Source organism: Sesamum indicum, linkage group LG2 (genome assembly GCF_026168435.1).
Source record: "Sesamum indicum cultivar Baizhima isolate 11 linkage group LG2, ASM2616843v1, whole genome shotgun sequence".
Taxonomy (NCBI): Eukaryota; Viridiplantae; Streptophyta; class Magnoliopsida; order Lamiales; family Pedaliaceae; genus Sesamum; species Sesamum indicum.
In genome coordinates this window covers 14,440,114-14,506,711 of record NC_142658.1, presented here as the reverse complement: position 1 = coordinate 14,506,711, position 66,598 = coordinate 14,440,114, and the positions used below count along the sequence as shown (strand labels likewise).

At 31.8% G+C, this 66,598-nt stretch overlaps 5 protein-coding genes across 5 annotated transcripts; 2 read left to right on the top strand and 3 right to left on the bottom strand.

Annotated features, from left to right (window-relative positions):
* Window positions 1-14,977: 14,977 nt before the first annotated feature.
* LOC105155686 (AAA-ATPase At5g57480) lies at window positions 14,978-17,093 on the bottom strand. Its single transcript, XM_011071607.3, has one exon. It carries the CDS (start codon window positions 16,731-16,733, stop codon window positions 15,156-15,158), a length of 1,578 nt encoding a protein of 525 aa, XP_011069909.1. The 5' UTR covers window positions 16,734-17,093; the 3' UTR covers window positions 14,978-15,155.
* A 16,188-nt stretch (window positions 17,094-33,281) lies between these two features.
* On the bottom strand, window positions 33,282-39,477 carry LOC105155685 (protein YIP4b). The gene is made up of 3 exons (XM_011071606.3): window positions 38,725-39,477; window positions 33,981-34,055; window positions 33,282-33,736 (listed from the first exon to the last, which is right to left on the bottom strand). Exons 1-3 carry the CDS (start codon window positions 39,244-39,246, stop codon window positions 33,476-33,478), a joined length of 858 nt encoding a protein of 285 aa, XP_011069908.3. The 5' UTR covers window positions 39,247-39,477; the 3' UTR covers window positions 33,282-33,475.
* A 7,918-nt stretch (window positions 39,478-47,395) lies between these two features.
* Window positions 47,396-48,627, bottom strand: LOC105155684 (Galactosyltransferase family protein). Its single transcript, XM_011071605.3, has one exon. It carries the CDS (start codon window positions 48,517-48,519, stop codon window positions 47,548-47,550), a length of 972 nt encoding a protein of 323 aa, XP_011069907.1. The 5' UTR covers window positions 48,520-48,627; the 3' UTR covers window positions 47,396-47,547.
* Window positions 48,628-57,699: 9,072 nt separating this feature from the next.
* On the top strand, window positions 57,700-58,471 carry LOC148789209 (uncharacterized). Its single transcript, XM_088877918.1, has 2 exons — window positions 57,700-57,914; window positions 58,312-58,471. Exons 1-2 carry the CDS (start codon window positions 57,700-57,702, stop codon window positions 58,469-58,471), a joined length of 375 nt encoding a protein of 124 aa, XP_088734044.1.
* Window positions 58,472-63,370: 4,899 nt separating this feature from the next.
* LOC105155683 (non-specific lipid-transfer protein A) lies at window positions 63,371-64,088 on the top strand. Its single transcript, XM_011071604.3, has 2 exons — window positions 63,371-63,806; window positions 63,934-64,088. Exons 1-2 carry the CDS (start codon window positions 63,466-63,468, stop codon window positions 63,941-63,943), a joined length of 351 nt encoding a protein of 116 aa, XP_011069906.1. The 5' UTR covers window positions 63,371-63,465; the 3' UTR covers window positions 63,944-64,088.
* The last annotated feature ends 2,510 nt before the right edge of the window (window positions 64,089-66,598 follow it).

The window sequence follows — 66,598 nt, the reverse complement described above, 5'->3', positions numbered from 1 at the left end:
CCAGTCATGCAAGATAGGGAGCCTTATTCGCTCTCTCATTTGGTTGGAACCCCAAAAATTGATGGCAATAATCTTGGCACTGTTAAGTAGTCCACTTTATACGTACTCTAGTAATCAAATTGCCTTCAATAGGAAGATTCCAAATGATAGCGGTGTCTTAAAGTGTTACCGTCGCCTCACCAATCGAAAAATAAAGAGTATGGGTTTCAGGTCTCCATCTTTCCACTAAAGTAGTAATAAGATGTTGGTCACTTTCAATATGACCACATTGGATAACCCCTTAAAAATTTATATTCTGCAACACTTGTAGAACACGACTGTGGCATGGAGCAAGTTGAAGAATCCGAAGAAAAGAAATATCACCACGCCGTACATTTAAAATTGTGTTCTGACCTATAGGCACATCTTTAAATCGATGAGTTGACTGCCCATATACTATCGCGCAACCAAAATTACCAAAATTTTACTCTCAATAATAGTTATTTTTCTACTGCTAAATTAGTTGACTTTAAATTTGTCATAGTGCGTGTTGTAATATTTTATCCCAACTCCCACTTCTGTTGTTGCTATATGCTTACTTGTGCAGTTCGAATTAATTATTATTTCTTGTTAATATAATAAAGTGGAACACACTCCAAATAATTATGAAAATGCCAGCTTCTCTTCTTTCGTTTCATCATTGGCGTTAGTGCAGAAAAATACACATTCTTCAAGCTGTATACATACTTCGTTGATGCCCTTTTAGTGATATAAATAAGAAATTAGGTGCTCACCTTTTTTGAATAATTAATTGTTTCGCGTGTAAAAAGAATTAGTTACTCAGATAGAGGAAAAATTATATTTTGTCATTCGAATCATATTTATTTTTATACTCTATCATTATTTTATTTTATTTTATGTCAACTCACCATCTTAACTTTGCGAAATTTGCACTTTGCCATATATGTCCATTTTTTTATTAATTTTTTTGCCAAAAAAATATTACATGTTTTGCATGTATGAAAAATATTACATCACATAACCTTGAAATATCTCATATGTATGCATGTGATGTTTTTTCGAAAAAAAAAAAGTTATAAATGACAAAGTGTAAAATTTTACAAAATTGAGATGATAAGTTGATATAAAAAAATAAATATCAAAATATAAAAATAATTATAATTCAGATGACAAAATATAATTAACTCTTAAATATATCGTTGGTTATTAAAAAAAATCAACCTTTGGGAATCAAACAATGCACCATAGCATCTAACTCATGGGGCCTAGCATATATAAAAGTAATTCAACATGCCACAAATTCAGGTTCAATCAATGATGACCAAACCATATAGTTGATGTTGCATGCCATTATTTTATTAATTTACTAGAATGTATATAATAATGCATACTATGATAAAAAAGAAAAAACATAAAATATTAAAGAATACCAAAATTATCATCATTAAAAGTATGTATTAAGTAACAATATTTAATTATGGTAAATTACATTTTGCAATCGAACTAGGCTTGTTTTTACACTTTATCATCGAACTTTTTTTTTGTGTCAACTTACCATCTCAACTTTGTGAAATTTGCACTTTTTCATATATGGCTGTCCTTTTATTGATTTTTTTGCTAGAAAAATATCACATCACATAATTTTCAAATATCACATGCCCACTATATGTAATGTTTTTTCAACAAAAAACTTGATTGAACAACAATTATAAATGACAAAATTCAAAATTTCGTAAAGTCGAAATGGTAAGTTGACACACAAAAAAAAATTTAGATGCCAAAGTACAAAACAGTCGTAGCTCAGATAACAAAACGTAATTAACCCATTTAATTATGCCACAATACAACTTTTAAAAAATCATAATAAATTCAATCGAATTGAATTGTATAATTAGGCACTAGAAAAAGATTTAGTATTGTCCCATAATATTAACGACTATGTTAAAAATTATGGTAAATAATTATTATTGATTATGGTTAAATAAAATCGATATAAAAAAACTAGTTTTTCCACCATGAAAAAAAAGTATTTGCTACAAATAAGAGTCATGATAAATATTTTAGCCACTCTTACAAAATCCACGGCCAACAAGTGTTATTGGTCCAGGTCAATAATCATTTATTATAATTATTTATTATTGATTATGATAATTAATCAAAATTAAATATTATACTTTTTATAGTGAGGAAAGGTGTCCATACTCGTAATTTAGTAAGAAGAAAATAATATAACACCAACCATCTTTAGTGTCAGTATAGATACATCACTGTTATTATTCTTACATAATTTTTTTCATAATAGTGGAAATTGTTGGGCTTTTGAACTCCATACCATGCTTTGCATCCTTGTCCTTTCCCCACAACATGAAACCTTTCCTCAACATATCATGTTCTTGAATCTGAAAAATTACATGCAGCTGGATGTTAACTGTCAACAATATTCATTAAGTTCAGGGACTAATTTGCAAAGTTGTGAAGCTAAATATGCAAATTTTCCCACCAATAGGGCATAAGAAGCCAAAAGATGTCGAGGGGTGTCTAATATTTATTGTCACTAGATCATCATAATAGATGAGTCACTAATTGTATTCAGTGACAACTTTGAGTACGTTTTTTTATGAGTAATATTTGCTACCGACACTTTTTGAAAAATAATAGTAATTATGAAAATCATGAAATTCATTATTGTGTACCAAAATAAATATTTTTGTCACTAACTGTATATAATTAATGATAATATTAAAATAGCCACCTGATTTTTTTGTCACTAATCTTTTTTTTTTTTTTGAGTGTTATAGGACAAAAAATGAATCTATTTCAGTGTGAAGAGAACCAAATTATTAACAGAAGATTAAATTTGCTTAAAAAGAACCAAATGTGAGATGTTTAAAACTAAATTTGTCAAAAAAAAAATTAAATGTGTAAATAAAGTAAATTACAAGACCAAAAGTGCTAACGACCTATATTTAGAAACCCAAAAATATATTTATCAAAAACTTGATATTTATAATTTTATCAGTAAAATACGAGAATTTGTGGGGAAAAATATATAACTTTTGGTTTAAATAAACTTATTTAATAAATTTAAAAGTTTAAGTTATAATTAAAAATATTATCTTCAGGAAAAAAAATTAAAAAACTTATAAGCTATTGCAAACCGTGCTTAAATAATCAATGGTGTTGGGCTTTGTAAATTAAGAGAGCCCATTCACTCCAAAAAGGGCTTTAAATGGGCCATCCAGCTCCTGTTTCTTGTTTAAATTCAAAATGGGCCCAATTTTTGCTGGACAAGTTTGATGGCCCAACACTCATTGTGGCCAGTGGCCCAAACTTTGAGAGAAAGAAAGTATTCACAAGCATGGATAAACTTTATTTTTGAAACTTATATGATATTAATCTCCTAAAGTCTCATTTTTCTTAATATTAATAAATAAAGCATAATTCAATTAGCGGAGTTAAAGCCCCACGAGAGTTGTCCTATTTTAATAGAGTTATTGCGAACTTTAGCCGTAATTGTTGGTTAGTTGCTGATAGTTGATATTGATTATTGATATGTCTATTGTTACAGTCGTTAATCATTGAGTTTTGTAATATAATAAAGATTAGTTTTATTAAAAATATTTTCTTTAAATACCGTATATTTTGTATGATTATTATACTCCTAAATTTTTTCTATATAATATTTAAAAAAAATCTTATTAGCTCATCCAAACACCGTGTAATTCTAATTCCATTTCAAGAATGGTAAAATTCTAAACGATCTATAAAAATAACCTTGAAAAATGGAATAATTAAAAATTGACGTAATTTTCTTGGCACCGTAGATAACAAGATCGTAAGAATTCAAGAATGTGGAGAAGTTATTCGCTAGCACAATTGTCCAACTGCAGATGCCCATTTCTTTGTCCATCAAAGTACATTTGAAAATCTGTCCAATTTTAGACCAAGTTTTATGTATTATGATCATAAATTATGTCCAAGATTCTCGGATATATATGTAGGATTGGTAATCGACGGCCATAATTCATGGGAAGTGCAATTTTTTGGTCTTAGATCCTATTTCTTTTTGGACAGCGGAAACGTCTAGTTGGTATTGGTTCTCCATCAATTATTAGTCTTTAAGAATAATAATCCTTAGAATATGTAATTTATGGCCCTGCAATTGTACATTAATGGTACAATTCATGCCAAGTGGGCTTCCATCCACCCATCTTTGTTTTGAAATTAAATTTTCCATTCGATAAACTACGACGAGCTCCATTCGAATTTAATATAATTATGAATATTTTTTTTAGTTTGAAAAATTATCAATATCCCCTAATTTTAACGGTTATCCAACAATTAGCCAAATCTGTTAGGTTTTCATCTATTTTTTTGTGGTGAACCGATCAGAATGCCCTTATAGATTAAAAATTATAATTTTTAAAATTTTATGATTGTTTTTATAGACTAAGTGGATATCCAACTTTTTTTTTACAAATTTTTAATTTTTTTTTAAAAATAAAAAAGTACAGTAAGGTCAAAATTGACAATTTCATCCATCCATCTAAAACTTACATAATTTCATCAAAATATCAACGGGTATCTATAATTTCTCAAACAACAATGGGGTATTTGTAATTATGTCAAATTTCAGATAAAATTGTTATACTACAGTAAATTGATTTGACATACCTGAATGATTGAGTCGAGTTGCAACTGTTTATAGTCTGTGGAGGGCAATGGGGCTCACGTCCACCCTTGCAGGCCTCAGAGTATGTTCATAATTTTTTGAGAAATTTTCCTATCTCTTTCGATATTTTTCCTGATATGATTTGCTTTATACCATAAAACTTTTATTTCAGATTTACATGATTCCAAATTTAATTATATGAGAGTTGAAAAATAAAAAAAAAATTAAATAATTTTACAATTATATTGCTCCGAACCAAAAAAAATATAAGTGTTAAAAATGATCGATGGTTTAAAAAAACAACCTCGTATTTTTTGTTTTTAATAAATAACATAACAAAACATCCAGACGTAGTAATGTTAGTAATTTTTTTGATCTCATAATTTTAATAAAAAAAAGAAAAAGAAAATCGGGTTTTACTTTCCTTCAAATACAATAAAATTATTAATTATCGTGTAGAAAATTACTAGCTAAAAATACATAGAAGAAGAAAGCGAACTTGAAATTTTCCTAGCAATTAATTAATTAATTAAAAAAAATCCTTTGAAAAGTTTAATGTAGATGGCGTGTCGGCTTCGACTAAAGACCATATGACGAAATAAGAAAAATTTAAACTTCCAACGTTTGAAAAATAAGAAAAAGAACGAAATAAATTTTTTTAAAAAAAAAACAAAATTACTCTCTAAATCACAAGAGTTAATTGATTAAGAGTTAGATTTTAATTACTAATTAATAAAATTTACGTCATGCAATAACAAATTACAATTGCGCATCAGTCCCTTGAAGTACACCTCAAGAATTTGTGTCTCGACATTTCATTGTGAAAATACCGGGTTCAAAATTCATTAATAACGTGTGTGAGTGGATGCATACGTGAATTCAATGCTAATTGAATTAAAATGTGTCGTACGTGAACACGTTTCTTACTATTGACATTTAATTCTTTGGAAAATATTATAAAACAAAAAGTCAAATTGTAGACAATTGAAAAGTCGCATTAAGATAATTATTAATTCCTTCATATATTAAGAAAAATAACGAATAAAGATGAGAAAGTACTGGCGGTCGAGAAAAGATCATGACGACTTGTTTCCATAAGGTACATAAATTAATTACTATATTAATTAATATGTATAAATGTTGACATTTTTTTTTACCTTATTTATCATATTATTAAATATATTCAAATTCAAAAATTGATTCAATACGTCAAAATGAAACAAAGAGAAATAACAAACTACTGTAAGAGTAGACATATATACACCCACATCCGTGAAGCCTGAACTCATAATATTTTGATTGTGAAATCGCAACACCAATCAAGCAAGACCCTGTTAGTAATATTATAAAATACTTGCGTCATAATTTCATTTATTTTATTAGTAAAATATAATATATTATGTTATTTACGAGATTCAAATATTCATAACTGATCAAACATATTAATAATTCTAAAAAAATATTTTTTAAAAATAAAATAATAATAGTAAACACATGCTTATCATGATTCTTGGTCGTAATGTTCTTCTTTTGAATGCTTTTCAATTGTGTAGCATTTAGTCAAATTAGGAACATTTTCAAACGTTGAAAATTGAAAGTAAAGGTCTTGATCATATTATATACACATGCTACTTTCAAGAATAGGCATATTCATTCATTCATTCATTCACCCTTCTTTTCTCACTATCCTCCAAAACTCATAAATTTTCAGACACCAATATTCAAACATTAATCTCATCAAAGGCAACATCGCCATAATTAGATATCAGATATTATTTGACAATCTTAGGCAAACATTTAAGTTTAATCGAAGGTCGGCGTTTCATTTCTTCATCACATGAAAAAGCAAGGATGTAACTTTATTTTATTTTCCTTCATTTCAATCTATTGTAATTCAGGACGATTGACTAATCAATTACCAGCAAATATTGATTCCAATGGTAAGAACGGGTGTAGATTCTGTCGAAAGGTTGTGCGCTCGATTGTCGAGAATCACTATAATCAACTGATGATATATATATATATATGTATTAATTGACTGAAGCGTTTATCTTCAACATAATGGTTTTTTACAATTTTAATATGGGAATTTTTATTATTTTTTTTAATGGAAAAGGCGTGTATTAATGAGTCTCAAAATCCGAGACTAAGAGATAGGAAAAACCAAAGTGGCTAGAGTGAAGGCACCGAGGATAAACCGAGGTGCTTCATCGATCGTGCTCGAAGCCCATTCTCTCCGGGCAATGAAAATTCAAATTGATGGTATGGATATGTTCCCCTTAAGGAGAGGATTCGAATGGTGTAAGCCACGACTAGAAATTCATTCGAACGACGCTGGAATCTTAGAGAGAAGATTCCAAAGAAATAGTTATATTATGTTATATATAGTGTATATATAAATAAATAATATATTTAAATTATTTAAAATTTGGACAGTTCATTTTATATATTCAAAGATCAATAGTTGTTATAAGAAGGGTATAACGGTCAATTTAGTAAAAATTTAACACCTTTAGGGTTTACCTAATGGAAGGGGAGAGTAAGCAATATTTTTGAAAACCACAAGGGATTTTTTGCCTATTTTTTTAAAATAGGGGATTTTTAGCTAAATTTTAAAAATACAAGGGAGTTTTATGCAATTTACCCTTTAATATTTTAATGTAAAATTCTGCGTATATATAAAGGGAGAGATGTTAACATTATTGCATCTTTTTCCTTATAAGCACAAAATTAGCATTTAAAAATATTAAATGAAAGGTAAACCTAACTAACTTCTGCTTCTGAATTGTTTAAATTAAGTTGAGTTAAGCCAAAAGTTATAAACAATTTTATACCAACTTCTGCAGCCAAATTACAAATGCTTTCCCAAACACTTCAACTTCGACTTCTTTATTTTTTTTATTCACTTTTAATATTTATTTTCAAACACTCTCAACTTTTACTACTTCTTTACTAATAATTTTTTGTACGACTTATTCCGCCACAAACTATTACAACTATCTCTTTACCATACAAGAAAGATTTTATTACTAATATTATAATTATTTTATTACAAAAAGAAAGAAAGAAATCCGACATGCACACGATGAGATTGAAACCAATTGGATGAGAAAGTAAAGTGCAAAAGTTTGTTGGAAAGAGAGTTGTGGTTAAGGTATAGAAAGGGTCCACATCCATCTTTTGTTGACTAAAAACTACAAAGTACAAAAGAGTATAATGTGCATGCCAGCGAAATTGCATGATTTGTTAGAATGGCTGAAGTCTACGTACCTGCTTCTCATTTCTCCCTATATATGGATTTCACTTCAATTATTATTATTATTATCATTACTAGGGGCACACACATTGCCCAATGCCCATGCATCTATGATTTTTGTTTCCTCAAACAAAGAAACATAATATTTTTCTACGCTATCGATATGAGCAAAAGATACTCGTTTTTTGAGGTGTAATTTGAAATATTTGAACTTTGATTTGCATACGTTAGAGCAAGAACTTATAAAAGAACCGTTAGCACTTCAATGTTGAAATCTGTATTTGAATAAAGAAAGTAAAACAGTAAAGCATTAAGAGATAACATCTGGAGTCAGCCTACGTTCCAATTGAGGTGGGCCACGTGGGAATTCCTACTAATGTGGGTAGACGCCTCCTAGGCATCTTATGTGGGCTCGTGAACCTAGGCTTTCCCACATTTAGGCCTCGAGTCCAGACAAGATCTTAGGCCTGCAACTGGCCAAGAGGTCCGCACCTCCTCGACCCTCCACTTATGTCGACTCGGCCTCCATCTAGGCCAATGGCTTTTAGGGGTAACACATATAAACACAGTAACAACTTAAAACTATGGTAGATCAATAATATTTACTACGCTCAAACAACACCAATACGAAAACTTAAATCTTGACCATGATTAATCAACATATCAAAATATTTGTCGCGATTTTTAGTTACGGCTAATATTTTAGCCTCACTTACAGAAACAACGATTAAAGGACATTATTCAACTATGATTAATTTATATTCGTTATGATTTTTTTTATCATACAAAGAGTTATATTTATTTTAGTGCATCGACATATGATTGAATTGGTTCTTAGAATCTGATTAATGTGAATTCGATCCATGTCATCACGTCCCAAACGGAGAAGAAGATCTTTCTCCTCCATAATTTTTGCTTTTAAACATTATTCAAATCCTTCAATTATAGCTCAACTTAAAGCCGCATCAAAATTTATCGAAAGCGTGACCATTTTTACACAAACTCTTGAATTAAAAGTCGCAAAAAGTAGATGTACGATTTATTTCAAGTTTGAAAATAGTTGAAGCAACCCCGGCCTCAAATCAAAAGAGAAGAAGTTAAAAACGTAAAATTGATTGAAAGGGAAAGATGTTGATTGACAAGAACTTTATGTAATCTCCAGTATCCAAGGGGGAGGGGAGGGGTTGGTTTTGAAGGTCTGGCCTGGTCATAGTCCCTCTTTGTCTGGCGTCACATTAATACGAACCAGTAGTTATAACCCAACAACCCACTTCCAAACTAGGCAGAGGAATTACGGATGAGGTCTAGTTCGATTGGCGATATTAAAACTTAATAACTTTAAAGTTATGGATTCGAACCCTACTAATGTTGGGATGTTTTCTATTTTAATAATAGTTGTCGTTCTATTTTAATAGTAATTGTTGATTAAATATATTTATTTGATACTGATAATTAGTATACAATTGTTATAATTGTCAATTGTTGTCTTAATATTAATGATTGTAATTGATTTATTCAAATATAATAACTCATCGCTTTCACCTCAAAGACTAGTCACAAGAATAAAAAGTTGCTCATTCGAGTTCCATGGATATAGATTTATTTAGTTTAATATTATAATATTTTAATTTTTTGTTTTCTTTAAATATATTTGATAATTTGAAAATATTGATATATATATTAAATCAGTTTCTGAGTTTGAATGTATTGATAAGAATGAACTGGATCTCATAAAAAAAAGGTAAAGTTACATTTTTGATCATATAACTTAAATTATTAACACTTTTGGTCCTGTAACTTATTTTATTTGCACATTTAGTTATTTTTTTGATGAATTTAGTCCTAAATATCTCACATTTGGTTCTTATAATTTTGAAAAATTTAGTTTTGTATTGACAATTTTGACCCTAATGATTCATAATTACAAGACAAAAATGAGATGTATTACAGTATAAAGGGACAAAACTATCAATATAGGACTAAATTTGCCAAAAAATGAAGTAAATTACAGGACTAAAAGTGCTAAAAACATAAAGCTATTAGATCAAAAATATAATTTTGCGAAAAAAAAAAAAAAGTGGTCACACGCACCCTAAATGTTGCTTTGATTTTAACCAGAAAATCGTACATAAAATTACTAGTATATAAACAATTAGAACTATATATATATATTTATTAAATTGTCACTATATACATATATTTTAATTATCTATAATGATAACCAAATATATAATTATTATTACTAATAATTATATAATCAAATACTAAAATTATTGTCGATTAATATATATTTTTAATGGAAACCCTTGAATTGTCATCTAATATTTTATCGTTATTAATATTCTTTATTATAATGAAAGGAGATTCTAAATTTTAATTTATTTATAATCATAATTAATAAAATAATGTTTATCTCGTTAGGTTTCAATTGTGGTTATAGTATAAACTTTATAGGCGCAGTTTAACCACACACGATCTGCATAATTGATTATGAGATAATTACTTTTATATAAAAAATATTATAATACTATTTCATAATTAATTATGCAAAATCCAATACTGAAGTATTTTATATTTGTATATGTAGAATCTTAGAAATAATTCAAAGATTGAATGATAATTTTTAATATATAAATATTAGACAGAGTTTTGACATTTTTTTTAATGAATCGATTATAAGTAAATCATAAATTTCAATAGTCAATCGTTGAATAATCTATATATTAATTAGGGTAAAATATATTCTGCATCTTTAAACTATTTTTGACTTAACACTTATCCCTGAACTAACAAATATAACACTTACCCCTAATAATTAATTTTTGGACAATCTTACTCTTGTATTATATGTACAGTTCAAAGAAGTCCTTTTTCTAAAAATTTTGTATTTTAAGTTTAATTGAATTTTCTCAATTGAAAAAAGCATCTTTTAATTATAATGAAGTAATAGAAAATTAGTAAATTAAATAGTTTAAATGTTATTATATTTTATATACTCAAAATTAAGTAATGAATGAGTACAAAAAATATATAAAGCAATTTCATAAAAAAAATTTATTAATTTTGTAATAAAATTAAGGTGTTAACTATTTATTCTTTTAGATAAAAAATGAGTAACTAAATGTTCTTTTGAATATATTTTCTTTAAAAAAATATGATAATATATTTATCCTTTTTTTTCTAAAAATATTTAACTTTTGGTTAACCATATATATTTATCAATTTCTTTTAAAAAGCATATACGAATTATTGGTTATATTATATTTATTGTGTATCTACTATATATATTAATTTATATTTCACTTGTAATTTTTTTATTGAAAAATTAATTAAAAATAATTTGATGATGATTTAATATGTAAAATACTAAAATATATATATTAAAAATAATATAATTATTCAAAGCATAAGGAGTATTTTTATCAAACCAAGGGGATAAGCGTTATATTTGTTAATTTAGGGGAACAAGTGTTATATCAGGATAGTTCAAGGGGACAAAGTGTATTTTACCCTATTAATTATTAAGATCACATATCAACTAATCATTAAATACAATTACAGAAGACGAACAGCTACTATTAAAAGTAAAATCAACACCCACAAATCAGTGAATTCACAGCCACAAAAAAGGAATTACTTCCCACATTATAAATGACAACAAAAAATTATAGTAAATCAATACTATTCACCACAATCAGACAAAATTCTTGCAAACAACTAAGTTTTGACCACGGCTAAATAATTTGTTGTAGTTTTTAGTTTTGGCTTCGCTTTTGCAGAAAACAACAATTAATCTGTCGTTGTGCAATCATAATTAATTAGTATTTTTCTGCTATTCGTTACTTTTAATCATGCACAGTACGAAGTCACTACCAAAAATAATATTTTTTCTTGTGATTCCAATCTATGGCCTCAAACTTTGACGATTGTGAATACCGCGAGTTAAGAGGAGCAATTAAAATTGGGTTTATTATAAATTAATTTAAAATAAATCTAAGAATAATATAAAATAATTCCAAATAAAGCCAAAGACACCCTAACTAATCTTAATAGTGATTTGTGGGAGAACATCTAATCATCTTCACATCATCATAAATAGTGAAGCTTTGGAGGTGAGGGAGTGATTTGTTATGCGGTGATCTGTAGCAGCTTTTATATATTGTAAAATAGGCAGAAGTAGACAAATTAATTGAATTCTTAAATTACAAAAGGGCCCCAAAATTATTATATTATTACAAAATAAATAAAGTAGAGGCAACAAGTTATGATACCCATCCTACTTTAGTGCCACTCAAAAATAAAATTAAGTACTAAAATAATCAATAGTCATTAAAATGTGTGTGTGTGTGAGGGTATAATTGTAACTTCCCATCTCCTTAATTAAGTGGTAAACACTTAAATTAATATCATACTTCAAACTTTTAATCTCTTGTTATTTTGAGGTCATAAGTAGTTATCTAAGTATATAATAAAAAATTTACCAGTCTGAAAAAGGAAATTTTTTGTTAGGATTGTTATCAGTCGGTTAGAATATTCTATTGTAAATTATTTTTTCGTTTCATATGTTGACTTTGATCGTCACTGTGAATCAGAACATGTCCCGAGATCATATTTTGCTTATATGAGTACTTACAAAACTGCTAACTAATGTAGATCCTCAAATTGACAGAGGGAATCGAACTCATAACCATTTGACTGAAAGTGACCCATTTTTACTAACAAAGGGACAAGTATTGACAAAAGACAACAGAATATGATGTGTATGTACAAAGTGTAATTCGAAATATAATACAGTTTGGCACGACAGTTGTGCAATTAATTAATGAAAATTTTGATTATATCGTTTGTTTTCATAATTTCGTAATTGATTATGCAATTCAGCTAAATTTCAAAATTAATGAGTTATTTAATGGGCATACTGAGTGACTAAGTAAAAAATAATCGTGATGCAATTAAAAGCTAAAAATTATATATTTTTTTTTATCTAGACGTTGATTTGATGAAATTTAATTCTAAAAGTGATTATTAAAAAGAGATGATTATATTTACACTCCCGGACCTATTATTTATTTACAAAAATTATTCTCTATTTTTTTTAATAATTACACATACACTCATAAGAAGTGTCGGACACCATTTATACATACTATCCTTATTTTTCAAAACTTCTGCATACACCCTAAAAAACGTCAATACAGAATGCTTAATTTGTAATAGAAGATGAGGATTAATGTGGAGTCGCTGTCTGAATACGTGGGACGTTGATTATATTAGGTTTTCCACATCCATACCAGAATTACAAGGATGTCATCACTACAAAATGCAAGTCTGAAGTGGAAACCTGCACCGAAACAAGTTGTTCAAAAATAGGTAAAAATGGCAAATTATATCAAACCAACTACAACAAAAAAGTATGAATAAAAATTTCACCTGTTGAAGAAAACCCCCCCAACCACACCACTAAACCCAGTGTTGTTTATTAATTAACAAAAGTGTGATGATGATGAATCTATAGTTTGTGAAAGGGGGACCCACCAGATGGAAATCAATGGACAGGATTTTACAACATTGACAAATTAGTTGTTGTTGCTGTTGCTGTCACCACGTAGGATAAGAAGTAATCCACTCTACTCTAGTCTAGGCTAAAATGGAAAAAGGCAAATCTGGCTTTCCAACTCAGTAATAAAATCAAAGGCAAAGGGCACTAAAAAGATGTCAACTTTTCTCATCATAACCGGCCTCAGGAGAAGGGGGGCTCTTTGCTTTTCCTCCTATAAATCTTTCTTTATTCCAACATCAAATCTTCACATTGTTAAAGCTGTTTCCTCTCTCTTTCTTCGACTCCCCATTTTTTATTTTTTTTGAATTTTCTCTCTCTCTCTCTCCATTATCCACTTGAGCTACTCTCATTTTCATTTAAATTTAATTCAAAATTTTATGCTTAATAATAGGTCTGTGATGTTTTTAGATGTTATGGGACGCAAGCATGCTGCGATCGGGTGTTGAACAAGTATGTAACATTGAGATCTTGGTTAATAGACTGGGGTTGTCTTTGAAATTTCATTCTGGTAATGATAGATCTTTGCATTTGTTGGTTTTAGATGAGAAACTACGAGTTGTGTGAACCATGTTCTTATCATTTTTGCACAATGCCCATTGCTCCTATTGACTGAATGGTTCGATAAAGCGTTTAGATTTAGATGTCTAAAAAAAATTATGCCTAAAACAAAAAAGAAAACGATATTTGAACTATCGGATGATTTAATCACATTACACGATCGTTGTGAACCAACCTTTTCACGCGAATATTTCAACCAAAACATGACAGATAAGCGAGTGTCAAGCAGTTTAAGTATTTGTACTCCATTGTTATTGTCTGTCATTGTAACTTTTTCACATAAAGACAGAGGCAACTTTTTCACACAAAAATATAGGCAGATCTTGTAATTAAGCTTGGTGATGCCGATTATGTGAATTTGTACCAATATAAGGAATTAATCGTTAGAGCACACATGATATCATACTCCAAATTTTTACTTGCAATCATGCTTGAGAATCTTTCTTTTTTCAAACTTGATAGAAGTGCATAAATCCAAGAATGGAGTCGAGCTGCATCCACAGTTGTTCCGGGGTGTCGTTTCTTGATAATACTAATACTCGAAGCTCCAAAAGGCCCCCAACCCCTTGAGATAGAACGAGCCCAGAAACGTCAATGTCAGAATAATTGCAGAAATGGTTTGGCAATTTCTGATCTAAACTCCAAACATCTGCATGTGCACTCTTGGTGCAATCACAAGTGATCCAGCTAACAAAGTCATATATTATAAGGAAAACTTCCAAATGTGTTGTGCACAAGGATCTCAAGACACAACACCCAGACCACCATGTGGAAAAGGAAATACTATCATATGAAAGGCCAAGATGAGATGGTTGCCAACCTCGGAAGACAATACTGAACTAAACTAGCACAACAGACCACATGAACATGAACTAACGTTAGGACATGGGCATACAAACATCCATCATTCTTGAATTTGTCTCAAAGGTGGTTGCTAAACCAAATTTCCCATTCATTTCATTAATTATCAAAGCAGCAAAAACAAATGGTGGGGGGGGCAGGCATTGAATTCTCTAACAATCATCTTTTTCTACATTGCCAAATTCCCAATTTCATCCTCCTCTTGAATCTTTCTCACTACCAAGAAATGGTCCATTACAGCAGTAAGATTAATGCATTTTCTCATCATCATCATTTTCAATAGCACGGCCCTCTTTATCATCACATTGATTGCAGTTTTCTTGCAATTGATCAGAGCCCTCTTTCGGGCTGTCCAAGGCCCGCTTCTCCTGCTCCTCATCTTCAACTTCATTGCTTCCGTTCCTGATCACCCTAGGTTTAATTCTGTTCTTCTCAGCCTTAATTTTCAGAGCCTCTAACAATTCATCAACCGCCTTTGATTTATCCCGACGGTTCTTGATTAAGACCTCACTGATATCGGCCGGCGTCATCTCCGCCTCCTCAATTACCCCCTTCAGCTCATCCACAACCTCTTGCTTCAAATCACTTTCCTCATACCCCAAATAGTTCTTCAATAGAATCTTCAATGATGGAAATGTACAATAGCTCATGTGTATGTGCATGTCCATTCTCCCACTCCTCAGCAATGCTGGATCAAGCTTCTCGATATGGTTCGTCGTGAAGACGAAAATCCGCTCGCTCCCGCAACAAGACCACAATCCATCAGTAAAGTTCAACAACCCCGAAAGCGTTATGGTGTTTACGCCGTCCTCACCGCCGTTGGCGCCTGGCGGCGCCGCCACATCGTAGCTATTTTTCCTTGAACCTGAATTACCACTGCTGCCACCGCCGCCGCCGGCGTTCTTATTCCTATTCGTCAAATTAATGGAACAATCAATATCTTCAATGACTATAATGGACTTGGAACTTGTCTTCATCAGCAACTTCCTTAACTCGGAATTAGTATTCACTTCAGTCAACTCAAGATCATAAATATCGTATCCAAGATAATTCGCCATGGCCGCAATCATGCTAGACTTGCCAGTCCCAGGGGGGCCGTACAACAAATACCCTCTTTTCCAAGCCCTCCCAGTTTTCTGATAAAAAGACTCCCCATTTGCAAAATCCAAGAGATCAGCCATAATCTCAGCCTTCTTGGCGGGATCCATGGCCAATGTATCGAAAGTGCTGGGATGCTTAAAGGGCACGGACTCCCAAGGATGACCCCTCGAATCCAGAGACCCTCCCCTCGAATTCGTGTAAAGCAACCGATCCTGATTCTTTCTCCGCAATTCATTGGCCTTCTCCATCACAAAGTCCAGATAAGAATTGAGCACCAGCTGTTTGTTCTTTTTCCTGACCCGCAAAGTGAAGCCTCTCTTCTCCTCCGGCAACGGTCGCCACGAAAATGTTTGTGTTTGCCTTTGAGTGACGACGTGTTCCCACTCCACCGTAACCCCCTTGTAGGAATCCACCAAGCGGTCGTTGTTGGATAGACCGAAGGTGATGGAGGACGAGTTGAGGCCACGGGTGAGACTCAGGCGGCTGCCGGAGATGGAGGCGGAGGAACTGAGATAGAGTTGCACGGCGTTGTAAAGCTCGTTCGTGTTGACACCGTCGATTTCTGTGATGTCGTAGTAGCAGTAGGAGGAGAAGTAGTTGAACAGGCGGTGGAAGAATTTAAGGGAAGCAAAACGGAGCTCTGGGGGGAAAACAGTGTGCAGAAGGCTTTGACAGAAAGCCCAGACTCCCATCATGGACGCCATGGTTGTCCAAATCTCCTTCATTCTTCTCCCTTTCAAGGGCTATCTAATGAATAAGCGATAGAAGAGAAAGGGGTTATGTTCTTGTTTGGTGGAGAAGGCAAGGGAGATGATGAGAACAGGGAAATGAACTCCGCGAGGATTTATAGACAAAAGACTGAGAAGGAATACGATAATCTTGAACTGGGATTATGTAAAAATGTAATCTTGTTAGTAATATCGGAATCTTGGAGAGAGACTAAGAGGGAGAGAAATTCCAGATTAAGGCAACTCTTATTAATGGTCTTACATGACAGAATCAGAGGGGTGGGGGTGGGGGTGTATGGTTAGGGAAAGGTAAAAGATGGTGACACTGAAAGGGTGTTACAAGGAAGGGTGAAGTTGGGTGTTAAGACAGTGAGAGAGATACATGTATGTATATATCTATATATATATATATATATACGCAAAAAATAATTTAAAAAAAAAACAAAAAGGATTTTTTGGGAAGTCTATAATAATTTGAATAGAAGGGGAAGAAGGGTTCAGAAATGGGGCCTGAAGCTGGGTTGTAAGTGTTGGAATTTAGTGCGGTGCAGTATATTTTTCTGGCTGGATTTGTAGTACGGAGCACTTGAGAGGCAAATTTTGAGGGGAGAGAAAGAGAGAGGTAGAGAGAGAGGGTGTTGTATGAAAATCTTGTGAGAAAGGGACTCTTGTTGTAATTCTTGGGCACATTTTACATAAGCCCTCTGCCGACTACTCCGGACATCTTAATTTGCAGTCAATTGAATTCATTTTCAGACCACCTTGCCGAATACAAACAATCATGTATACACCATCAAAACTAGTGGAAAAAGACACTTCATGCAAGAGCATTTAGGTTTATTCATTAACCCTTTCCTTTCAAGTGGTCAAATTTTGTCCAAACTTCACTCTCAACACCCCTTAATTGGACTATACCATTGCACCCTCCTCACTTCATAATCTTTACATTTTTTTGGGTCCGAAAAGGGACAAAGCGACAACGACCAAGAGGGAGGACAAGATGAGCAAAGTTAGGGATAAATGGACACGGAGGCGGTGGAGCGCGAGAGATGGACGAAGAAGAGGACCATCGTCGTGGAGGAGGGAGGGAGATACGGGTCAATTTTGAATTTCACACGCTTAATTTTCATATTATAATACTGAATTTTAAAATCAAAATTTTTTATTTGGTCTGATTATTATTTCATTTCTAGCAATCACTTTATAAATAAGATAATTATTTATAGCATTTCAAGTAGCAAACATTGAGAAGAAGATGACAATAATTACCTTACCACATACGCCATTTCCTATGCCCACATATATATAAATAAAAAATTATAATTCCAAATCAAATAAATTATATATATTTAATTAAAAATTGAGTGTGACAAAGTCAAAATAACTCGAAATCACACGTTTCTCAACGTAGAATAGTTTAAGATTAGTATGCAGGGCAGAGGAGGGGAGGGGGGGGCTCCATTTTCCTGACTTTGCTTTCCCCAACCATTGAAGCAGCAGTAAAAGCAAGCATTTATTGGCCTATATATTAAACAAAAAAAAAAAAAAGGGGTTTGCTTCATGCAGTGGATAAAATATTGGGAACCAGAATAAAAATCTGTGACATATTAAAAAAAAAAAAATCAGACCCAATGAGGGGTTTTTAATGATGGGTTTCTGACCCCAAATCTTTCTTGATATTATTGCCTAATTGATAGGCACTCTAATCAAGTATATTTTTTCGAATAAGGAGTGTGAGAATATGTGTATATAATATAGAGTTATAACTTAATTAGAATTATTAATCTCCATCCTAAAATTAAGGGGATAGTTTTGTTTTATTTTTTTTTTAAATTTTGGAAATGGATATATTTCTTTTGCATATTAATTTTCGTGGGGAGATTGGAATCGGAATGTGTTTCAATTATGTATTGATTGTGATATCCGATCAATATATTTATTTATTTGACATTAATGAATATTGATCGCTGTATTTTTTACTATCTTGAGTCGTAAATAATTTCTTGTTACTGCATATTATTGAAAATTTTTATTAGTTTATTAAGTTAATGAATGAGGTGAAAAGAAGATATATATATATGTATGTATATATGTTTTGAGTTGAAAATATGAGAAATTTTTGTAGGGTAGATTAAAACGGGCTTTTTTGATATTTTTTATAATTATAAATATTCTTTCATTACTTGAAAAATTATAAGTATCTTTAACAAATACACTTTGTGATAGCTTATTATAGGAGGTATTCGTTAGAATATTTGTAATTTAAATGAAGTACTTGTAATTTTTCAAACAACAATGAGGTATTCGTAATTCGTCATTTTTGTATTTTCAAAAAGATAAATTCTCAACTAATATAATGGCTTTTTTCAAGAAATATCCTATAAAAAATAAAACTTTATTTTCAAAATGTCTTAGAAAAACAAGATAGATTTAAAAATAAAATGGGTACTTACTTAATATTGAATTGGGCTTTTATAAAGTGTGAAAAAAAAAATAATTATTTGAAATTGATATAACATGAATACATAATAAGTCCAAAAAGCATGTTGAGACAGGGTGAAGTCTAGATAGCATATATGAGTGTAGGTTTGTTATGATGGGCTTTGTGCTGTCCTCTTTAGTGTTAGGCTCTGTCAGATTCAGACATGGCCCTTTTAATATTTATTTAATTGTAGCCTTGATTTTTGTTAAATTTAAATTAGGTGGATAAGGGAAGGGACAGGGCAGGAACTTATGACGATTATTAATTCAAATTCTTCAACTACTACAGTGCTTATCATCAACACATAACACCTTTTCTCACCTCCAGCTCCCTTGCTTGTGTTTGGATTAAGCACTATTTGGATAGCTTAATTTTTTTTAAAAAAAAAGGTAGATTATATTTGAATTTTTTGAGTTTTGATATAATTATAAATATTTTTTGTTATTCAAGAAATTATTGATATTTTCTAATGTTTGACATAATCGTGGGATTTAATGGAATTTATTTTCTTGTGATATTGCAAATGAACAAGTTCCCTATGAAAAATAATAGCAATTTTTCCCGTATAATTTTTAAAAGGGATAGTTACGCTTCCCTCCTCTGAGGTTTGGTGTAATTACACGTAAACTCCCTGTTGTTTGGGAAATTATATCTGACACTCTTGAGGTTTGCTTTCATCTAACAAATAAGTTCCTCCGATAGTCAAATTTTACTGAATTTGTTAATATTAACAAAAAACACAAATTAGGAAAAAAAAATTATACTAACCCCTAATTGACTTATTACTTATTTATTGCAGGTCAAATAAATCTTTTTATGATCAAATTACCCTCATACGTCTTAATATGTTAATGTATATGAGGAGGTATATTTTCACCATTATAAGGGTAGTTTAGTCCGATTTTTTTTAGCTGCAATATGTCAGTAATCAGTCAATCGAGGGTAAATATCAATTTTTATTTAATATTTTTATTAATATTAGCAAATTCAATAAATTTTGACTAATAGAGGAACTTATTTATTAGACAAAGACAAACCTCAAGGGTGCTACATGTAATTTCTCAAACCACAGTGGACCTACGTTGTAATTATACCAAATTTTAATAGAGGAGAGTGTAATTATTCATTTTTTAAAGCAATTTACCTCCTTGTCTATGCGAGTAAATTACTTCATTTTGAAAAATACAAGGAGATAAATTACTGTATTTTAAAAAATACAGAGAGATAAATTGTTATTTTTTTCATAAAAATAATTTATTCATTTATAATATTACAAGGGGATTATTGCATTTTTTTTTCATAATCATGTAACACATGAACAGTAAGGTAGAAATATTTATTTTTCTTTTAGAAAATATCCCCTCTCTCTCTTTTTTACAATTTTAGATTTATGTGACATTTTGTCACTCAAATTATTTTATACTTTCTCATATATATATATATATATATATATATATATATTGTTGTTCCTAAAAACAATAATGCGTATTTATAGTTTCTAGGTGAATGTATATTGGATTCTACCACTCAATTGTTTGACTGAACTTTCAGGATAAACTGTAATGCCTGCAAAACAAGACAATATTTAATGACAAGCCGAAAGAAGTTCCGGCGAAAACACTCCAATACTCAAATAAGTACTGAATGTATCCCAAAACGTAAGTGCAAGAGATGAAGTGGCAAACATTATACCTAAAATTAGTGTGCTGATATCTATATATGTCAGTCTTAAAGTATCACAAATATCCCTACACCCTATATATATTATTTGTGTATCATATGAACTATGTGAATTTGACAATTTACTATTCATCTCCGTTTTCCGATGAAATTTTATACCAAAAAATGGAGATAAATAGTGAGTTAAAACATTGGTATAATTCATATAGTAAGTTGAAATAAATAAATAAATATATAAATATATATAATAAAGTATGAAATTGAACATGGTGGGAATGGCAAAATGACTTTTACCCTAGAAATTAATGAGACAAGATTAGGGCAATAGGATACTTGACTAGCATACGATGAACATGTTCTGGAAATTTTCACCAGTACTTGTTTTTTATCAATAAACATGCCCTGACATTTCAACATTTATTGTCACATGGAACCAACCAAATAACCAAATTAAGGCTTTTCATTTCACTTGTTAACATATTAGTTATTAAATATTTTTTTTTAGATAAGATAGTCATTTAACATGATATATGAATCGGATACTTTAATATAAAATTAATTTTTTGCTACAATATAAACGACAATGACTTAAAATCGTAACAAATCAATGATAGTAATCATAGTTAAATAAAATCAATTAAAATTTTTTAATACGCTTGATCAATATTTGTCATGTTTTCTATTTATGATCAAAATATTTGTCATGATTTTAGCTATGGCTGACGCTTTGAACTCGCTTGCAGAAACGATGGTTAATGGGTATTGTAGAGCCGTTGTTAATTTATATTCAAAATATTTTTTTTTTATTTTGTTTTACCATAATAATCAATTAACTGTTGCAAAAATTGTATTTCTTTTAGTGGCGAAATAAGAGGTTTGAGAGTTTGAATCTCGTTATCAGTCATCTACAGAAAAAAAAAAAGAAAAAAGATTTCATGTTTTGCACGCAAGGGAATTGTGTTAAAGTATTAAATTTAAATAATTCTTCTCTATAACAATTTAAAATTTTAAATTAGATAGTCGTCTAATATGATCAAAATTTTTTAATTTTAAATTCCATTGCATCTTTTATTTTATTTTATATACACGTATACATAAAAATTACATTATTTCTTATATTTAAGGGAAGACTTTTTATACACGTTTCATGGATATGTTAAATAAATAAATTAAAATTCAATTATTTTGCTTTAAATATGAAAAACTTGACCTGTGTATATCGTATTCGAATGACATAAATTATTCTTATTTTTTTATAAATAAAAACATAGGCTGGTAATTAAAATTTATTTCCATTTTTTCAACTAAATTAAATTTACAATTACGGAACATTACATTTGACAAAGTTGGTTAAAATATTATTCAATTTAGTCACTACAATTTTACCAGCACATTTGAAATTAAGTCTCAGTCCCCTCTAACCCAAGCATTATAAAATGATCACTGCCCGTACGTTAAACTCCACAAATTATTGTTGTTTAGATAAATATCGAGTTAAATTTATTATATATATTTCAAAAAAAATAAATTTAATAATCATAAAAAATAATATATTTGATAACTGCAACCCCACCAATATATTAAAAAAAATAAACTTCAATTCATATTAAATAAATATTACAAGTCGATCATTTGAATTTATGTTATTATAGTGATGTAATGCGACAAGTTCTAGGTTAGTAACAATATCTAGTTCATAACATTAAAATAATAAATTAATAATAGAAATTGGAAAAAATAAATAAATAAGACAAAGGACAAGGTCCGGGTTTTTGTTTGTACTCCACCTGAATATTGAGGGACAAAATGTCAGATAATTAATATGGGGACTTACAGCTTGTGTAGTCACATTTCTAGGCAGCACCAATTAATAATGTAATAATAATAAGGCTAAAATGCATTCATAGTAAGCAGCAAAATTAATTAAAAAAAAAAATCGTATTATCTGCAACAGTTATTCTAAGTCGTTTAAAAAAATTGACATGGCATGACCAAAATGTCCTCAGTTTAATAATATAAAAATGAGTAAAAGTGAAGTGTTTTGTTCTTACACCAATTTGCTGATTGTCTGTAAATAATTAGTCAAATAAATTTAAATTATTATTATTATTATTATGATTTGGCCAAAAGTGTATATATGTATAGTGTTGCAGCTCTGATTCATAAATTAGTGGGAAATGAATATGGGATTTAGGATTCTTTAGTTCCTTTGAGAGCAAATTAGCTTTTACCTTTTGTCAAATCATTTTCAATGATTTTTCTTTTATAAATTTTATAAGAAAAATCACTTTTGTTTTTCTCCGACATAGATTTTCCTGCTCCTCTTGAATATTTTTGTAATTACGCTACAATCTATATCTACTAGTGCCATAAATGCCACGATGACTCATGTTTTTATGTTAATTTGTAATGGACATAAACCTAATTCGTTGCTAAAATTTAACGTCATTAATTTTTTTTTGTAGTTTGATCGTTAATAAGAGTTTTTAGTACATGGTATACTTTAATGGCCACTTTGTGACTTAGGTGATAGTTCAGGTTGGTGAATATATTTAATTCTAATTATGATTAAGGATAAATTATGACGAGTTTTTTTAATATTTGGCATAATAATAAATATCTACTCGTCGTTTGGCAAACTACAAATAACCCCTTGTTTTAACTTACGTCTAACAATAAGTTCATTCCGTTAGGTTCTATTTAATTTTTATAGTTAACTAACCAAAATATCACTTTTGAATTATGAATTCTAATGTTATATATCTTTCAGATATTCTTAAAATATTTTTATGAACTAATATATATGGATGATTTACTTTTTACTCACCCTCAACCCTTTTTATCTATATGTTTAATTTTTTTTAAAAAAGTTCATCAAAGGTAAAATAATAATTTTTATTTCACCGTTTAAGGGCTATATAATTATTTTTCATTTGACGGGGTCTTTATAATTTCTCGAACGATAAAGGAATATTCCTTTCGTTTATTTTCTTTTTGGTACGAGGAAAATGAAAAAACAGGTATGACAAGAAACATACCTGTCGTGGAGGATTGTGTTTGCACCATGTGTGACGGCTAAGGTCTCTATAGTTCGCCCACTGCCATTAAAAACAAAGACCTAACAATGCGGAAATCAGCACACTAATCAGAACGTATGTTTAACCTCATCAAACATCTTGGTAAAGAATTTGAACCCTTAACGTGAGTGTGACAACGTTCGACTTTAACTATTAGGCCACAATAATTAGTGGACCATTTCTAATCATACGATTGTGGGGATCAATCTTTACACTCAATTTGGGAGTTGTTCGATCTGTAAGTAATTCTGTAAGCGATTTATAATTCATTGTTGTAAACAAGAACAAAAAAAAAAAAAAATTAACACCAGAAAATTTGCATGTTATGTCCCTTTTGCATCGTTATTTTATACCCAGAGAGGATCTTTATGGGGGTTAAGTAATTTCCAGATGGCCCTTGAGGCTTTGGCAAGCCGTATACTTTCTTTGTCTGTATTCTTACAAATCTGGATTCTCCTTGTAAGATTTCCCCACCCGAAACCTCGCTTCTGTCTTTATTGTTGTTTGTAATATTGTAGGTGGGGTGAAAATACATTGATGTTCAATATTATGTATATTTTGTAATATTTTTTTTCTACTTTATTTTAGAGTAGGATCAAAATTAATTTTTCAATTCTATCGTGGGATTCGTACTCGTAACTTCTATTTCATAGGCATAAGGCCGCATTATTGGATCACTTGATCGTCCATATATTTGGTAACATTGTTCTGAATATGATTTTACTGGACCAAATTGTCATTTATAATAAAAAACAAAGAATCAATCGTTTTTAAATATTATATTATAATTAAAAATGATAATATATATATATATATATATATATATTGACATGCATAACGCATCATTTGTGTTGAGGTGTTTTTTTGCATCATTTTAAACAAATACAGGAAGCTAATTCGGACCTTTATTTTCAACAAGCAGCTTTATGTAACAATTTGAATATTTATGAAGGATATATATTGAAGTTCACACCCGAATAATTATTGCAATTATACTTTTACGGGTTAAAATACAATTTACTCACCTTGTGAAATTTGAAAAATTAGAAAAAAATCCCTATAAAAACAGAAATTTCAAAATAACCCCCCGTAACATTGAAAAATGAAGCACTCTTTGCGTCATTTTTCAAATGTCAAGGCACTTTTTCGTATTTTCTTTTCTATAAGGCCTTTTTTTTAAAAAAAAAAAGGTCACCAGGAGTACTAAATTGCATTTAACCCTACTTTTTCACACTAAAATAATTATCGTTGCTTTAGATATTTATCGCTATTAAATGACATACAAATGGAATTTATCGGAGTCCTTCGTTTACAAAATTGCTACAAGGGATTAAAATGATTTATATCAATAAAATAAATAGAAGGATAATTAAGTAAAATCATACACTATGTTTGGTTTTATTTTTAACTTGTTTTGATGTATTTTGTAAAGATAGAGAGAGAAAAATAAAGATAAATAAGTATGTGTTAGAGATAGTGTGTATGTTTGGATTTGTTCTTGGAGATAATATAAAATAAGTATGGTATGTTTGATGTTGTTTAGTAGGAGACAAAAACTACTGTTCATTGTCAAATCGTGTCTCTTATATATATATATATATATATTTATATATATGTATGAGTATGTATATAGTTTTTTTAGTTGTAGGGCCTATAATTAGTGTAAACTTATTTTGACAAAAAATAAATGAGACACTATTTCAAAACATCTCAAAACACTATCAAAACTTCCAAAATAAATCAAGGTAAACATTGTCCATATTGTGGCCCATCTCAGAGATGAAGCAAAATTGAAACCAAATATTATGATAGATTTTAATTGATAACTAATATTGGAAATTAGTTGAAACAATTAAATTAAATCTAATATAAAAGATTGAAATAAATGAATATATATATATTTAAATTAAAATAAAATGTTTTCTTGCATAATATGTACGTATTTTCAGGAGCTTCTGTCTGTTTGAGTGTCTGACGTTTCTTAAACTTGTTTCAGTACAATCCGATATAGCTTGTACGCAAAGCTAAAATTTTGTGAGACGCTCTTGTAAGTTGTACCTTTCCTTCCCCATCCCAACCAATTATACACAAATATAAACTAGTTAGAAAATTTTATTTGTTTGGTTTTATTTTTGAGGGATAATTATATTTATACCCTTCACCTTTTGGTATATTTACGCAAGCTATTTTTGTATTTTATATAATTATAGAAAATCACACCACACTATAAAAAATAAAGAATAGTTTGTATAAATAATAGTTTTATGAGGGTGTATTTATAATTTTTTTAAAAATAAGGACAGTTTGTGTAAATAATATAGATATTTCTGATTGATGTATGTATTTATTCAAAAGACAAAGGTAATTTGTATAAATAAATCATATATTAGGGGGTGCAAATGTAATTCTATTTTTCAAAGATCCATTTTCAATTATAAATCATGAGATTATTTTGTGGACTTATGTATAGGTTTTAGAATATTTATTTTATTACTTTTTTTCAAACAAAAAATTGATAAAATATCATTTCTTTTTCTATAAAAAATCATCACAAAATATCATAATTCAAATAAATTTTCATCTATCACATCTTTTCATATAAAAAGAACACTCAATATCTTCAACGTTCGTCTAATAATTACTCTTATTTACTTATTGAGTGACAGACTCATCCCCCTGCTAACATTTTCTTTCAGGATTAAATTTTGAGGTGTCTGACTGTTGAAAAATAGTTCTACGCACTATACTCAGGCAGGTCGGGCCAGTATGCTGTTTTCTCCTCTTTGTCAGTTAGAGTACAAAACACATTTTGTTGAATAGAGAAAACGTAGACGTGGAGATTAACTGTGGTGGATTACTTAGGGTGTTTGATTTGTATATATGATGTTTTGGGTTGATTGTGTCGTTATGACGTTATGATTACGTATACATATGGGTTAAATTATTATGTGCATTTATATTTATAAACACAGAGATTACTATAAGTATGATGTTTAGCGTAGATATAGCCCTTGTAGCGAAGGGGGTGTTACATTATGTCATTTTTATTAAAAGTTTTATCTATTTTTTTATGGTCAACTGATTAAAATGCTCTTGTGGGCTCTAAAATAATTTTTAAAAAACAAAAAAAAAAACGGACAGAGCGGATATTTTCGTACCTCCGTTCAAAATTATATAATTCTATTAAATATAAAAAATATTAATCAATAATAAAAAAGATATTTGTAATTATATATAAACTTAATATTAAAGCTGATTGTTGTTTACCCTATTTATTATGATAGCGTCCGTTTCCGTTAAGAGTATCAGACTCGTGCCTTTTTGCAGCATATTACGTATACTCATCAATTTCAAATTGAGTGTGCGTGCGTGCGTGTGTGCAGGTGCAGCTGCCCCACCCAACTTTCCTTTTCTTTTATTTTTTTAATTTTTTTTAAGTTCTAATTAAATATTTGGGTATTGATTTGAGCTACAAACTGACGCTAGAAAAAAAAAATACTATTATAGTAAATAACTATTAATAATTATGATTGGATGAAATCGATGCAAGATTAATTTTATCATCATGAAGAGGTTATTTATCACAACTAATAGTCATGAAAAATGTTTTAATAACTCGTACAAAAAATAACAACCAACAACCGGTATGTATTTTGTACGATTATTTATTATTGATCATGATAATTAACCATAATTAGATCTTATCTTTCTTATAGTGTGCTAAACTCCGTGCAAGTCGTTAAGATCGCCTGTTATTTTATTTTGTGTATTGTTTCATGTTTTAATTGTTAGTTATTCGATGTTTAAGTCGACAAAAATCAGTTAAAAAATAATGCTCAATACATCAAGTGCAATATGAATAATTTATCTGACAATTGGGGTTGAGGGATATTTCAAAATAGAGTTACTTGGCTCAATCATATCAAAGTAACGAGATCAATTGATAGTCGGCAATGAGATGAAATCGTATTATACGATAATATCACTAGGTCGGATTCGGTCTGACCCAAAACAAAAATCCGCAAATCTTGAAGTCTTTTGTCATTTTTCTCTTTCTTGAACAACCCTTTTGTAATCTCAATAGACAAAGCGTTGGACCTACATCCGGTATAAAACTTAGCACTGTCGAATTTACTTAAAATTTTGATTTAATTGTAATTAGACCCCCTTTTAAAATATAAAATTATAGTTTTTTTGAAAAAATTTTAAAATTACACTTACACACCCTCTGAATATTTTTCGTTTACACCTCACCCCTTTTCGTTAGGGTTTGAATAAAAAATTTTGATATTAGCAAAAATAATTATATATATATTTTTAATTTTGTCCCTCATTTAATATTCTCAAGTGTATTTTTATACTTAGAAAGAGATAAATGTAATATATATATATATATAAAGTGAGATTGACATCATTATTTTTTTCCATCATAAATATAAAATTATTACTGAGAATATTAAATGAGAGATAAAATAAAAAATTATGTAACATTAGTATTTTTTGTCCAAATCCTAATGAAAGATAGTTGGGTGTAAACAATGAATTTTCGAAGTGACTGTAATTAAAACATAATTAGAAAAAAGTATAATTTTATATTTATAGAGGATATCTAAGTGAAATGTAAAATAAAATGGTCCAAATCAAATGGCCTGGGCTCTTGCAATATCACTTGGATGGCTTAATATTTAACTGGGCCCAGTCCTTAAATGGGCCACCTGACCACCCTATTTGGTCCACCAGGTTTGACCCGTCTGTTGGCCTTTTAAATACCTATCTCTACTTTCTCTCTGACCCTTTGGGTTCTTCCCGTTCTTCTCTGGTTTTCCCTCCTGTCGTTTCTTTCTCCGATGTTTATTACCGGCCATTTAATGGCCAGCCTCTTTAAATGGCTGGTGCGGAAATGGTTTAGGGGGATAACAAAAACAGAAAGTAATAATCCTCTTCTCCCTCTATCTACTTCCATAATCTAACTTGTTCTTCATGTTCTATACTTGAAGGCACGATGTTAATCTGATAGCCTTTGTGGCACTGTAATTAAAAGCCTTTGTGGCGTTTCTTGGTGGTTCAGTGGTTTAAAGCCTTAGTGTTTTGCTTTGGTGGCTCTATGAATAAGCAACCGTGATATTCTGGGGTTGTTGGCCTTTGGCCTTAGTGACCTTTGGATCTAGGCTATCTGAGCCTATTTTACGGTTTTATGTTATATGCATTCTTTATCATTAGTTCTGCAGTTCTTAGGTTTAAGTTTGCTATTATTCTTTATATTTGTAAGGTTTGTAATAAATTTATGTAAGGATTTCTTCAACCCATGAAAACTTGTAATCATTTGATTCTTTTTGAAGCTCGGTGACCGATCTATTGTCAGCATGTAAATATCCCTAATTTTTTTGTACACTTCATACTGTTTTTTGCAATAACTGATGGAGACAAAGAGCACAATTATGGGGGCGTGGAGATTGCTTTCCATAAAAGACATTCAGATATCAAGATCGTGAAGTTTTTTTAGTTAACACTAATTATTGTCGAATGCGATTCTCTAGATGAACATATAATTTTTTTTTTTTTTTGCATGAGATGATAAGAAAAAATATGAAAAGAATAAATTATGATTATAAATTATAATAAATATGGAGAAGTAAGATGAGAGAGAAGTGTGGAGTAGTGGATAGTTAAGAGGAAAAAAAGTGAGGTTATTAAAATTGTTGTAATTACTAATGACCAAATCTTTTTTGAGGAATGAAATGAAATAAAGGGTAAATTGAGTATTAAAAAATTAGTACGAGAAAATGTTGTCTTTTATAATAATTTAAATGTAAGTACTAGCTAGATTAGCCCTAATTATGTCCAATTATTGGTGATAAACCATTTTATACCCCCCCCCCCCCACCACACACACCCATTGATTACTTAAAGTTGTATAAATCCCCTTTTGTATCACTGTAAAAGGGGATTTGGGACAAATCAGAGAAAAAAAAATTACAGTTTTGTGACTTTTCACGTGTTCGTAGTGTATTTGGATTTCATACTCCAGATTTATTTCCCCATCAAGAACTCCTTTCTTAAAACTAGTGTTATTAATATGATTCCTAAAACAATTTTTTGTGTTGTAATTATTTTGTAGAAAATGAACTTTTAACTAAGGGAGATTAGATATTACTTTAAAGTCGTGAATTCGAACCCACCACTATAAAAAAGATGCAATATTTAATTATGATTAATTGTCGTGATTAGTAATAAAATAGCCGTAACAAATAGTCATTGACCACGACCATGCAACGGTTGTTGGCCGTGGTATCTGTGAGAGTGACTAAAACATTTGCCATGGCTTAATAACTTTTTCTTGATGGAAAATCAATATTTTTGTATCGATTTTATTTAACCGTGGTCAATAAAAAATATTTATCACGATTTTTTTTTGTTCATAGCTATTAAAATCGTAGCCAATAGTCATTTTTTTTTTCTAGTGCACCAACATGTGGGATTCAACATGCACAGTGTGCTAGACTGGGCTAACCCAACCCAAGATCGGATTGAACCAATAAAAAATTGGGCTGGTTCGGCCTAGGCGCACGTGGGAACGGACGGTCTTGAGCCAATGTTAGGAATCAATACTTGAGACCAACCTAGCCCAGTGGCCTAGGTCCACTTGGTCCTGGATCGGGTTTGAGCCAAGCCTGTTGGGCCTTTTCCTTTTTAAATTCATTATATATTCTTAATTATTATCTCTATATATAAATTTTCATGTGATTTAACTTATTATTTATTCATTTCATAAGGCAATTATAAATTTAAGTAATTATTTATAAGAATACCTTAATATTATAAAAAAAAAAAAAGCAAGCACATCCGGACCTGATCTGAGCTTGGTTTGGGGCTCAATTGAGCCGGTCTATGGACTGGACCTGGGTTTAAAAATTGACCCGATTAGGGTCCACTTAGAGGTTCAGGACCGCTCCAAGACCGGCCATGAACAGTAAAGGGCCGAGCATTTTTGGGCTGATCCATACTGATTCTGGGTCAACACGGTCCATTGTTGATTTGATAGTAAGTGTTGTTATATTTTAATAGTAGTTATTGATTTGATATTGTTATTTGACATTGACAATTAATATATGATTGTTATAGTTATCATTTGTTGTTAGATACAAATAATTGATATTGATTATTGTAATCGATTTATTTGAAAATAATAGTTTATTGCTTTCACTTAAAAAAAGATAAGAGAGATTAGAAGTGTGCGCTCATATTTCTTACTAATTTTTATATTTCTAATGAAGTTTAAATACATAACCATATTATTAACTGTATCCAATCTTTAATATACAAATATTTAGACATGCGAGTAAGTAATTTAATGAAATTAGCAGAATAATAATTTAAAATTACTAGTTGATAAGTTTAATAGCACAAATAATATTATATCCAGATTATGTTACACCATAAAGTTAATATATTATATGACAAATTTAACAATGCTTCTTATCTAATTAATTTAGAGGTATTTGGCTAAACTTATATTTAAATTATCTTATAAGATAAGAATTAAAAACTTATTTTAAAGATAAGCTTTTAAATTGTTTGGACAAAGTAAAATTATAGAACTTATAAAATATTATTACTAATAATAATTTTATAATTAATATAATTAAAATTGAAGAAGTCTATTAAAATTTAAAAAACAAGTTAAAAAGCTCCTTATTTTTTTTCCTAGAGGAACTTGTAGCCTCTCATAATGACTTATTTTTATATCTGAAAAATTTATTTTTAAAAAAAAATTATCCAATAATTTTTTAATATCATATAAATTTTCAAATATTTTATAAAATATTTTTAAAAAATTATATACTGACCCATACACTTACCGAATATCACAAAATTTGATTCACGTAAAAATGTTGCATCCGTACAATTGAAGAATGTCATCCGGCAATGACTTGAGCCCTTATATATATGTTCTTATTGGGGAGAAAAATATTTTCTTTTTACGTTTATTATATGATTGATAATTAATTACTGTTTTAAGTTATATATTTCATGTGATTTGTGAGACTTAATCAGTACCTCATTTCATGAAGTATTGTCCGTTCTAGTTTTGTATGAGCCTCACGAATAGCTTGAGACGGGCATACGACCTCGTTTCCACAGACGAAGCCAAAATGATGTGGCTTACGACTCAATCTCTGCCTCATTGTGCAAGATATTTTCCATTCTAGTTTCTTACGAGTCTCACGATTTTATTCAAAAAAGATCTTATTAGGAAAAAAAGAAATATTAAAATTTATAAATTGTTCAAACTTGTCGTTTACAACTAAAAATAAGAAACTTGCCGACATAAATACTCTTAAAATAACAAGTATACTTTACTTGACACATGCCAACTAAAAAATTTTCTATTCAACATTCTTGATTTGTGTGGATAGATTTATTAGAGTTGGCATTGAAATATAACTAATCTATTTTTATAAATTACTTAAGTTGGTGGGAATCAATAATCATCATAGTACAAATGTTTGATTGGGTGTATGATTTAATTCACTTTTCAGCCTCCAAAGCCAATAATTAGCGGCGTTGGTTTGATTTAGCAAAGTGGTCTGTGAATTGACAATGCGTTAGCATGCCACCATTTCACCCACAATAATACTCACAATAACATGTTCCATATTTTAAGATTAGTTATATTTAGACCCTACTACATGTGAATTTTCAATTTTTATTTTATAAATTTTCCAATTGTACCTGTTTATTAAGATTTGGATGAAAAATTACTGATATCAATAAAAAAATTATATAAAATTTCTAATTTTACATCCCATTCAACATTCTGTTTAAATTATTGATAATACGATTAGTTTTTTCATTTATTAATAACTACCTTTTGTTCAATGATAATAATTCGAAAACGTATTATAATACTCTTTTAAATTACTTTTACTTGCATAAAAATATTACTAAGATCAATAAATTATAAAGAATGTTGAATGTAGAATAAAATTAAAAAATAATGTTATTTTTTTAACTAACTTCAATATTTTTTTATTCAAATTCTAACGAAAGATATGATTATAAATGAAAAATTTCTCAAAAGAAGTGCAAATATAATTTCTAACGTTTTCTTTGAGGGAATATTTCACACGTTCAGAAGGTTGTTGGTTTATATAGATATTGGTTGCGGTGCTTGTAAGCCTACTACATGTTTCTGTTGGAATATTTGTGTGGTTATTTTACTTTGGTTTTCTGTTCGAGTTACACAAGAACAAATCAAACACTGTAACTTTTAGGTCTCATAAAAAAAGTTCGATGCACAGTCGGTTAGCTCTAAGAAGCAAAGGTTAATAATTTGACTAACCAAACTCTGTTGAACAATTTTACTGGGTGATGTTGCAAACAACAGAAAGAATATTACGTACAATCACAATTACAGAATTCCTCAGAAACTCTACTGTAAAGAATTCTAGTTTTTGATTTGCTGATCGAGTGTTACTATAACAACCATCATTGATTCTTCAGTCGATGGCGATGATGAGGAAACCCACAGAGACGTACATGAGTAAGACGGGATAGAGTGCAAGAGCTTTCCTTCCTGGGTTGACAGCAGTACTCATGAAGGGGTATGCAGCCCATGAGCTCCAAGCCAATGTCACGGCTACGACAACCACTTTAATTATTACATTGTCTTTTAACATGCAAATCAGGGCACCAACATCCAGAGGGAATAGACAGTAACCAAGAAGACTGAGGCTCTGGAAGAAGATGATGTGGCCACCCTAGAACATAGACGGAAATCTTAATTAAAAGAAGGGTATGTATCATTTCATTTTCGAGAACTCATGATTTCAGTTTCTAAAAATGCAACAATAGTTTGTCCAAATGAACAGGGGAACTGGGCTGTGCTAAGTGTATACATGTATGCAGGAGCTAGCTCTGGTCTCTGTGGGTCCGTGTGTGCATATGTGAGAGAGAGAGAGAGAGAGAGAGAGAGAGAGAGAGAGAGAGAGAGAGAGGAATTACCAGCAGCAACACATTCAAAGTCAAAATTACAGCACCTGCTGCGAGCAGCGCAAATGCAACAGCAAAAACTTCGGACTGGAAAGCAATATAACATATATAAAAGAAAACGATTAGCCAAAAACAGAACTTCACATAAGCTGCAGGATGCATGCAAGAAATTATGGGCAACATGATTTCATGTCCAATATTTGGATGATTAACAAAGTATAACTTTCCAACCATCTATGGCTTCCTTTCCTCTAATTCTACCAACAGAAGTAAACATTCAGCTTTCGGCTGATTACTGATTCCATTTTCAATAGGAAGCATCCTTCTTGCAAGTCAATGTAACCTAAACACAAAGAACTGGAACTCATGAAATGTCACATATGACCTACTGTGCAGCAAATAATATATTGACTAAAGGGCACTCCAATTATCAAGATATTTATAGGCATATCGGTTTCATGGACCGACTGGACCTAGATTCTTCAGCTTCTGAACTAAAAGCTAGTCAATTAATCATAATTCATGTGGGATGAAATCACAATCTTCCCTCCCCTTGTAGCCTATGTCTTTATCGCAGTAAACTGTGGCCCCAGATTGATTAGCAAAAACCTTGGATTGCAAGGGTGGTTCTCGAGCATTCAGCATTTTGTTCTTTGGGTTTTAAGTGGTGGGTTCATATGCTTACACTTTTGTAGGTAGATATAATTCCAAAGAGCATTTAAAGTGTAGACAACCGAGAAGCCATCACTTTCCACCAACAAAGGCTAATGCTTCAAACCTTCAACTTTCACCTAAACCTTTATTCCAATTCAACCAAGGTATTTGAGTGATGGAATACATTTATCTAAAGTTGTGGCATTTTTCACCCAAAACTTGAAAGGATGAATAAACAACCCAGTACAATATCCATGTTTGCTTATAAAGCATCAATCTAGTAGCATTGCCAGGTTAACTGCAGCATCAGGTGGTGCACTGCAGAAAAAGAAGATTCAAGCATATAATGATATCCGTGCTTGTTTATTCAAAGAGAAATGATATGACCAGTTCCAATTTGAACATGCAAAAGAAGTTAAATTTCCACTGCCATTACCAGTTCATTTGGGGTAAAATTATTTAAATAATGTAAAAGAATACGAAATTAGTGTGCCTAGGGGAATGTTAAGAAAATAGGCAGAACCGCCTTTACAAATCACGGTTTAGTAAAATTTTTAAAAAAAATAATAATAAACATCTAAAACAATTGGCAAGTGTAGGCACAGGCGGTTGTCTGTTGATTTGACGCATGCACACATCAAATCAACTGTTGCCAATAGCCGCGGTTCTCAAACTTCAGAACCGAAGTCGGTGGTAGTGGTTCTGTAAAGTTCACGAGTCTTTTCACCTGTGAACAAATTTGAACGAAGGGTAGACATCATTATCCCTTATAAATATTCATGTATGTAGAGGACTACATGTAATTTTAGAGAAGGAATTGTTCAACGCAAAAAAATTGTTTTCAAAGAGGGTAAAAGAATTACATTTAGAGTAGAATTATGACTAATTTTGGTCCACGTGATATAAATGTGTTGTACGGTCAGGCAAATCTTCGATATGAAGATGTGCCCTGAGCCCAAGACACAACTTTACATGTCCGATGTGGCGATATTTTACTTTAGCTGGTCCCCCGCCACTTGTAGAACATGAGTTTTTAAAGGGGTTATATCCAATGTGGCACATGCAAAGATTAACGCATACCTTATTACTGCGTTAGTCAAGAGATGGCGATCCGAAATCCATACTTTATATTTCCTGATTGAAGGTAAGGAGTAGATTCGAAGTGGACTACTAAACAGTGGCAAGATTATTGCTATCAATGGTTAGAGTTTCGCCCAGATGAGGATTACATTAGATACTCCCGAATTAAAATCACTTCATTACATGAACACTTGCTTGGCCACACAAGCGATAGCGAAGCGATAACCCTCTGGAGGAGGTAATCACTATGCCATTGTGGAGATGCATCACCTGGAATGGATTTTTCATCAGTTTGGCATAATTCAAGACATTCCCCGAACCCAAATGTAAGTTAAAAACGTCTGCATTCACTTGATGGACGAGGACGCAATGGGGAAGATTGGGCATGGTTTCATAATCTCTCATGTGGGCTATCACTCATCGTGCCTCTTGGAATACCTCCTCCAGAGTGCAAATACAGTGAGTTTTATTCGGAAATATCTAATGCAATCCTCATCTAGGCGGAACCCTAACCATTTGATAGCAATAATCTTGCCACTGTTCAATAGTTCACTTGGAATCTACTCTTGTAATAAAATTACCTTCAAATGGAAAGGCCTACATGACTGCAATGCCATGAAGTGTGACAGTCGCCTTACCAATTGGGAAATGGAAAGTATAGGTGTCGGGGCGTCATCTCACGACTAACGCAGTTATAAGGTCTGTGTCAATCTCAACATGACTGCATTGGATAATCCCCTAGGCTAACCATGTTCTGCAACACCTATAGAACAAGGACTTGATGTGGATCAACTGAAGAACCAAAAAAAGAAAAAGAAGGAAATATCGCCACGTGGAGCATGTAAATTTGTGTCCTAGGCTCCAAGCACATCTTCAGATCGATAATTTGCCTGACCGTACAACACACTTGTATCATGTGGACCAAAATTAATCATAATTATACTCTAAATATATTTTCTTTTCCCCAACTGAAACCGATTTTTTCACTTTGTCAATTTTTTTCTCAAAAAATGCACGTGATCCTCCCCATGCATGAATATTTATAAGGCATGGTGATGTCCATCCCTTGTTCACGGGTCGTATACAAACCGCTACCATTAGCATCGGTTTCTAAAGTGTCAGAACCGTTGCCACCGTTGGCAGTGGCAGTGATTCATTTGACGCATGCAGACAACTACTTGCACTTGCAGTGGTTTTAGATGTTTTTAAATTGGCAGAACCACGATTTGTGAAGGCAATTCGGCCTACTTTTTAACATTTCCAAAGCACACCAGTTTCATATTTTTTTTATTTTTTTACATTATTTAAATAATTGTGCCTTCATTTAGCTAAGACAGATAATAACCCCAGCCAGCATTACATCACCAAACCCCCTAAAGACTTCATGTAAATGCCCTTGGAATGGAGTACAAAGAAATATGAAACCATTAGCATACAAATATAAGTTTTTCCAGTATTACCATCTTTAATCAATCTTCTACCATAATTGTTCACTGCAAAAAAGTTCAATCTACATATGTTCTTTACAAAACATTCCCCACCTAGATACCTTAAAAGAATCAACAATTCAAAATAACTAATGAATATCTCGATCTCTTAGGCTCATTCTTCAAAATAATTGTGATTTCTTTCAACTTCCATCCGTCTTGTGACTAATGACATAAATTAAAAGATTCACTAGAATACAAATTCGCCTCATACTAATGTTCCTTGTAGGCAATTCCAAAATTAAGACTTGAACAGAGAATGATTTCCAGAGTGACTTCTTCACCAGGTATCTAACACTCTTTCGAATCTATAACCAGTGATCTTAATACTGAAGAATGTGTCCTGCAAACTCAATCACATTGCCAATGTTGATTGAAGTGACCATTATATTTTTCCAACATTAAAGTTGGATGCCAACGTTGCCCATGAGCCTATGGTTCTCAAGACCAACTCCAGTAAACTACAAATAAACCACCACATAGACGACATAAATTCCAACCTTGACTCAAGATTATACTCATTTTACTAGCTCAATTGAACAATAACTTTTACCTAATTCATGGCCTCATGATTACAGAAAATTCTCAGTAAATCAAGTAAAGATAACTTAGTTAAATCAGATAGATAGCCATCAACCATAAATTAACCGTAAGACACTGGAAATTAAACAGAAAACACCAAAAACAAAACAAAAAAGTGGCAAGTTATATAAACTCAATTCAACTAGCAAATGTATCTACTAGTAAACACAAAATTCTCCATAATCCTTTCTTTTTTCCCAAGGAAAAAGTGAACCAGGAAATAATGTAATATGTGTACATGCAGATAAATATTGGAAGTATGCAGTAAACAAAAGCACACCTCTCAAAAGTTTGAGTTTTCTATTATCATCAAACCATATGTACCAAAAAAAGGGTAGGCCAAAATCAAGCAACCGATTTTTTTCACAACCATTAGAATCTTGCCATATTTGTGCCATGACATACACTAATCAAGTCTTAATGAGATGCGCTCACCTTATTGTTAGAACCTTAGTTTGATTTCCAGTCTTAGTTTCTATGTCTCTAGTCAAACACTTTTTACCAAGCCATAAAAGATGATGAAGGTTGATCACCAATGACATAAGTTTCCACTTCATGATGTTTCTAGGATCAAGTCCCATGTTTACTTGCATTCCTAGTTCCTCTCAATTTCTTCCATTGAGGCAATAATTTGCTGAGGAGATTCAAGAAATATCACCACGTCAACATTAATGCAAGAGCATTCCGCAAGTACAGATATAAGATCTATCCAATTACCAATCTAAGATGATCCGTCCCAAACTTCTCTAAAAGACTTCATAAAGCTTTCATATACCTTTAACACATGCAGATAAAACAGGGCTTTTTTTTTTATCAACTACCAAAGTTCATTTCCAATCAGAACCAGCCAACATGAACATAACCTCAATCCCAGTTACATATATTATCATAATGATACATGATAAATCAGTGCAAGTGTGTTATGAATTGTATCAAATGAATCTCCAGCTTACCTTCTTAACGGAAGCAGACCATGAGAGAGTAAGGCCAAGGAAAACAATAAAGAAAAAGGGTCCCCAGAGATCCCAATCCCTCAATGCCTTCCCCGGATCCTCCCTGTAAGGATTGGGGAAAACAACCAGCTTCAAATTGCTGACAATCCTCGACAAATCCCTCTTGACGGTATCCCAAACAGGCTCCGTCAGTGTATTCGGGGCCGACCCGAAACCGGTTACCCCAATACTGCCGCTGCCGCTGGTGGATCCATGTGTAGGGGGCTTAGGAGCCGCGGCGGCCGGAACGGTTGGTATGACAGAGGGAACAGGGGTGGGTTTGTGAACGGCGGGAGGGGGAAGATTGGAGGGGATGAAGGCCGGAGGAGGTGGGGGGGTAGAGGAGATGGGGATGGAGGCGCGTGGAGGGGAAGGAGGGCGAGCAGGGAGAACGGAGGAGTGGCTGGAATTGATGAGGTTCTCGATCTCGTCGATGTCCGATTGAGAGCTGGGATGCAGAGGGATGGTGTCGCTGTAAGACATTGTGCGTGTTTCCGGAGGTGTATTAGTGTGTGTTTCAGCTGAATTAGGGATCTGGGGACAACTGAGGTTTCAGGGGCGGTGGTGGCGCGTGGAGAAGTGACGGTGGTGAGGGCGGGAGAGAGAGTGGGGGTTTAATAAGATTTAGATATATTTTTCGCTTGGAAATGAAGTAAATAAGACATGGCATCGACGACTACAGTCTATTTAGGGACTGTTTGGCATCACGGAAAGGAAATCCAATTCCTTTCTATTTCATCCTTTACTCTAAATTCCATTTAATGCACATGTATGAACGATATGTCGTACAAGGCCTGATCTAGGCTTATTTAATAAAAGGGTAAATTGCATTTTGCCCCTAAATTATTTTTGATGTAATATTTGTCCTTTAAATTAATAAATTTAATACTTATCCTTATAATTAAATTTTTAGATAATATTATCCTTATTTTTCTAACAATTTTGCATTTTAAGATTAATTAATTTTTTCTTAATTGAAAAAAATATCTTTATTATAATAAAATAATATATAATTAGCCAACAAAATAGTTTAAGTTTTATTATATTTTACAAATTTAAAGTTAAGTAATGAATGCGAACAAAAAAAATCATGAAAATAATTTATTAATTAGATAATAAAATTAAGTTATTAACTATTTACTTTTTTAGACAATAAAATTAAGTTTTTAACTTTTGGTTAAGTATATATTTGTCATTTTCTTTAAGAAAAAGCACATATTAATTGATACTCTATTTTTAATTTAAATTCTTTTTTATTAAATAAAAATAATTAAAAAATAATTTGAGGATGATTTAATGTGCAAAATACTAAAATATATTGAGAACAATATATTTATTCAAAGTAGGAGGGGCATTTTTGTTCAACCAATAGGGTAAGTGTTATATTTGTTAATTTAGGGGATAAATGTTATATCAGAAGTAGTTCAGAGGCAAAGTGTATTTTACCCTTAATAAAAATAATATTAAACAAAAAATCTTTGCACAAAGTGCAAAATAAAAAAGGTTGCAAATAGTGCATAAAATATATTCACGTGATGTCTTAGTCGATTGGTTAAATCTAAAATTAAAATTTTATAAATAAATTTAAGGTCATAAATTCGAGTCCTACCAAATATCTTGGTATATTATCGTTTTTTTGTATGAGTTATTATAATTTATTACTGTTATTAGTCATATTGATATATTAATTGAATCGATGTAACTTACTATTGTTTTTAGTCATATTAATGTATTGATTCAATCGACGTATTGCTCCAAAAAAATGTTTGTAATTTTTTTTATTGCGATTTCTTTTCCAGCAAGTTAACGACTCCAACTATTCTTTTTTTTTTTTTATAAAAAAAACAATTATTATTGAAATGTCTTTTTAATAATAAAATAAAATTGTAACTAATTAATTAATAGGGTTAAATACATTGTACCCCTAAAGTATGCCACCCTCATCAATTACCCCCGTAAACTAAATAAATCTTCACTTACCCCCTTCTCACCTTTAAACTAAATAAGAATGGACAAAAATACCCTTAACTATTAATAATATTATATCTTCATTTAATACCCTCTACAATAAAATATATCAATTAATTTGATTTCAAATTTTATTCATATACGATGTTAATAAAATTACTGTGTACTAGTAGATAAATTTATAAACTTGTATTTCTGCATTAGACGTACTAAATATAATTTTAATAACAAAATATTGCAAGTGACTGTCTATCTTTTTTGTGCCCAAATGTCAAATGAGATAGTTTAAGGGTTGATAAAATAATTTTTTTTTTTTTCAAATAGTGACTCTATTTTAATGTTTTGAAATCCAAACTGTTCATCGAATTGAAAAATTAAGTGGGTCACGGGTTACTGGTTCAACCATCGGGTCAATCATGGTCGGACCAGTGATGCCATATTTATATCATAAATAATTATTAATATTTTAAAAATAATATTAATATACTTAACAACCTATTTTTTTTAAAAGAAAAAACAATTCACTGTTTTTCTTTGATATTAATAGTTCAATAGGATATATAATATAATAAAATAAATTTAAAAATAAACTTATAAAGATCAAATATAAGAAATAAAATTATACACTTTCAATTTAACAGAAAATCAGATACACTAAATTATCATAAACAATCAAATAAAAATAGCAAAACTGAACTGAGAAGAGAAATTAGAATTTTATATTTAGAAATAAAATAGTTAAATTTAACAGAAATAATGCATATTTTTAGAAATAATCTATTATCCTTTAAGAAATAACATAAAATTAGGGTATCTAACAAAAATAATACACATTTCAAAAGAAAAATGAAAGATATTATCTTGTATTTACACTAGATAATTGACCCACAAGTGTGGAATGATTTTCATGAAAAAAAGTAATTTTTTGGCTCATCCGATTATCTGGTTTCAGCCTGCCCATTTTGTGGTTTGATTGGCGGTTCGACCGTCAGGGCCCGGCTGGATTTTAAAACCTTATCCTATTTAATCCCTTAACCTAACTCTAGATCAACATGTTAGGCTTGTCAGTTAATAGGTAATACCTAGATTAAAACTATTTTAATAGTTAGTAACCAGACCCTACATAATATTTTTATATTAGATCCAGATTCAGACACACATCTTTTGAATAATTATTTTTGGGGATGGATAGAGTCTATACACTAAAATATCCGTTAGTATGAATATCAGTATAAATATATTTTTAATATTAAAAATGCATTTTTATTCATTAATTTGAAACCATTGAATTTATAAACTTGTGTTAAATCACTACCACTGTTTATCTACTCAAATTTAAAATAATTATTTTGTATTTAATTAGTATATATTAATTTAATATTAATTTCTAACCATCATAGTTTTATAAAATTTTAAGCCAAAACTTTGTTCATTTTTATTTTAATTTAAAGGATTATACAAAGAGAGGGGATAAGTGAGGGTTTATTTAATTTAAGAAGTAATTAATGAGGGCGGTATACTTTGGAGATGTAAAATGCATTTAATTCTAATTAATAATTTAAATATTTTTATTAATATTACAAAGAATTGATAGAAATAATATTATAACTTTATTTAAAAAAAATAATAATACTACAAATATTGAACAATAAAAACTAATAATGTCCATCAATGCTACATAATAATGTCCCCCCCCCCCCCCCCATGCTACAAGCATGCAGTTGGGCATTTGAAATGGTCATTCGTTGTACAATCGTTTCGCGTGGTCTTTATTTTTTAACAGAAAAAAAATTGGTTGGAGTATTTTGAGTAAGGTCACATGATATTTTTTTTTCAATTTTTTTTGCACAACCTTAATAAAAATATTAAATTTATTATTGAATAATAATTAAAACTTATTTTTTTAAACATACATTCTATTAATAATTATTTTAAAAAATCAATTGATGTCGTTACTCCAAGTAAAGTCCAACAATATTATATTTGTCAATTCTTTATAGTGTACACAACCTTAACAAAAATATTAAATTTATTAATAATTATTTTTTTTGGATAAATATAAATTTCATTAACTATAAAAATTGTGTTACAATAATACAAGGTACAATGAGGAGTGCTAAGTATCATGCCAAGGAATCTTTCAAATTCTAAAAAGTACAACGGTATTAACATTAAGTTGCAAATATTCTCTAATCAGCTGCATCCGAATTTGTTCAATTGACATTTTAGCCAAGTACTCAGATTTTGATTCCCGCATATTAAAGTGTCGGTGATTGCGCTTCATCCAAATATGATATACAAGTGAAGCAAGTAGAGCCCGTGAAGCTGCATTTAGAGGGTGGCGCCCTCTCCAACGATGACGGGCCCATTCAATAGTATTATTCCATCTATTGTCGATAAGAGGACCACCATCTTCGGCCTCCAAGTCATCGCCATCCGCCATGATAGCATTAGGGTTAGTGTAAATTAGTGTGTGTTGTATGTGTAGTGTGTGTGGGAGAACAAAGAGAATTTATAGAGTCCATCATTCAAAATTTTCGATTGAGCAATGTGTTACTATTGCATCTTTCTCTTATTAATAATTTTTATTATTTTTATCTATACTATGATATATAAAAAAAAAGATCTAACTTTTACTCAAAAATAACAGTTACTAACACCCCAACATCAAACTTCAAGATTACCATAAATATCTTTTACAAGTTTTTTATTCTCACCCATGTTATTGTTGGATTAAAAAATATGCAAGCAACTCTTCTATGATATTGTAAATGAGCAAATTACCCCCTATAAAAAAAAGAACAACAATTTAGCCCCGTTATTTTTAAAATATAGTAATTTATCCCCTTGTGTTCTTTTTTTTTTCTTTAGACTGTCCGTGACTCCAACTTATATTTAATTATTATTTTTTATACTTATTAATTATAATTTTAAATAATTTATAATAATTAATAACAAATTTATTTTTTTTATAATAAACAACTAAATAATTTATTAATTGTAATAAATAATAATTATATTTATTACTATTTCTTATAATTATTAATTTAAATAATTTACTAATTAGAATTAATAATAAATATAAGTTTTTCAATCCAAATTAATAAAATAATTAAATATTACAAGTTTAAATAATTTACTGATTATATAAATAATAATATTAAAGTTTATTAATTAAAAAGTACAATTAACTAGTACAAATATTATTTATCGTGGATGACCTCTCACTGGCACATTTAATTGTCTTGAAGTATCTCTTATTTGTTGGGTTTGTTGTCTTCCATGTGTATCTTGCCAATCTGACTGTTTTGAATACATAATGTTTGGGTTCAACCAAAACGTGTAGAGATACGAAAAGTAGTATCGTGGGCCAACTCAAACTTTGGAACATCCTATTAATCTTCCGCCATCAAAGGTTGGAAAGATTTAGAATATGTATATTTCTGCAAGCCGATTAGATCATAATAATCCTTAATCATTGATAAAACACTAATCATATATGCAACACATCCTTTTTTAGCGTGAGAGCAATGGATACCAAATTGAGTCCATTTCCCACATGTACATTCTTGGGTGGCAATTTTGACAATATGAGTATTGAATCCATATCCATGCTAGCATTTTGTAACTTATGGTATCTTGTCACCGAATGCTCAACAAATTTTTAGGACCAATGTTTACACATCTTCTATGTATAATTCGTCCATAGTTGATTGTTGTTTGACATTACATTATTCTTCGTCATCCTCTCATGAAAATAATAAACAGAATGAGCAAATATTATTTCGACTATTGCAGTCACAGGCGAGCGGCCAACCTCTTTCAAAACTCCATTGATAAATTCTGACATGTTGGTTGTCAAAATGGCGCATCGTCATCCGCCATCATGGGAAGCTGTCCATTTTTTCTTGTCAATCTGGTCTAAAAGTACAAACACTTATAGGTTGTGACTATTTATCTCATCCAATAATTTGATTGAACTTTTTGATTTAATATTCAAAACCAACTCTCCAACAAAGATCCTTCAAATTTCCACATTTTCGTAATGAGTGTTGAAATTCAAACACACGTACCTCAAGCAATAACGATGCATTATGTGAGGTGGCACAAAGTCTGAACTTTCGCGTACTGCTCCAATGATACTAGAGTAACAATAAGAAATAAGACAATTTCTAGATCGCCCTCTTATAATATATTTGCTCAACAAGTAAAGAAACCATTTCCAAGATAAATAGGATTTTTCTTTGACAATTGAAAATACAAGAGGGAGTACCTGTTACTTCCATTCATAACAGCTGCAACCAATATTTTGTGTTTGTACTTTGTGTATAAATGGATTTCATCCACGCTAATGACTTTGCGACAAAATTAAAACCCTTTAATACACAGTGTGAATGCCCAAGAAACATATTTGATCGCATATGCACCAATTGACTATCGGAAGGTTTTATGTTCCCATTCAACAATCGTTCCTTCATTTCATTTTTGGAGAGCTCCCATATAACTGAGTAGCTTTGAACTGAACTTTTCTATGTGACGTAAACTATTTTGCGGGACTTCTTTAAACTATACCATACCTTTTGATATGGTATGTAAAATTCACCATCAGAACTTCACTGTATATATGTTCTGGCGATAATTCCTATTTTTTTTTTTCCTAGTAATCCTGGAGCCATGTAGAATCAGCACACGAAGCATTTTAATTTATTTTAAGTTACGTAGTGCCTGTATTCCATAGTACTTGTTCCCACTCAAAATTTTGTGCTAAATCAATTCCCACCAGTGACATTGAATAAGCAAGCTTGAAGGAGTTTTACTACATATTGTGGATGCATAAATTTAGTGGGTTATCCTTATAAATGTAATTTTTAATTTATTTATTTATGTAGGTGGAAGGTGAATTCAGTAGGAAGCAAGTACAACTACAAATTGAATCGATTCGTGAGAACAAGGATTCAATTTATAATTATTTTATTTTAGTTCAATAGGATTCTATTCTCTTTCATTTTGGATGGAAATTTTTTTGTAAAATAGACTGTCTTATTGAACTTGTTATGTTCTGGATTGTTGTTGATATGCATTGAATTTATAAACAATTTAAAGAAAATGAATAATTCTCACATTGCGTCTAATAAAATTATGTGCACAGAAATCTCGTGCCTCCGTTGTTAGTCTAAAAACAAATTATTGGAGTCGTCCCATGGAGTGAGGACTTGCATTAAAATTCTAACCTTTTTTGTTTTGCACTATTTATACAAGTTTTTTAAATATTATTTTATTAATTAAGCCTCTAAATCTACAATTAGTTTCTCTTGAGTCGCAAACTAAATATTAAAATTTCTTTTTTTAATTAAGAAAAACAAATAATGATCTCCAAAATTTCTCACAAAAAATGAAATGAGATTCAATCCGCTGTCAATTAACGCCTCAATAACAAAAACATGACATGAAATGTGTTAACTGTTTAAGATGATCGATTTTCATTTAGTGTGTGAGATAATAATATAAGTTAATTATAATAAATGTGATGTATTGAAAAAGTTAGTTAAGAAAAAAAAATATAATGATGATAATTGTTGTGATATTTCTTTTGAAAGTAATGAAACATGTTTGAGGTACATAAGAAATATTTTCTTACAAACAAACACAGACCAAGCCTAGGTGGATGATATTCAATTCCTCTTCTGCTTTTTTTTTTTTTTTTTTTTTGGTTTCATGATTAATTATATTTACCATTCTTATAATATATTTAGTGCGCAAACTGCACCCCCAAATATTTAGAACGTATAAAAAATGTTCAACTGACTTAATATTATTGATAAATCCGTTAGACTAATGCTAATATGGTGTTAATGTGGCACTAATGTGGTTTAGTGATTGTTAAAAAATTCATAGGATCATGCTAATATTTTTTTACTAGCCGTTATGACACACCATCTCTATGCGCATAATAAATAATTATGTACGCTTTAAAATATATTATAAATAAGAATCAGATATATAAACCAACACATCACATTTAAATAAATAAAATTAAATTAATTTAGGGGATATTATCGACACAAAAAAATTTAGTGTGTGTGAAATTTTCATATTAATATAGTTAGATAGTATAGATCATATAAATAAGAAGAAAAGTTTGAGTAGTGGTAGTTGAAAATGCATAAAAATATTTTTGATAATTAAAAAGATTAGTATTGCGTTATAAGTAATTGTTATTTGTGAGTGAAATTTATATATATATATGTAGTATAGATAATAGATAGATATACATATTGGACAATTCATAGCCGGGTTCAGAATTTTGCAATTGATGATTGAAATACAGCCAATCAAATATCCAAAAACAGAAAAACAACAACAACAGTAATAATAATAATAATAATGAAATGCAGCCCATCGCCCACTGCTGATGACTGATTTCTTGCATTCATGAATGAAAGACTTATATACTATAAAAAAAAAAAAGAAAGAGAGAGAGAAAGATGAAATGCTTTAAAAAAAATAAAAAAAAAAACTTCATTGTAAATTTTACATTTAAATGGGGTTAATTTAGTCTATGTACTAAATGTATACAAAATATAATTATACTAAACCCCTCCCCCTTAATTAGTAGTATAGATATTGCAACCAATTAAATAAGAAATAATTGATCACCGATATATATTCTGCATTCAAGAATTTATTTTTATATATTTTTTTTCAAGAAAAAAACAATTTAGACAATAAACAGCCTCCAAAATCAACTGTAATGTGTTTCCACAGCTAACTCTACTGTAAGAAAGAATGAAAAATGGACAGATCAATGTATGTTACCTATGGTATATGATACAATTTCGAAGGTTTCAGATCCTTAGTGACATTGAAATAGTTCAATGTCCGAATCCACTTCTCCTGAGTCTTCAAAAGATGAACGGCTATGGTATCCGGCCACAGCTCGTGCGTACACCTCGTAGGTGGCTCCGGATAGTTGTACATCGACCATTTCGCATTGTACCTGTTCTTACCCCGATGGCCGTCCCTTAGCCACTCCCCGAAAACCTTATCCTCCGGGCCTTGGAGATGCTTCTTGGGAATATCCGAATCCTTAAGCCACTCAACGATGTCCCAAGAGATCAAATAACCCATACCCGACATGTAGTGTACGAATGGGTCCATGCTGGGGCACGGGATAACGTACCCGTAGTACAAGTCTTGTCTAGGTAGTGGAATTAGAGAGTCAGCTAAACTCTGCAACCTGAAGTACACATCATCGTCCCCTTTCATCACGTAGTGATAGGGCGGATATGGCACGTTCGTGTCGTTTAGGAGCATATCGGGCAAGCTCGAGAAGTAGGTGTAGGTCTTGCCCTTGTTCATGTTTTCTTGGCAGTTGAGGATTATTATGTCATCGTAACGCATGATTTCTAGCGCCACTAAGACCTTTTGGTCCTCCTTGGTGAGGTTGCAAAACACAAATTTCACATCGATTCGTGCCCCTACGGTAGATTGTGTGCCGTAGATGAGGCGGAGGAAGTGCCGTTTGTGGTAGTGGTCAGGGAGCGTGAGAATCCCAAGAAGTATCCTAATGTCGTCTGAAGATGAAGATACTGGTGGTGTTGTGCTGATGTGATGTGATTCTTGTACTGATGCATTGTGATATGGCGTACGAGAGAGCGCACATTCACCTAACTTTAGAAGACTATCGAATCGGATTTCGTTGATTGAGGCTAAAATGCATAGGAAAACGATGAAGACGAAGCACGACGCGATGAATCGCCGGCTGTCCAGTACTCTATTAGGCTTCATCGTTGCAGCAACATGAATGTTGAGGAAGACGAGGAAATTAATACAAAGAGAACGAGAACTTTGAAATGTAGTAATTTGAGCATAGTAATATAAATAGAATGTTTCTTGAATTGAAAGATTTTGGTTGGCAAAATCGTGGAGGAAAATTGACTTTTGAACCTTAAAGAAAGGGTGAAGAGTGTGAAACATGAGTGGCACAGAGCCTAACTTTGGAGTCACTGTCACTCTATTGGCCTTTTTGCGTGGCAGAATTGATGGGCATGTGGTCAACTTTGTTCAATTTTAGGCGATTTTGCATGAACGTGGTGGCTTTTAATTCTATATTGTTGACTATTCTTGAGTTTCAAGTCATTGACTGCAAAAAAGACAAATCAAAATAAAAATAAAAACAAAGAAGTCGTTTTTAGTGATCCGAGAAGCAAAGGTGACATTAATAATAAACTATTTTTAAATACGAGTGTTTGTTTATTTTGACGTCATTTATGATCTTTTCTTTTTTTAATTATTTAACGTGGGTGTTCTTAATTTTTACTTTTCTATTTTATTGAGATTTTTGGGGTATTTTAGATCTTCTGGTCCAACTAAAAGTAATGGGTTTGTTAGTGAAAAATTCATAATGTCTTAATCTTGTGATTAATATTGAAATTTCATAAATAAATTAATTTGAGGTTATGTGTTATTTCTCAGATATGAGGGTGTTTGTTTTATTTTAGTTAGTTTATTGTAATATATTTTATTGTTCTGTATTATTTAATTTATTGAAATATTATAATTATATATGTCAATTTTTTTCAATTTATTGAAATATTTTACTGTACTGTTTTTGTTGGTGATTTTGCTAGAAATTTCACTAACAAAAATATTTGTTAGTAAAATTTTGAGGGAAGTTTCTCAATTTTTGGCCAAAGCTAGCTCGAAATTTTGCAAACTTAAAAATAAATAATTAATTTTTTAAATTATCTAATTAAGAGTATAATTTTCATATTTAACAATTGATGCAGCGGTGCCACAAACTGTCATATGTGAGTGTAGAGGACTATCTTTTAATATTAGTGTAGATTATAATGGTTAAAGATAAAAAATTATTCAAATATTAATTAGACATGGTTGTACAACCATTATTAACTGTTGTTTTTGCACTATAAAAGAAATACAGGATTTATAACGATCATTTGGAATGACCGCATTGGAAAGGTCTTTATAATAATTTTGGAACGGATAATCTTTAATGACGTCATGTAGCTGATAAAATGAATTTGATCTTTTTGTAACAGCTGAAGAGTTACATAGGCCATTGCAAAATCATTTGAAATGGTGGTGTTCGTAAATGCATTATAAATTTCAGATCATTACACGTTGAATCACTTTTTTGGTGCGGTTCACATTGATTTGTAGGTCCCCCGAACTTTAATAAAAATTGTACCAAAATCGTGTAAAAAGCCATTACACATTTTTAGAACGGCATGTCCAATATGAAGGCCGTTACAAAATGAGAGTTGTTGCAAAATTATAATAGTATTTGGAACAGCTTGTTTCGCAATGTAACAATCAAGTGAAATGTATGTGAAGGCCTCTGTTCCAGCTGTTGTGTAAAAAAGTACCGTTTTATAATACCATTTACTGGTCCAAACACCACCTTTGTAGGTACGGATTTTCTTCAAGAGCAATTTTTAGTTAGAAAGTTTTTTCCAATAACGACTTAGTGTAATGACATCTTTTAAATTTATAACGATTTTTTTTTAAAAAAAATAGCGTAAGTTTCAAATTTTGGAATGGCTTATGTAGCAAAACCATTACAAACAAAATTTTAACGGGGAAATTCAAATTTTCAAAGGGTATATCATATAGATCATTCCAAATACCGGCCCTAACTACAAAGAACTCTTTCTCGTTAATGTGCCAAACTTGGGCCTGTTGTTCTGAGAACAACCCTCATGTGTATCTACAAGATTCTTTCTCTTGTAGCAGTCTTTTTCATGAGCACTGTTTCCAAGCGATAGGCGTTCATGTAGACTACCAATTTATCGTAATCTTATGGGATAGCAAGCTTGGGCAGGTTACTACAAACATGTTTCAGCTCGCGAACTCTTTGAGTGTGGATTTCTTCCACTTCTATTTTGAACTTTCTGTTTCTTTTAAAAGGGGTTAGAAATCCTTTTTGTATCTTGCAAATCCTTAATAAAGATACCTGCAAAAATTAACAACTCCCAAGAAGCTCTGCAAATATTTCTTATCCTTGAGTACATTTGGAAAATTGCGGATTTTCTACATAATATGATCCTATAACTCAATACATGCTTCGTCGATAAAAATTTCTAAAAATTCAATTTTATTGACAGCGATAGTAGCTTTCTTCTCAGAAAGCACTAATCGTTCTCTATAGCATGCATCAGAAAATATCTCAAGATCTTCAATATGATCTTTCATATTTTGAGATGCAATAAGGATGTCGTTAATATAGATAAACATAACTCAAAATAATCTTTGAAGATTATCCATTTTTCTTTGAAATATTGGGGTGCATTAGCTAATCCCATTGGTAGCACATTTCAGGTATATTGTCCCCGTGGTATGGAGAATATAGTAAATCTCTTTGATTCACTCTCCATCTTAATATGATAAAACCCAGATTTGCAATCAAAGTTAGAAAATACTTTTGCACATTTAATCCAGTTAATTAAGTACTCTCTACTCGGATTGTAATAACCATCAAATTCTAATATTCTGTTAATCCCTTGATAGTTAATTATGGACCTGGGTTTACCTCTTTTTATCTCACCATGGTTTCTTATCAGAAACCAGGGCTACTGTAAGTAGAGACTCCAGGCTCAATGAGTTCAAGATTGATATGCTATTTGATAATATCCTGCATATCTTTCTTATCCTCCATATTTATTTGGATAGGCTTATAATGAACATACTCATACCTACATTCTTCTTTGACCTTCAAAGTTGCTTCAATCTTATTCCTATTGCACATGCCAGAGGGTTCTCGCTGAAATTCCTCTGGATAAGTCTCTTGACATTCTCAAGAAAGAGCTTGCTTTCTTCGCTAATATCTAAAGATTTTATCTCCTACAATGCTTCCTTAAAGTTCTTGATTCTTCTTCAGATTTCTCATATAAGCTTTGCTATTGCTAAGTCTTTGTTGCCTGAAAGAAAAAACAGCTTTACCAAAGTTCTCTTATTCTGTATTTTTGGATGAGTCAATTTGGCAACATCACAATGTTTGCTGCAAAAATTTATGAACATTATCCTATTAAATGCCTTTTATCATTGCAAAATATGCATCTCACTACCACAGTTAGTAGTAAAAATCAATAGATTTCTGTTGTTATCCTGCAATTTTGCAAAGGTTTGAATAAAATCGTTACCCGACAAAATATCAGCACCTGTACCAAGGTGTTTCAAATGCTCTTCCAATCATGATTTTTGCCTCTCGTATACCCTTATTGACTATACGGATTTTCTATAAAAAAAAATCTCTTCCTACGAGTAGGATCTCCATAGCTTCCCTAGGAAAAACTCTAGCTTATGTTTGGCTTCGTTTTTGGGCCATCTCAGAGATGGCCTAAAATCAATGTAATGTTTGACTTTGAGTATTTTACCCATTTTTATCTTATTTTTAGGTATTTTGTAATTGTAGTGGGGGACAAAACTGAATTTTCTGTCTTCATTTACAACTGCAAGATTTTCTCTTTCCTCATCTCGCAGAAATCGCCTACTGCCTTCACCTCTGTTCATCTTCTTCCCAAATTCTTCTTTAGATGTAAAACAATTCCATGACCCAAGGGTTTAATTTTATACCGTTCGACTCCTCTCAACATGGCGAGTATTTTGATCCGATTGGATTTCAATTTTTATCAACATCGCTTGAAGCAGGTAAAATCTCCTCCGCCGCGATTTCAGCTTCGAGTGAGCAATAGTCATATGTTTATACGAAATGGGTTCTACTTTTTTCTTTAAGAGAGCATACCAACCCTTTTATATTCAAGATTTCTCTTTTATATGATTTTTGTGTTTTCCTTTTTCATAGACTTTTGAATTAAAGATTAAAATTTTTTGTTGCGGTATGAATGCATATGCATTTAAATGACAGCGGTCCTGATTTTCTTGTTCATTTATGTTATAATTTGCAGCCTTGATGCTCAAAGAATCCGAGAGCATGGTAACTATTTCAAAAAAAGTTGAAGACATTGTATGATAATATGACAGTGTTGATGTACTGATATTGCTGTGTTTATGAATCCTGAAGTGAGATTAGGACCCAAGTTGAGTGAAATGGTAAAAGAAAAACTGAGTTTGGGGGCGAGAATCCTTCAGGTTGGTGGAGTGGAGAAAGTGTTCAAGAAGAAGTTCAAAATTAGTGACGATGAAAAGCTGTTGAAGGCTTCTCAGTGCTATTTATCGACAACAGCTGGGCCGATAACTAGAGTACTCTTCATTTCAAATAATAGAGTTGTCTTTTGCAGTGAGAGATCCATCAAACTCTCTTCTTCGACTGGAAAGCTGCTCAAAGCACATTATAAGGTAAGTGAAATTACATAATCTTCTTGCATCAGCTCCATGGAATTATAACCTCATTATGTATCCTATCTAAAGATGGAATCTGAAAATCTTAAACATTACCATATCTATGTGCAGGTGATCTGAGTTACGAATCGACTACCATCAGACAACTCAAATGAATCCAGATCCCAAGAACTCCAAAGTCTTACCATCAAACTTACCCAACTCGAATGGTTGAAGGCACCCTCACTCGTTGTTCCCAAATGAAGTCTTAGAGAAGTTCTTGTCACTCATAGATTCACACAAGGACAGGAACTCGGTTTTCCTTGTCAGCAAAGACTGGTACAACGCTTTTCTGATTTCAACATGTTGCCGCGAGAATAGGGTGCTAATGTGCACTCCTCTGAATTTTTCTCAATTTTTATGTGATTTTTAGAATTCAAAGTTGATTCAATTATTGATGGCTACTGTTTCGCCATCAATAACTGCTGCCATTGCATGTGGTGCTTTGTATCACTGCAGAAACTTTTCAGTCAATTTTTGTATACTCTGTACTCTTCTGAGACATCTGTCGGCTATTAAGTTACTTTTTCTGCACTAATATTTTTCTTGGATGCTCTTTTTCTGCACTAAGTCACTTGGAGATATAATGAAAGAAATTACTATTTACCCGTGAAGTGTACTCTCCTTCTCTCTCTATATAATGTGTTACAACTCTTTATGCGATTTGCACTTTCGTTCTATCTGTTGAGCTTATTCTGCTGAAAGTAAAGTATTGCATTGCAATTGTTTACACATTGTTGGTCGATTACTCTCATCCATCTAACATTTGGCTTTACCATTTTCTTGTTATTAAGGTATGTATCTTAATTTCGCTCACAATCGTGATCTTAAATGTTATATTCTTCAAAATTTTAAGATAAAAAATGCTTAATTTGGTTTTGCTTCTTGTTGACGTTGGCATGATGAATTACTTCGACTTGTTTGTCATTGTGCTCTGTTTGGCTGGTTAATTTCTTGATGGACTTCAATGTATTGTATTTCTCTTTCTTAAAAAAAAAAAGTTTTTTTTATTCTGTTGAAAAAAATGTATGTTAAGTGCTTTTTATGTGCTTATATATATATATATATATATATATATATGCGCATATAAGGAATTGAAGTTTGATTAAGGTATTTTGTTGTTTTAATAATGGTGTTCTAAGTTATAGTTTGCGAGTTGCACAACTTTTTTAATGGATTGATTATTTGCTTTGTTTGTAATTTATAGTTTTTATTATCAAATCATATTTTTTATTATATATTTTATTGTATTTAATATATACATACTATGGGTACAAAAATAACATATAATTTAATGATTCTTTGCTTTCTGCAAAGGCAAAGGTGAATTAGAGGTGTAGTTATAAGATTGTGAACATGAAGGTGACTTGTACATTAGAATTTTATGAATAAGGTGGGGTTGATTAGATTCTAAAATAGTGTAATTAATTAAGATTGGATTGAAGTAAAAATATTTTTGCTTATGCATTCATTCATGATAAAGATAAGATGATGAGATTGTTTTTGTTTTTTGTGATGATGACAAGCGTTTATGTATGGAGAATAATAGTGAGTGGATGCATATAATGAATGGGGTAGCAGGTAAAAAGTAATGTAAATGAAGGTATGGGTATAGTAGCATTTACTAGTTGTAAAGGCTAGAAACGGAATGCCAACGGGCGGGTCACATTTTTATTTTTGCATTCACAGTTAATATCGATTTTGCTATAGGAACAGGGAGTTTTACTTAGTTGAGCTCTCATAATTACTTGGGATTCACTTAATGTGAGTGTATACGCTAATTAATAATCGTTTCTCCTTCTTTTGTTAAAACTAGAATTTGATGGAAATAAAATACTCAATCAAATTATGACAAAAAGTCAAATCCTTTTTATAAGAAGCAGCGAAAGATCAAGGTGGTATAATTTTAATTATCTTGTTTACTAAATTATACATTAACATATATTCGCAAATTAGTGGTTGGTGAGAGTGTAAAATTGATTTTACACCCCCCTAAAATCATTGTAAAGAGTGCTTTTGAAAGAACAATTGAAAGAATAACCAATTATTTTTTATCCACTTGATCTTTAATGTGGTTTTATCAATACCAGAATATTTTTTCAATTTCTTTAATATTTTATTTTTATGAACATATTTTTTTTATATTAAATATTTTTATCATTTTATTTATTATCTAAAAACTAAATAAATTTAATTATTATTTTTAGAATGTAAGTTTAAAATAATTTTTATATCTTGACAAAGAATCTACTAGATAAACAAACATTAATAATCACCAAAAATGACCTGATATGGATTTAATTCAATATTCAATAAAACATTGCACATACCAAATTTTTTATTCTAAGTCTTCTACTCAATCAATAGTTACCGGTGCATAAACCCAAAATTGTCCAAATTAAATATTAGGATTTGTTATTTATTTGTTTTTTTTTAATTTTTGGTTGAGAGAGTTTTTAGGTTTACTGGACTTGCGAGATATGGGCTAGTCGGACGAATGATTTATGGGCCTTAAATTCATCATAATGAGAACAACCTCAGTTGCAGATGCTAACAGTTAGTTAATTATTAGAAATAAGAATCTGTAATTAATATGGTTGTGGATGAAAAAAATTATTAAAAGTTGTTTCGCCTCACCATATAGATGCATCGATCGGACGGCATAGGTTCTTCGCATACGTCTCGCGTGGAAAAAATTGTATGGACCCAGTACATGGAACGAATTTTCATCGAGTTTATGCACGAAGAGTTTGTAAGCCATCGTCTGCAATCATAAACTTTTTCACCCTCTGTCTGGACTCGTATAACCGATAGGATGAATTCGACATTCGGTCAAAACTATGTATTTAACCCGAAACAACTCAAGGGTAAGCTAAACACAATGCGTCGTTCATGACGCCTTTTGAATGACCTTGTTAACAGGGGAACTGGGTGGGGATGGGACTACGAGCGGAACACTGTTACAGATGAGTTTGGACGTTTGGAGGAGCTCTGTCGGGTATTAACCTTTTTGTCTTAAATTTACATATAATGCGGACTATACGGAACATCTTGTTTTAATTTGGTGAAGAAACATTTCACGTTGCTCAAATAAAAATTGCCTAAAAACTACCTATGTAGGAAAATTCGGAGTACAAAAGAATTGTTGAACATGGGATACCGCACTTTGACCTGTACACCCAAATGTTCGCAAGGAACACCGCAACAGGAGGCATTGCACGGTCCTCCGGACAACCCACCCGAGGAGGTCAGACTGTATCCATTGGTGACGATGAACATATGACGGGTGAGAATTCGGGTAGTCACCGTTCACGTGAGGACTATGAGGATACAGCATTCTCCGAGTCACAATCGATACCGACACCTGGCGGGTACTTACCCACTCCTGCGGCACAGAGTTTTACTTCACCATCTAGTAGCAAACGCCCAACAAGGCGCGGGATGAGCGAATTGCAAATCAAGAAGTTTGAGACAATGGACAAGTTGCAAGAGTCACTGCAGGGAAAGATTGATAGAACTGGTGTTAAAGCTACGGAGTCTATCGAGCGTCGCGTAGATGAGTTAACAAAATTTAAGGATCTGCCTGACGTAATCCTCACAATAGTGTTGGAGCGTTTTCATAGTCATAGCACGCGAACGATATTCCTCCGTTTAGATGATGACAACAAATTGCGCTGGTTGTTCTCATTGGGAAAGTAATTCACGCTTGTCATAGGGGATTGACTATGGGTTAAATAGCTATGTGTGTTCTTGTTCAACTTTAATCGGTGTGCTGTCGCACTCACCATGGGGTTGCACATCTGTACTTTGTTAGTTTAAAGTATTCGTCTATTTAATATGATTGCTGATGCTTATTGTCTCAACTCGAGATTCCATATTGTGTCCCTTTTTTTTCTTTTTCATATACTCATGCAGAACTATGGCGAGTGCAAGCGAGAGAGCTGTTGAAGACACAAATTCATCTAGTGGCAGCCCGGGGACACCCGGGACTCCAGGCAGCAACGAATCTGCTGTCCCTGAAGAGTTTTATGCTTTTAGAGATATGATCTGTCCGGAGCTATTTAGAGAAAATGTCCCTCGTAATACTAGTTCGTTGCAAGGCGAAGGATGGGTAGCCGAGATAATGACAACTCCACATGCGGGCAGGTTTTATGACAATATTCGCATGACAAAACCATGCTTCTACTCTTTAGTTGATGCGCTAACTTTTAGGGGATTGCTGCCTCATGGTCAGACCTCGAGAGTTAGCTCCATTGAGGAGGTTGCACTCTTCATGCAGACGGTCGGCATGCATAAACGACAACGCGACAATATGGAGCGATTCCAACACTCACTTGAGACTATTCACCGTAGATTCCAGCGAGTGCTATCTGCATTGGGCGCTGTGGCACCGAACTAATCACTCGCCCAAATTTTACAGACACTCATTCTAGTGTGGCTACCAATTCAGATTTCTACCCTTACTTTAAGGTAAAAGTTGTATCTTAATTATCTACAAGAAGCCGCCTTGCATTGTCAACTAATTACTAAGCAATTCATAGGCATATAACTATGATCAATTCATACTTTAATATTTTTCTCAACGAACCATAGGATTGTATCGGAGCGATGGATGGGACTTTGGTGCCGGCATGGGTCCCGCAGATAGATCAAAATCGATATCGATCTCGTAAAGGACGACTAGCACAAAACATTTTGGCTATCTGTGACTTCGATATGAATTTTACGTACGTGTGTTCTGGGTGGGAAGGGAATGCGGCTGACGCACGTGTCTTGAACCATGCTATATCACAGGACCCAAAATTTTTCTTTTCCTCCAAACAGTGAGTAAACAATTTAACACAATTCCATTATACTCCATAGTTATTAAGAAAGAAGCAATCCTTATATTATCAATGCTGATAATAATTTATCAAATACTGCAGGCAAGTATTATTTAGTGGATGCTGGATTTACAAACTATCAATGTTTTCTTGCGCCTTATAGAGGTACTCGATACCACCTAGCCGAGTATAGGGGCTATGGTCGTCGATACCGTACCCCACAGGACCTATTTAACCATGCCCATTCTCGTTTAAGAAATATAATTGGGCGTTGCTTTGGAGTACTGAAGAAGCGATTTCCAATATTATAATAGGGGATACCGAGCTACCTTCTTCAGCACCAAGTGGATTTAGTTATCGCTTGTTGTACACTTCATAACTTCATCCGTATGTTCAGTCATGATGACATCATTTTCAACGAACCAGAAGATGAAATTCCTCCCGATATGGATGCATTTTACCATAGAGGACATCCTACCGTGACTGAACTAGAAGCACAACGCATATTCCGCGACAACATAGCAATACAGATGTGGGCATCTTATAATCCAACCTAGGCATTGGTAAACGTAAAGTAGACAATCCGAATGTAATGTTAATGTGCAACTTGTGACTAGCGTGTAACAAGTACGAAATGAGGATTGTGATCCAAAATTGGTTAAGGTCCTTACATTCAGCCTATTATACTACCTTTAAATGTGTTCGACATATAATTTAGTTGTTCATAAGATTTTAATTATAATATCAGCTCGGTGTATACATGTTTTATATTTTATACTTTAAGAATAGTTTTTGCAGGCATGGCATATCGTAGATACTTGGAACGGGCTGGCTTTCCACAGGAGGAGCATTGGACATTAAATGTTGAGCAGTGCTTAATGTGGATGATTGTGGACGACAACACTCGAGTCCCCATGAGAGATGATCGACGTGCGGAGGCACACATGAATCAGTGGGTTCGTGGATTACGACGGCATTTTGGGTATCATTACACACGAGATCAGGTCCGTCAGAAATTCTATGAATTGAAAGAGCGATTTCATCAGTTCCACGAAATCACTCAGATACCAGGAATTTATTATGATGTTAAAACATTTTGTATGGATTTTCCTGACGAGCTACGACCACATACGACACGGGTATGTCATGTTATCGCTTTAATTAAAATCATTGCAACCTAGTAACTATTTATTCCGAATTACTATTTATTTTTCATTGATTGATTGTCAATATGAATCTTTTGTAGATCTACCCGTTGGCTAGACGATACTACCAGTATCCAGAGCCTCATTACCCCAGCATGCTCGAGATATGGGGCCCAATTAGACTACCGCTTGGTCCAGCTGAGTTGCACAGTGACGGGGGGCATAGTCGAGATAACGCACCGCGTAGTTTTGTGAGAGGTGGCGAAGAAGCCCCCATTATCATATCGGGATCCACTGCACCAACTCACCAAATGCATACCCATATTGCCAGTTGGGATGTTGAGGAACAGGTAGCTCGTGGGGATGGTAGCCCACGATTGGCGCGCAATTTTCATTAGCGCCACGTAGAAGTCTGGACATGGGTTCGAGAGTTGGCGGAACGGGTCATGGACAAATTACATTTGTTGCTTTGGCGTGCAATCCGACCGTGGAGGCCATTCGCATAGTGAGGGAAACAGTACAGCACGCTCGCGGCGACCAACTGGAATTCCACCACGTCGACGTGACGGTCCTTAAGTATTAGTGGTGTTGTTGTAGAATATGTGAGCCAGTCACTTGTTGTCATATGTTAATTATAAAGTTAACGGGAACATGATTGTGTGCGTCATTTATCATTCAATGACTTAAGGGTTTCATTGTCATAGTTTAATTGGACAATACGCCGTATTAATCCAAAATATATTTTTCAAACCATTGCAATCTGTAGTTATAAATTATATTTAGTTAATACTGGATTATGTGGATCTTCAAATTATAAAAAATTGAAGGATGCATTAGAGGGTTGATATACATGTTAGATGTATAATATTTTCTTTGGTGAGGTTTGTATTTGATTTTTAAATACAAATACATTTTATTTTAACCACTTAATATTTTGTACGTAATATTTTCTACATCATTGGAATAATTAAAAAATTTTAAAAAATACAAAATAATATAAAAATTCTATGCGGTTAATTCATATATTACATTATTTGAATAATATATTTAAATTTATCACCTCAAACAGAATGTCTAACAAAAAATACTGTTAATCCATTACTAGAGTGCATTTAATTATTTATAAAAGTGTATCTACATAAATTATTTTTTTTACATTTCCATACATATATAATTAGAAAATAATATTTATTTTAATCCATTCACAACTAAATAAATTATATACATTTTTATACATATATATATATAAATATATATAAAAGAGACATTATTTGACAATGAACAATACTTTTTGTCTCCCCACTACCCAACATCAAACATACCATACTTATTTTATATTATCTCCAAAAATAAATCCAAACATACACACTATCTCTAACTTATTTTTATTTATCTTTGTTTTTCTCTCTCTATCTCTACAAAATATTCAAAAACAAGTTAAAAACAAAATCAAACATTATGCTAGGTTTTTCTTTGCAAATTCCTCATCCTAAATCAATATAAGGTGTAAAATATTCTGGCTTATATTGATTATATAATATATTGCAAATTCCTAATCCTAAATCAATATAAGTTGTAAAATATTCTGGCTTATATTGATTATATAATATACCAACAGATATGTATATAAAAAATGGACTAGTCATTCAATTTATATGGTAACACCATCCAAACTGAATTCTATTCCGTTACCTTTTATTCCCCATGGTTAATTATCTTCGAGGAAATTTCATCCCAAAATCATACTCTCATTCTCTCTTCCTGCAACACCTGCAATCATGATCTCTATGATTTTGTTTGACACAGTCATCATCAAAAAGAATCCTGACAGGCTTTCAGAGTTTGAAGCCTATTTCCCTCGTTATAACTATTCCGACCGAGTTGAAGATCCATCTGAATCAGTTTCTATTTCCTTTTCATAGACGCTTTCGTCTAAAGGAAGGTCCTCAAATTGGCAAATGGGTTCCAAATCACTATAGTAAACTGCACCTAGGATGTCATATGTTGCTTCAAATTTTTGTAATTTACCATGTTTCTGCGAGCAGTCTGGAGATATATGACCTTTTGCTCTGCAGGCCCAACAGTTGCAGTCCTTGAAACTTTCATTAGCTCAGGTATAAGCTCGTCTGAAAGTTCTACGTGTAGGGGTTTTCCCTGTGGATCTATGATCTGGCTTTGATTTGGACCACCATGATCTTCGCCTCAAAGAGGTTCTTCTAGAACTCCTAGGATATGAGTCACTACTCTTTTTTCTTCTCTTACTTAGCTCATCAGATTCTCCTATAGTTGTGGGACAATCATTGTTATCACAACAGAGAGAGGTTCATTAGATCTTACCTCCAGCCTCTTCATGTTTTTTTGGATGGATGTTTGATAACACCAATCCTTTAGTTTGTTTTTAAAAAAAAACATCCTCCTTGTAACTAAATCCAACTGTCATTCAGCTACTTTGTATGACTGGATCAATATTTCCCTCCATGGACTACAGATTTTTGCAAAGAACCTTAGAACTGCTACTTCCATTTCTACTCCACTCTGAGAAAATACTTGCGAAACCAATAGATATATTCATTGTTGTGCAAATGTGGAGAATCATTAGAACCTGTACTTCCCTTCGGTGGTGGTAGTGCTGGAGTGATTTTATTGGTTTAAATGTTGACTAAGTCCACAATGCCAAAATGGAAAAGGATTCAGCCAATTCTTGTAAATCTGATAGATCTGCTCTTGTAACCTCCATTATTTTATAAATTTGATGGATGCAATAATCAGATCTTCTCTGGTCTTTGGCTTTGGAATCTCCGTGGCCTTTCCCTTTTGGTGTAGAAGCAGTACTGTTCCAAGGGCGTCCCTAATTCGCTCTTGTCTGCATTTAGATGTTTCAGGGTTTTCCCTTTGTTTCTCTTTATATCTACACCTTCCCTTCTTCAAATCTGTAAGACCCTTGTGTAGATTTGGGAGGATCTTAAGGATCTCGTCCACCTTTTTGCTCAAGTTTTCTATTTTTCATAGGTATATGAAAAACCTATGTCCATAGTCTTGAACTGTATTTTGAATTTCTCTTAGGTCTTGTGAGATCTTCGAGTTATCCGGTTCAAATGCTTTCCAATCAGTTCCTTTAATCATAACTTTAAGAGTTGTATTGGAAAAGGAACTTACCCAGTCTGGTTCTCCCTACTGGCTTTCTACCATGGATTTCAGTTGCTTGTAGACCCTTTGCGGTGTTCCCTGGTAACATCTTTCGAATTTGGTGAATTCTCCACCATTCTTCTTGTTCCTCCTCGATAAGAGGTTTCAAATCCCACTTCGTTGTCATTGTGGCCTTGTCTAGAATTTCTAAGACAAAATTCTTTCTTTGTCTTTCTAAGATTTGGAAATAGTTCTGGTTGTCACTCAAACCATCATTCAGTATTTGGAGATAATTTTCTCCATCTCTTAGAATTTTCATAAAGAAACTCCATTTTCGATCTTTCAGAATCTGAAAATATTCCCCGTTGTAACTCAAACTCTCGTTCGGTTTCATTCTTTCAAAAGTTTCCTCCATTAGTGGATAAATATCTAATTGTAATATTATCACATATATTTCTTAATAAATCTAGGCTCTGACACCATTTTATCGGCTAATCCCTTGTAATTGGGGTGTCTGATTGAAAGGCACCTATCAGTTTGTTAACCCGGAACCTGTAGCTTCTTGGCCAAGCCCTTAGACGTCACCCCATATGGAGAGTTGCGCTTCAGAACTGGGCAAGATAGCCACATGTCACGCAGCAGATGATTGGGGTTTTTTATAAGCTCTTATACCATTTTCAAGTGAATGGGACTAGATCTGTGAAAAACCAGATATTTTGGGGCTAAAATGATATTTTCAGAAGTTAGGGCACGGTATCAAAAGTGTCAAAATCGAAATTAAGGTACTCTAATTGCAACTTTCATAAATTACAGTATCAATCTTGCCATATCTTCAAAACTGTGGTACTAAATTCGGATATTTTAAAAAGTATGGTACTTGAATCGCAGAGTGGCCTATAATAAGGTGCCATTTTTGCATTTAACCCAACCACATCAGATTACTATAATTAAGTTCGTAGCCATTGATAAGCCTAGTTGGAGATTTGAAGAGTGAAGCCTTAGAATGGAGCAATTAGCAATCACAATGAACACAAGAAACTGTCAAAGTGATAAGAACTGTTTCAATTGCTATATATGCAAACGTTCTATGACAGAAAAGAGAAGCAGCCAAAACAGAAAAACAGATGCTGAGACCACATCTTATCTCAGAAAAAACAGACTCCCTACACTATATATACCTCATCACCGAAGACAAATACCATCCAAGAAAACTACGAAACATATCAATACACTTAGAATAATATAGCTCAAGGCATCTCCCAATTACTCCTGTCCAAGAAATGAAGGGTGGCATCGCAGCAGTCTTTGCAATTCTTGCCATTATCTCACTGGTTGTGCAGCCAGGAGGGGCTGTAACTTGTGGTCAGGTCGATGCTGCTTTGGTTCCGTGCATCAGTTACCTCACCGGACACGTAGATAGCCCATCGGCCGCATGTTGTGGTGGGGTGAAGGCGGTGAAAGGGATGGCTGAAACAACGGCTGACAAGAGGGCTTGCTGTAGCTGCGTAAAGGCCGCTGCCAACCGATACGCCGACTTGAAGGATGACGCAGCCCAGAGTCTTCCCACCAAGTGCGGCGTCCAAATGGACGTCCCTATCTCACGCAGCGTCGACTGCGACAAGTGAGTATCATATCATCTTCTCCTTTTCTTTATTAGGAATTCATGCAAGAGAGATTTTGAAATTAGCATACCTTAAACATATATAGCAACGTTAATTGTTAATTGGTGTGATGATTTCTGTTGGCAGGATCAACTAAATCGAACTGAAGTCGTGGTGAAGGCTTGTCGACATCAGTCAAATAAGGAGTGCAGTACTCTTGAATAATGATACGTAAATTGCTTGAAACACTAGTTGTTTTGGTGCCTGGTGAAATTGATTGTGCAATTTTTGGTTGTGATCAACTCGTCTTTTATTCAATTTGAAGTTACAGATAACAATGAATCAGTCACAAAACACATTAAACATTAAAATTTCTGACCAAAACATCGAGACATACGGCATATGGTACTTAGTGCAACGTTTGCTCTGCACAACTTAAAAGGAGTTCAATTGTTGATTTTCTGGAGATAAAAATAAAAGCAATCTCTTTGTAATATTATAAAATTAGTAAATTAATCATATGAAAAAAAAATTAATTATACATCACAATATAAAAAATTAGTGAAGTACAGACTGGTGGCTGTAATCAAAGCACACATTTTTTTACAACAAATAAACTATAAACTATTAAAGAAAAACTAAAACTGATACCCACATAATGTACAACCTAAAATTTCTGGAAGTTTTGAAGATTTTAGTCTTGTTATTTGAAGAACATTTTATCTGGCAATGATTATTAATTCAGCCTTGGTAGGTGTTTGATCTACTTTTAATAGTGGGAATAAATTATAAATAAAATTATAAGTATGAATAGCAAAAATTGGGAGTCTTTGAAAATAAAATGAAAAGTGGAAAACGTCGAAGCTGCACGAGTTGGAAAGTTATGGAAAATAACTTAATACTTACAATTTTATCAATAAATCGTAGAAGTTGACAAAAAGCTGCTAAAGAGTTTTTAACTTAAATTAACATGTGTCATGGAAAGCGATAAATTATTATTTTTTAAATAAATCAATTATAATCATCAATATTAAATATTTAAATCTAACAATTACAGATGACTATAAAAATTATATACTAATTGTCAATATTAAACAATTATATCTAATACCAATAACTATTATTAAAGTAGAACGATGCCTTCAATTAAAGTAGAACAACCGTCTCATACGTTGGTGGGGTTTGAATTTATGACCTTAGAATCACGGGGCCTCAATTTAGCTAATTGAGCTAAACCTCATTGACACTTACACTAAAATAATAACATTTAACTACAGTTAATTGACAGGGTTAATAACAAATAGCCATAGCAAATAATTATTGACTACAACCATGCAACGGTTGTTCGTCGTGGTTTTTGCGAGAATGGCTAAAATTAATATGTATCATGGCTTAATATTTTGACCAAAGTAAATAATTTTTTCATAGTGGAAAAGTTAATTTTTTACATCAATTTTATTTTACCGTAGCTTATAGTAATTATTTACCATAATAATATTGAGGCTAATAATAATATTGTTTTTTCTAGTGTTAAAAGAGAAGTTTCTCATCATATTTTCTTTTACTTTTCCAATTTTCTTTTCTGAAGAAGAATACAGTTCCATATATTTTCCGCGTCAACGTAATATAATTAGTCATCAACACCATAAATATATTCATTAATTACGAAAGAAAATCACAATTGATTTGTTTCGCCATGTAATTTCTGACCGCGTTGAGAGCTGAAACTTAGTTATTTTATTATTATTCTTATTCTTTTGATAAGTTAGTTGAAACTTAGTTAGCAAGTCTACTGATTACGTCATATTACAAACACACATTTATATTTTTTTTTTTGGGTAAATGTAAGTTTCATTTATAAAACAAAATCATACAGTACAAGAGTGCTCAACTTGTGGTTTCTCCCTCGACATGCCAAGGGATACGTCATAATCTATATAACGCAAATGAACTAACAGAACGAGATAAATTAGCACTGATAATCCTATGTCTAATATCTTCCACAATAATGGTGGCTATGATATTCGGTGGTCGTTTCGTATGCTCAAAGTGTCTCAAATTTCGTTCCCTCCAAATGTGGTAAATGCAAGCAGCCAGGAGTGCACGATAAACCAAGTTAATGATATGTTTATCTCTCCAAGTTAATGATAGCCATGATTTATTAGCTGTGGATAGTTTCTCCAAAATCACATAATGCAAACACGTATTTATATATATGGTTTATGGATAAGGGAAGCGTGACTAATGGAAAATTCTAGCTCGACTCAACTCGATTCAGATGTAAATGGAATACATTGTCGTGTGCTTGATGTACAGTTTAAGAAAAGTGACCAATCACGTAACAAGTGAGATATACTTGCTCTGTAATTGATTTGGTTCAAGCAAACCTGATTCGGACAAGAATTTTTCCGTAGCAATTCTACTCGGACATAATTATAAAAACTATCAATCATCGTAAAATATTCAATTCGAACCATACCATTACCAAAAAAATGAATTATTTCATACATTACAAATGATTACACTTTAAACAAAAACAATATAAAAACGCCAAAGTTTTGACAATAGATGTGATCTTAGCTAGCCTGTAGAAACAACAACTAATAGTTATTAAGTATTTATCACAATTTTTTATTTTTGAGCTTCGATCACGGTATTAACCATGACAAAAAATTATATTCCTGCTAATAATTCTATCAGGGGTGTAAATTTTATCGAAATTTACTACTCGTAATTAAGTTATGAATCGAATACCATAAACAAAATTCATATTTGGATTCACTCGATCGTTATACAATCTATCTTATAAGAA

Excerpts from the sequence above, each read along its gene's own strand:
- LOC105155686 (XM_011071607.3), bottom strand. The coding sequence starts at position 16,733 with ATGAAGGAGATTTGGACAACCATGGCGTCCATGATGGGAGTCTGGGCT.
- LOC105155685 (XM_011071606.3), bottom strand. The coding sequence starts at position 39,246 with ATGTCTTACAGCGACACCATCCCTCTGCATCCCAGCTCTCAATCGGAC. Across the intron at positions 34,056-38,724 it reads GGTCTGCTTCCGTTAAGAAG|TCCGAAGTTTTTGCTGTTGC; the intron begins GTAAGCTGGAGA and ends ATTGCTTTCCAG. Across the intron at positions 33,737-33,980 it reads CTTTGAATGTGTTGCTGCTG|GGTGGCCACATCATCTTCTT; the intron begins GTAATTCCTCTC and ends TCTATGTTCTAG.
- LOC148789209 (XM_088877918.1), top strand. The coding sequence starts at position 57,700 with ATGGATGGGACTTTGGTGCCGGCATGGGTCCCGCAGATAGATCAAAAT. Across the intron at positions 57,915-58,311 it reads TTTTTCTTTTCCTCCAAACA|TCATGATGACATCATTTTCA; the intron begins GTGAGTAAACAA and ends CCGTATGTTCAG.
- LOC105155684 (XM_011071605.3), bottom strand. The coding sequence starts at position 48,519 with ATGAAGCCTAATAGAGTACTGGACAGCCGGCGATTCATCGCGTCGTGC.
- LOC105155683 (XM_011071604.3), top strand. The coding sequence starts at position 63,466 with ATGAAGGGTGGCATCGCAGCAGTCTTTGCAATTCTTGCCATTATCTCA.